This window comes from Pezoporus flaviventris, unplaced genomic scaffold (genome assembly GCF_033815535.1).
Source record: "Pezoporus flaviventris isolate CSIRO_AGI_PZ_B2104156 unplaced genomic scaffold, CSIRO_AGI_Pfla_v1 ptg000055l, whole genome shotgun sequence".
NCBI lineage: Eukaryota > Metazoa > Chordata > Aves > Psittaciformes > Psittacidae > Pezoporus > Pezoporus flaviventris.
In genome coordinates, this window is record NW_026892603.1 from 1,436,760 (window position 1) to 1,508,848 (window position 72,089).

Sequence of the window (72,089 nt, forward strand, 5' to 3'; positions counted from 1 at the left end):
TTTCCAAGTTCCACTCATTTTAATGACAAATATATCCAAAGAGTGGATTGAGCAAACAAAAAATGTGTAAAGTATTGCCAAATGAGCCTGTAAGCATCTGCTACGGCTTTTGTTTGCATGTACAGCATGTCGGTTTCCCCCATATGAAAGCAGTGCAGTTAATTCAACACACAAAATTAACTGTCCACATACTACTTAGCATTCCTAAGGCCTAACAGTCAGTTTGCTTTCTGAAGGCCTTTGCCTTGAAAATGAGTCAAACTGCAGAAAACCACAGTGTCTCATCAAATGATGTTCAAAGAGAAGCTGTTGCGGTGTATGGGTTTTAATGGAGTCTGGAAACATAAGTTGACTGGTCAGATCTGTTTTTGGAGAGGTAGCAGAGCATGCAGCACTGTCTTTCAGACACACATTTTAGATGCCTTCAGGTTAAACTCCGTTACGCAACAAGACAGAAGTTGCAGACTTTTATAGAAATGTGGGAACTAATAACTGGTCACACTTGTAGAGAAAACCCAGATAGACTCTGTTAATACTCAAGACCCTTCCTGAGGCCCAGATGTGAACTGAAATCCTGCAGATGCTATTATGTGAATCAGCAGGGTCCGACCAAGCTACAAGTATCTTCTATAGTGATTTTCTAGCTGAGAAACAGTTGAGAAGCATATTAGATTGACTGAGGTCTAATTCATCCCTATAAAGGGTGTGTTAAAAATCATCAGTCTAAACTTAAAGTCTTTTTGTTTTAAGGCAAAACACTACTGAATATTTTTTTAATTATTCTTTGAATCAAAAGAATGTATTGTACAAAACATCTGGCTCTGAAAATAGGTCTACTGGGAACCAACATTTCTGCTATGAGCTAATGGTTCATTCAGAGAAATGAAATCTGGGGAAAAGTATCTTATTTAAATAAAAAATTTAAGGAGAAGTCTGAGATGACAGCAAAGGGGCTGAAATTTAGAATTTAAGATGCCCCAATCTTACTTTACTATTATATCATATTAGTATAGGATTTTCAACTGGTCTGGGCTATTACTGTTAGTAGAGGCACATGATAGACAGTATCTACCTCAAAAACAAAACAAACAAACAAACAAACAAAAACAGAAAAAGAAACCCATGGCAAAAAATAAACACCAGCTTACTTAATAGCTCTGAGTAAGCCAGTAAGTGTACCTGGAAATGTTTCCCTTCTTCTCCTGGTGTCTGACAGGGTGTTATCTGTCCCATATGTTGTCTTTCCAGGTCTCGAATTTCTAAATTACACCTTTAGAGAAGTCGTGGGAGTAGACTTAATCTTTCTGTAACTGGTAGTAGAAACTGAATAAACCTTCTGTGTTTCTCTATTCTCCTGCTTCTGACATCAGGACAGAGCTCTCTCAACAGTACATCTAGCTGGTTAAGCATCTGGAGATAGGCCATCTCTTTTTTCAACTTTGTCACATATGGTCAGGTGGGTAGGCTGTTTTCTGGATCAGGGCAAGGAAGGAAAGCCTTCAGCTCTCTGAAGGAGAACTGCTGCAACACGTTGACCATTTAGTTGAAATGGTATTGGCACTTCATTTTTTTCCAGATGAAAGTATTTGCTGAGTTTTACCCCACTTTGCTACCAGCCCCCGTCAAACAAAACCACTTATATGGCAGGTAGCTTATTAGGTGGAAATTGCCCACCAATATTGATTCTATCTCCCCTATGAAGAACACCGAGTCTGCCTTTCTCCATATTTTTTTTTTTTTTTATTCCAGTTGAAATATACTTCAGCTTTTTGGAGACAGGCTTAGAAAGCCTGTGAAGCTTCTTTTCATCAAAGGGGGGTTTCTGCTGTGGGTCCTAAGTGCCACAAAATCCACAGGTAGCAAGTAACAACAACACAGGCAAATAATTTGTTTTCCAACTCCCCATGACATACATTCCTAGCACAAAGACCATTTATCTTATCTCTCTGACGTTATAATCTTTGTCTCTCTAATCTTTACCAGCTTTATCCTACAAAATGCTGAAATAACTGAGAAAAAAAGCCTCTATAATATAGTGTCTGGAAAGACTTGCTATTTCTTCAAGCTCATGGGTCTGAAAAGGAATTTCTCCCAGCCCCCCTACCCAAATGTCTCTGCTTTCCCTCCTCTGTAGATGAGTTCTCAGGCTGTTGCCACCCTTCCTTCATTTGCTTCCTCATATCCAGATTTATGATTCTCTCACATGCACAGTGATGGCCAAACCGGTCACACAGGTTCACACAGTTTTGGTCACTGTATTCATTACTCATAAATCTAATTATTTCTAACATTGACCTCTATCAGGAAAACACCTTTGTCTCACCTCCCAGCAATTGAATATATATGCAACATGGCATTTGAAAATGGGAAACCTTAACTCTCTCTTCCAGCAGCACACACTTCCTTCTTTCCTCTGCATGCCTCTCTCCTCCCTAAGGCGAAACTTGCACACCACCTCTTCTGGTTTCAGGTGTAATCATAAACCAGATGAAGGCAATTATGGGTAATGTAGTTTCATCGCTCACTCCTGTCTGTTTGAACAAGTGTTGCCAGGCATGTGCTAGACTGCACATTCCAGCAGGCATTGCTCAGCACCCCCAAGAGGGAGGTTCATCAGGTATGCTCACAGCGCCAGCCTGAACCCTGAGCACATTGGAGTTTTTCAAAGCCAGAGCAAGAATAAGTGCTCCTTCAACAGTGCTGATGTCTTGAGCAACGACATAGTTTGGATCTAGGAGTTTCTGGAATGGTGAGTTTGGTTTGGTTGGTTGTTTTGGTTGTTTTTTTTTTTTATTTTAAATTTCAAGTATCTTTTGCTGGTTTTGTTTAAAATACTTTGGAAGGTCTGAAATATTAGAGTAGCTTTTTACCTAGGCCTAATGCTGCAGTCCAGTCCCCTCTTTTGGCCATAGCTATTGCCAGGTGTCTCTGGAGAACGTGTAGAACCCATGCACATTTTGGATTGCATGATATTGTACCCTAGGGTGGTTTGGGATGTGAGATGCAGTTTGGGAGAAAGGCATGGTGCTTGTTAAGTGCTGGTGCTTGCCTTTCTTGAGAGCGTAAATAATAGTGAACCTCTTATAATATTAAAGCAACAAATATTAAGCTGGCTTTCTCTGTCCTTTTTGTTTTTATGAAATAAGCTGCTGTAGTTCTATGTGTATGCATGTGTGGGGCTTGGATTTGTTGGGGTTTGCTTGTTTGGTTGTTTGTTGGTTGGGTTTTCTTGAATCACTATATGAATTTAAATATTTTTTTGCATGCAGCATTTGGACTGATCTTTAGCTTTGTGAGCAATAGGATGCTGAACACCATATAATAGTCCTCCCTGCTAACATTGCAGCCATTAGAAATCAGAAAAATAGTTTAAAGAGTGCATATGCTTGTGAATTTTAAAATATTAATTCTCTATTAAAAGAATCTTTCAAAAGATCTCCAGTCTAAATGGAGGCACGGCCCATCATGCTGACAGACCTTGAACCAACTCCCTTTATGGCTAAAAAATGGCAAGCAGAGCTGGCCAGTCTGTTTATAAATGCACACAGTTAATGAAAGACAAGAAAGAAACAGTTCTTGTTCTCTTTCCACCTGTTATTACCACTCTTAGCTAATAACACCTCTTCTTTGATACAGATTTCTCTTTATTTTTTTTTATTTTTTTATTGGCTGGCTTTGCTACAGAATGATTCCTTTACTCCTGAGTAAGGGAGTGAGGGGATCATTCATTCTGGGTGGACTTTAGGAAGCACAAGTTGCCACACTGGCAACACTTTCCCTAGCCCAAAAATGTGTGTTTGACAGTGGTTAGTAAGAAATGTTCCAGTGCTGAACTTACATACTGAAACCAATTGCACAGTGTCTGAGTTGGGTGGCAGATATACGGTGGGATTTACAACACAAGTACAAGCTGGTTACTGGCATGCTAGAAGCCACAGAATAGTGTTTAGCTTGAGTACATTAGAAACCTATAAAGTCGTATTCACTAAACTATATAGTGCAATATATCCTGTGGGAATGTGTTCAACAGGCTAATTATATGTTGCAATAGGTGGTTTATTGAGCATTTAAATGTTTGGTTTGAAACGTTATGTTATTTTTCTTCCCCCTCTTTCTCCCTTTATTATGAGAATGGCTAGTTGGATTCAAGTTCACATTTCTTTGCTATTCAACTTCCTTTTAACTCTTCACCATGAGTTTCAGCCCGTGGCCCTGGAATATTTGTATGTGGTGTACTGTCTCTGAGAGATTTCTATGAAGGGCACCCAAGGGAAGAAAAAACTTTGAAATTCACTACCTCTGAAACTGGATGTCTTTCCTCTTCATTTTCCACACAGATAAACAAAGCTCCTTGAGAAACTACATGTTTATGGTACTGTAAACTTTGGCATACATCCTGCAGGGAAATTCACTCTTGAAATATGAATACAAAATGGGTGGAAGAACCACGCAAAGCACATACAGTGCAAAAGTATAAATCATGTTGCTATAAAAGCCAAAAGGATGGGTTTTTTGACAGAACAGCCAGTTAGTCAACCTAATCTGATGGTCTCTAAAGGATGTCCTCTTTGTCTGAACAGCTGAGCTCTACAGTAGCGGCAGCTGCAGTACATCAAACTTCTGCACCATAAACTATGGTGTGCACTTGCAAAAAAAAAAAAGTAAAAGAATAAGCATAGCTCTGTCTAGAACTATAGGTTCTCCCCTTCTGCCAAATACTGCATAGGATCCTAAGTTGCCTCACAGATCCCACAGCAGGAAACAGAACATGACTGGAGAGGCAAAAAGGAGCTATTTTAAAAAAAATCCCTTTCCTGATATTCCTATAGTCTGTTGCCGTCACAAAAAGTTTAGTCTAATTTGACCTTCTAGGTTTTTAGCCTCTTCCATAAAAGAGGTTTCCTCTCATCTCTCACCCTTTTTCTTGAATTCTTTTCAGTTCATTTCCTGCAACTCTGTATTTTCAGGAACAGATAGGGGGGTGTTTTTGTTTATTTGCAGCGTTTTGTTCTGGTTTCTTTTTGTTTGTTTGTTTTAAGAAACTGAATTCTGGAGTAAAAGCGAGGTCATATATTCATAGAAGACATATATATGTATTTGCTCTGTAATATTTTACCATATTTTAATTTACTTCTCAGTACAGACTAATATCTTATTTACATTTCTGCACATTAAGCAAACAACCTTGCTAAACTGCCAAGGAGCATGCCTAAACTTTTTCTAAGAAATTACAACTAGTTTAGAAATCAAAGTGTATGAGTAATTTTAAATTGCTTCTCTGAAAGCATCTCTTCAAGGTCTTACCTACTGCAAATGAAGTCTTATGCTGTTCAATTTATTAGGCTTTCCAGTAGTTCTTCATAGTCTGCTCTAGTGTTAATAACCTCACTAATTTCAGTTTGAGAGCAAATACTGTCATATCACTTTCCCCTTCCCTTCCTTCACTTACTGTATACTTCAACAAGTGAAGGTACTGGAGCACTTTCCTATCCAAGGGCAGTGTTGAGGTTGAATCAGTGCTTTGAACCACTGAAAACTAGAGAAAACTGAAACAAAGTTTTATTACCTTGCAGCAAGTGACGTTTTGGGCTCTTTTTAATGTTCTCATGGTGGACAGGAAACATTTATAGGTTTGAATGTATGCAGACATCCTTTTCAAGGAATATTATAGGAGGCATATACTGTTAAATTTCTGTAACAGTATGAGTCCTTTCCTTGTGTAGCTGAGCTTCACCTTGTAAGCCAGCCTGCTCAGGAAGAAGTTGGCCAATTATTTAGCTGAAAGATGAATTATATACCCCCAGATGTTACCTTCCCCTTGCTGTGTGGGTGGTTCTGCAGGCTGAAATGCTCTTGAAACCCAATGAGTATCCTGGCAGCCCAGAAGAGGTCTTCTAGGTCTTCTGCTTGGGATCTGTATTTATAGAAGACTCTGGATGACAATTGCTTGAGTCCAAAATGTAAACAGTCGAATCCCTTTGCCATTTTCTTCAGCTTTCTCAATGGGAAAAGTATCTTTCTGAATGGTTAAAGGAAGTCTGCCTTCACTGGGTACTCAGAGTACTTAATTATTGTATTCCTCTTTACAACATACTTGTGAGGTTGGGAGCTGCCATTTTACTTTGGGTAAGTTCTTGCACTACATTTAAGCTGCTCTAATGGCTAGCTGCTGCTGAATGGGGTAGTCCCGTAGCTCATACTTTGCCATTACTTCCCATAGGCCAGCACAGGTCAACACTGATTCATCATGCCTGGGCCAGCTCCCTGTGAGACCAGATAAGCACCAGTGTTGATGCAAAGGAGATGCAGGATTGCTGCTTTCTGGAGCAGTCAGCCAGACAGCCACCCAGTCAGATGGCAACCTCAAGAGCAGGCTTAGCCTCAAGCTCAATGCCAGATGATCTTGTCTCTTGTCTAATACCTTAAAAACTTTGGAGATTTAACCCTAGTTCTATCCCAGACTTGCTCTGAGTTAATGCTTTAATCTCAGACTCTCTCTCCATTAAGGCATATGCTACTTCCTTGCATTAAATGGGAGTTCACAAGTATTTAAATTGATTATAAATGTATTGGCTTATTCAGTCTGCACTGACCTCTAGTTAGATATAATGGTATTAATTCTGGTTGTGTCTTTACTAATAAGAACTGTCAACAGCCTTGCTTGTCCATTATGCTAGTCATCTTGCAGTCATGCCAAAGCAATCAGCTCCTTTCTCACTGGCTGCAAGAGGCTGCATCACAAAACATTTTTGCTGCAACTTGAAGAGGAGTCATTCAAGTCCCCACATGAGCCTACTTCTGGAAAAAAAACAGAGTTTCATTAGTAGATTTGAAGCTTGTGACCCATCAGTGGCAAATCCTATAGCCTAATTTTTGTCATATGATCTAATTGGGACTGAACTTCGGATATGTATTTACATGGAGAATAAGCTGTATTTCTATATGTACTAAGCTGTGTAATTAAAAGGAAATGGCTTTGTCTGAAATAACTGGGGGGCTGAGCAGCTAGCAAGACCTTTTTGTGGTTTTGATTCATATGTGATCTCATGCAATGCCAACTCTGAGCCCTGAAGAAAAGCCTATGATGTGATAACCTCTTTATGAGTTCACTCCCTCTGATCCACTAGCCTTAATTTAACAGGATCTCTGTAAAGGTGGGAGGGGTGTGATGCAGCAGGGAGACAAGACTTCTCAATTTATTCATAGTGTTGCCCTAATTCCTGCAGCAGAAATTGTCACCTGTTGCTCTGTGTGAAATTACGGTGCTGTGAACATGAGTAATGCCAATTTGTTCTTCTGCTCAGTGATTTATTATTTTTTTCTTTTTATTTTTTTCTTCTTATTTGAAATTTGTTGTGCTCTTTGATGTGGCCTCTAGTTCTTCAGCTCTGGACTGAGATTGTTTACTTGTTTCCAGTAGGTTATATACAAGCATGAGGCGAAATGGATAATAACACAAATATATTGTGAAGTCTCATTAGTTTTCCAAGGAAACTAACAGTTCTCAGTAGAAGGAGCTTCTGATTGAAGTGTTCCTAATATCTGTCTTAAAGGGTCAGAAAAGGAAAGCTAAACTCAAACCTGTCGCCTCACTTTCCATATATAGGACAAATGGACAAGGAGCACAGCTCACTAGTCCTACAACTGGATGGTATACAGAACATGGGTTACACTGATTGAATCATGCTTAAAAGCCTCCAAGCTAAACGCTATATAGTTTTGAGGAGAGTGTGGGAAGCTGGGAAGCTACTGTGGTTTTCCCAGTGAGATAAGTGGGTTTTTTCATTTTTATTGGAACACTCAAAAGTGTTTGATCTCTGATGTATGTATGTGTGATTCTAGTTGTAAGTGCTTAATGCATGCATAAATAATTTCTTTATCTCACCAGTGGAGAGCAAGAGGTGCCTTTAATGGCTCTGAGAGTTACCTTTTTGCCTGCCAGAGTGCAGGTATTTATACTCTGCCAGCTGGATTCCACCCACAGTTACTTGCCTCGCTTGCACTCTTAGGTGGATACTAATAAGGCTGAGCAGAAAAGTGCTACTAATCTGGAAAATATGTAACAAGCATCTTTGCACCTTGGAATTCCCTGGTGTATTTTTACCCGTAATGGTTGTACTGCAGTCATAAACCACACAAGCAGTACATACTGTATGCACCACTGATCTGCTCCCCAGAAAAGTGAGAATTTCCCTAGACTTTTCCTCATCTAGTATATGGTACAGAAACAGAAGGACAATTTGCTTGAAGTTGGAGCTTACTGAACTTAATGGAAGCTGCATTCACCATCACTGTTATTTATTTATTTATTTTTAAGTAATATATAATCATAGACTTCTAAGTTTGGCTACTGGTGAGTTGCTTTACTGGATAAATGGAAGCACAGCAGAGAGGAAACAGTGTTAGGTGTGTCTGTATACCTCAGTAATTTTCTGCTACCTGTCATACATAGCTACAGTTTACTTATATTTGATTTTGATATGTGATTTCTGCTCATAGCTGGAATGGGAGGCCAAACCTAACAATGACAAAGGCTTCCAGGAGGTGTTACGAATACCAGCCTTGCTCTCCAGCTAATTGCCTTTTCAGAGTGTGAACACCTTGGGACTCTGGGGGGCTCTTGTGATATTTATACAGTTACTTTTAAAGCCCTTTTTCTTGGTGGCAGTTTTCTTTCCATGGCACTTGCATATCCACTGCTCTTCTCACCGATATCCTGAGTGGTCTGGGACAAGCTGTTTGGAGCTGGATTTTTAAGGGATTAGCACAAGTTTACGCAGTTCTTATGGCAGATGCTGTAATGTGACTATCTGTTTCTTTGTGTTGTAGTCTTTCCATCTGTAAGCTTGTCTATCTCCATTTTTATCCCATCCCTTCCTTTCTTTGTCTTGTGCATTAAACAATCAGTTCATTGTGACCAGGCTGTGCTTGCTATGTATTTGTACAAAGCTTAGCAGAGGGATGCTATTCCAGCAAGTTCTACCAGGATAGAAATGAAAAGGAAACCCTGGTTTGGGTCCCAGAGAATATAAACATTAGTTTTGGATTTCAAAATTGGATGTTTTTAAATTAAAAATTCAATAAAAATTATTAAACTTGGCATAATAACAGGTAGAGGAAAGCTCTGGGCTTCATTCTTCATAGGAAGAATAAAGATAATTGTTTTGTTTCTTTGGGCTTGAAATCTGTGAATAAATCATATTTAGTGATTCTTAAACAGTCTAGCAATTATAGGACCTGCCAGGTTTTGAGCTTCTATCCCTGTGGTGCTAAAATCTGACTGTCTTGAGCCCTGTTCCTCTTGGGACAGATAGATCTGGGAAGCTGAAAAACCAGTGTGTTTCTTAGGAGGCAAATAACCTCTCTCCTAATACTGAGAAAGTGGAGTGAAAGCTCACCCTATTTCCCTCCAGACAAAAAGTTCAGAAATGGATTATGGGTTAAGCCTTAGGTTTTTGTAACACTAATCTCCAAAGAACTTTAAAATGAAATCACTTGTGTGGACGCTAGTGATTCAGCATCCTGAATGATGATGACAGACATCAACTTACTATTGTGAAATCTTGCTAAAATCAGCAATGTGTGATGAATTTGCAATGTAAAATAAAATTGTCTGAACTGACTTTCACAACAGAACAAACTGCTTGGCTACATTTTTCAAGACTGTCTGGGCATATGGTCATTTCTGCCGGGTGTGAAGCTGAGCGAAATCTGAAGTTGTGAAGATTAGAACTTGCACCAAATTAGACAAATATCTTTACATGGCCTTACTGATGATTTGCTGATACATAGCTACGCAACAGCTAACAGAAAAACACTATAGAAGTGTTTTAGATCAGGATTATTCAAGAGTTGCTGAGGTGAGTAGCTCGAGAGAGGACGCCTTCAACACCGGAGTGGGGGGAGATCAGCGTCCAGGGGTCTCAAACCCAGACCCCAAAGAGCCACCGAGGGAGCCTCAAGTCCTCGCCAGGCCCTGCCCAGGAGCCGGCAGCTCAGCTGACGAGAGCGAGCAGCTGACTCACAGGGGGCGGAGCCAGGAGCAGAGGCACCAGCCCTGACTGGGTAAAAACCTGCCCCAGGGAGCGCGGCGAACAGGGTGGGTTGAGGCGGTTGTTGCGGGCAGGTGGGTGGGATGATGAGCGCTCGTCGTATGACCAGGGCCCGGTCCGGGAGCTCTGCTCTGCTCTGCTCTGGCTGCCCCGGCGGTGGCAGCGTAGGCACCCAGACAGAGCCGGGAGTGTTCGGACTGTGGAAAGTGCCTGCACTGGTCTGGTGAGGGGAGGGTGCACAATGGGCAGGGCTGCACTCGGTGCTCCCTGGTGGAGGTCCTCCTGCAGCAGGGGTTGGGCTACGGGATGCTGTTAATAGGCTGCGAGATGTCAGGGAAACTGAGAGGCAGCAGGACTACGTGCTTCAGGCCGAAACTGTGCAGGGGCCTCGAGCGTCCCCTGTAGTTCGTGGATGAAAGAAGGAGGCCATTAAACTAGGAAGCTGGGAAATACAACAAAAAATAACCACCAAAAAACAAAACAAAACAAAACAAAAAAACAACAAAAAGGAGGAAGAGGACAATTAAAAGCATGAGGCTTCCTCCTAAATCTGTTGTCTCCACGCAGAACTGCTTTGATGTCCTGCAGGGGGCTGATGAGGAAACACCATCACACCAGAAACAACCAGCTGGTGCACTGGTAAAGAAGATCTCTACTGGTGCTGCTAGGAAAAAGCGGTGGATTGTAGTAGTAGGGGACTCTACTTTGAAAGAAACAGAAACACTCATTTGTTGGCTGGACGCAGTCTCAAGGGAGGTGTGTTGCCTACCAGGGGCACAGATCAGGGATGTTGCAGAGAGGCTGCCTGCTCTAGTAAGCCCCACTGACTATTAACCACTTCTAGTGATCCATGTGGGGGCTAGTGATATAGATAGCAGTAGCCTGGAGAACATAAAGAAGGACTTTAGAGCCCTGGGAAAGGTGGTTAGGGGCTCTGGAAATCAGATTGTCTTTTTGTCAATTCTCCAGGATACAGGGAAAAACCCTAAAAAGGCTAGGAGGATTGGCCAGGTTAATAAATGGTTAGAACAGTGGTGCCATAGTCAGGGGTTTGGGTATCTAGAACATGGGACTCAATTTGGTAGGCCAGGTCTAGTGGGGGCTGGTGGTTTTGGTAGGAGGCTTGCCACACTGGTCAAGGAGGCTTTAAACTAGATGTGTTGGGGGAGAGGAGCATCATTCCATCCCAACACACCCGGTCAGTTGCCAGAACCTATAATAAATGCTTGGAGCAATGTAGAGGTATTTGAGCCGCTCCAGCCAATGAGCCACCTTCAGTTGGAGCTCTGCTCAGATGCCTCTATGCAAAAGCCCATAGCATGGGGAACAAACAAGAAGAATTAGATTTGTGTGCATGTCTACGGGGGTGTGATATAATAGGCATCACAGAAACATGGTGGGATGGCTCCTATGACTGGAGTGTTGGAATGGAAGGTTACAGGCTCTTTAGGAAGGACAGGCCTGGCAGGCAGGGAGGGGGAGTTGCCCTTTATGTTAGGGATAGGCTGGAGAGTATGTCTGGGGACAGGTGAGCAGTCCACAGAGAGTCTGTGGGTTGTGGTTAAAGGGAGAACAGCTATGGGGGACATTATTGTGGGGATCTGTTACAGATCGCCTGACCAAGAGGAATCTATGGATGAAACAGTCTACGGACAGATAGGAACAGCCTCAGACTTGCAGGCCCTTGTTCTCGTGGGAGACTTCAACCACCCTGATACCTGTTGGAGTGAAGGTACAGCCCGGCACAAGCAATCCAGGAGGTTCTTCGATTGTGTAGAAGACAACTTCCTTCTGCAAGTAATAGAGGAGCTGACAAGGAGCGATGCCATGCTTGACCTCGTGCTCACCAACAGGGAAGGGTTTGTTGGAAATGTGACACTCCAGGGCAGCCTTGGTTGCAGCAATCATGAGAAGGTCAAATTTGAGATCCTCAGGACAGTGAGAAGAGCGTGCAGCAAGCTCACTGCCCTGGACTTCAGGAGAGCAGACTTAGGCCTCTTCAGGAACCTGCTTAGTAAGGTTCTGTGGGATATAGCCTTAGAGAGCCGGGGGGCCCAACACTTGGATGGTATTCAAGGATCACCTACTGCAAGCTCAGGAGTGTTGCATCCCAACTAGAAAGAAATGCAGCAGGAGGGCTAGGAGACCTCCTTGGATGGATAAGGAGCTGCTGAGGAAAATTCAAAGGAAAAAGGAGGCTTATAAATGGTGGAAACAAGGAGAGGCAGCCTGGGAAGGTTGAGACCAGGTTAGGAAAGCTAAACTTGGCTAGGGATGTTAAGGATAACAGGAGGGGATTCTATAGGTACATAGCGAATAAAAGACAGACTAGGGGGAACGTGGGCCTCCTCCAGAAGCTATCAGGAGAGCTGGCTACCCTGGATTTGGAGAAGTCTGTGGTTTTCAATGACTTCTTTGCCTTGTTCTTCACTGGCAAAGGCTCTGACCACACCACCCAAGTCTTGGAAGGCAGATGCAGGGACTGTGAGAATGAAGACTCTAGGTAGGAGAGGATCTGGTTTGAGACCATCTTAAGAACCTGAACGTACGCAAGTCCGTGGGACCTGATGAAATCCATCTGTGGGTCCTGAAGGAGCTGGTGAATGAAGTTGCTAAGCCACTGTCCATCATATTTAGCAAATCATGGCAGTCAGGTGAAGTTCCCGATGACTGGAAAAAGGGAAATATAACCCCCATTTTCAAGAAGGGGAAAATGGATGACCCGGGGAATTATAGACCAGTCAGTCTCACCTCTGTGCCTGGCAAAATCTTGGAGCAGATTCTCCTGGAAGACATGCTAAGGCACATGAAAAACAACAGGGTGGTTGGTGACAGCCAACATGGCTTCACTAAGGGGAAATCCTGCCTGACCAATTTGGTGGCCTTCTACAATGGGGCTACAGAACTGATGGGCAGAGGTAGAGCAGTTGATGTCATCTACCTGGACTTGTGCAAAGTGTTCAACGCTGTCCTGCACGACATCCTTGTCTCTAAATTGGAGAGACATCAATTTGATAGATGGACCACTCAGTGGATAAAGAACTGGCTGGATGGCCGCACACAAAGAGCTATAGTCAATGGCTCAAAGTTCGGCTGGAGACCAGTAACGAGTGGTGTCCCTCAGGGATGGGTGTTGGGCCCAGTCTTGTTCAACATCTTTGTCAGTGACATGGACAGTGGGATTGAGTGCGCCCTCAGCAAGTTTGCTGATGTCACTAAGTTGTGTGGTTCGGTTGTTATGCTAGAGGGAAGGAATGCCATCCAGAGGGACCTTGACATGGTTGTGAGGTGGGCTGATGCCAACCTTATGAAGTTTAACCATGCCAAGTGCAAGATCCTATGCTTGGGTCAGAGCAATCCCAGGCACAGCTACAGGCTGGGCAGGGAAGAGATTCAGAGCAACTCTGTAGAGAAGGACTTGGGGGTATTGGTAGATGAGAAAATGAGCATGAGCCGGCTTCAGTGTGTGCTCGCAGCCCAGAAAGCCAATCATATCCTGGGCTGCATCAAAAGGAGTGTGACCAGCAGGTCAAAGGAGGTGATCCTGCCCCTCTGCTCTTGTGAGACCTCACTTAGAGTATTGTGTGCAGTTCTGGTGTCCTCAACATAAAAAGGACATGGAAGTGTTGGAACAAGTCCAGAGGGGGGCCACAAGGATGATCAGGGGACTGGAGCACCTCCCATATGAAGACAGGCTGAGGAAGCTGGGGCTGTTCAGCCTGGAGAAGAGAAGGCTGCATGGAGACCTCATAGCAGCCTTCCAGTATCTGAAGGGGGCCCACAAGGATGCTGGAGAGGGACTCTTCATTAGGGACTCTAGTGGTAGGACAAGGGGTAATGGTTTAAAACTTAAACAGGGGAAGTTTAGATTGAATATAAGGAAGTTCTTTACTGTAAGGGTGCCCAGGGAAGTTGTGAATGCTCCATCCCTGTTGGTGTTCAAGGCCAGGTTGGACAGAGCCTTGGATGACGTGGTTTAGTGTGAGGCAGAACCTCTGACAGTGATGGCAAGGATATGTGTGTAATGGCAGGAGTGAGCTGCTTGATCTAAGCAGTCTTTCAGCTGCACTGTAAATGTGTATGTTGGTCTCTATAGAAAACCCATAAAATAACACATTTGGTTAGGAAAAAAACCCAAACAGTAGGATTTTGTGTGTATGATTCTGCAGTATTTCACATAACACAGCGCACATTTTGAACTCTTATCCTGAGAATTAGGAGCTAGTTAAAGGTGCAAAAATCAAGATTTACTGCCAAGGAGGTGAGATGGGTAGGATAATGCTTTGATCATCAGAGTCAGTGACCTTTTGGAGAAGCTGTGAATGCTTCTTCCCACATTTCAGGACAAATGGAGCAAGGACAGTAGAGTTATGAAGGTGAAACAAGAAAAAGTGTTTCTTTAGGGTTGGCATTTGGGAGGTGTTGCTGGATAGGCTGAATTCTCTGAGATAACACATGGCAGGTGCCTTCAGGTTCCTAATTAGGAAAGTCAAAGTACTTAAAAGCTGTTTTAAATGTGGACTGGTGTTCAGCTTATTTCACTTGTAACTTTGTTCCTGTTTTCTTTCTGTCTGAAGCAAAGGTTACTCTGCTATTATTTGTCAGACTGAAACTGGTCAGCTAGAGGAACTCCATCTTCAGAGGCCTTTATCCCAAAAGAAATGGCCTGTTTTGGTACCTGTAGGAACTTTGCATCCTGGGCCGTTTAGTGATATTTGAAATGGTTGTCTGCTCCTTTCAATCTGCTGTAGCCAATATAGAATCATAGAATAGTTAGGGTTGGAAAGCACCTTAAGATCATCTACTTCTATATAGTATATATATAGATATATAGATATGTATATAGAACACTTAGCAGTTTCCTCCAGGAGAGAGAGGGATGAGCCTCCCCTCCTGCAAGACCAGCTGTCAGAAAAGCCTCAACTCCAGGCTGTGCATGAAAATTTCCTTTCATAGTAACAGTTGGGAAATTGATGTGGTCTTGTATGATGTTTAAATATCCTAGTGGTCCCAAATAATTTTTCTGTAACTTACTTCTGTAGTCTGACAATAGCCTATGTGGCATTTTCACTTCATACACCAGATGATTATTCTTTCTTGTGAATGGAGGATCATATGGCTGCAGATGTCTCAATCAATGAGCCTGTAAGGCAGCTAGATTTAAGAACTAAATTTAGACAAATGAGGGTACGCAATCTGTTGGGAACTTGTTGCCTCAAGTCTTGAACTTCACTGGTCCCTTAGAGTGATATCCAGTGTTATTGTAGACCGATGTCTGTTTTATTTAAGATAGAATTATCCCTATTTTTGTTATAAAACTACCAGCGGTACTGGAAGCAGCTCTTCTTTGTTTTCATGAGCGGAATTTCCTTCTTCTTGAGTACTTAGTCTTTGTGATCAGAGATAGATTATTCAATGGGATCTGATATTGCATGGCAGTTTATCTCCCTCCAACTTCATTTGTGATGCTGTATCATTACCATTTTAGAATCAACCTGACAATCATATTATTTCAGTAAAAGTATTCTGTTAATGATACTGTTAATAAGTAGTTAAGGGTACAATTCAGAGATTCAAATGTCCTTCATTAATAAACTATCCACTTAAACATTAATCCCATTTGGTAGAAATAGAGAAATTTTTGCTTGACAAGAGCATGTGTAATTTTTCTGTAAAGGGAGAGTCTGCAATATAATGAGAGACTCTGGGTTTGGCTTTTAGAGAACAGAATACATTCTTATGAATTCACCTCCCTTCTTCCCTTCAAAATTAGTGTCAAAAATACATTTAAAATATTTGCAGTTGCAGTTTAATGGATATCTCAGCCTATTATTACAATGCAGGCATAAATATTTTAAATGCAATGATGTCTCAGTGCTGGAGGAAAGTTCAGACCAAACTTTGGGGCCTATAATTGCCACTAAAAAGCAACAAAGAAAAAGTGCACTTTCTGCAGTATACCTTGGAAACTGTCCCTGTGATTAAGACTCCCTCTCTGATTCTCTCTTCACTATGTTCCTAAATTACCAAGGACTATTAAACAAGTTTTTCAGTCAAAATAGATCAATATACAAAAAATAGGTATCAGTCTTTCTTTGTAAATATTATCACAATTTATCAAACATACTATTTATGCTGTTACATATTCCCTGTGTCTGTTATGTGGTCAGTCAGGTAGAGCAAAATGTAATTTGTGGATGCACTGGAGAATAATTATACTTACAGTTATTAACTCTTCAAACTAACCTCTAATGACAACCAGAGGAGTCCTTGCCAAATGGATTTACTTTCTTCTACCATACTTAATGGAATTCTTTCCCCAACACAGATAGCTACCTGTTTCATTTTTCTCCATATTGAGCTGCTTATGTGTCACCCTCTTCTCTCATTTTTACCCCCTCAGTATTGACCTCTCTGTATTTCCTGGGAGAAATGGAACAAGTGGCTGACTTCAGTCCCCTCTCCCTGCTGCCCCATTCATACCCTCCACAATTGGGATTTCTTCTTGGCTAGTACATACATCTTGAAAGAATGCATGACACAATTTAAACATTGATAGCAAACTCTGGATGTGGCTTGCCATGTTAACTTATTTTTTGGTGCTTGTGTGTTTATGGCTTTTTATTTTTTGTGTCCTTTCTCCCTCATTGCCAAATTAACCACCACCAAACCAAAGTGGTTCTATGTAAAAAGTCCACCTGACAGTGCAGGCTTTCTGATGTGTTTTTCCTTTCCACTGGAGCAGAAGTCTGTTGTGCTTATGGATATAGCCCTTTCTCATCCCCTATCTCAACAAAAAGCACAGCTCACTGCCATATCCACTGGTATCTTTCTCCAGGTGCTCACCCCGGTTTGCTGAAACCAGAACACCAGGAGAGTAAAGGCACCTTTTATACCTGGGTATCAGTTTCGATTGCCTCCAGGGTTCTGATTGCATATTTTGCTAATGTATCTTCAATCTGCATCTGTCCAGAATAAAGCGTCAGTATCCAGGCAGCATGCTGACAGGCAATTTAGTTCCACAGTTGGGTGCTCAAGACTGGCTCTTGGCATAGTGCAGCTGCAATGTTTTATTATAGCATTTTTAGTCCGGAATAGCAGAAAAAACATCCTGCATGTTTGCAACTTATCCAGCTCAAACAGGCACTTAAGATCTCTTCTTCATGTTAATTACAATTACAGTTGTAAGAACTTTAAGAGCTGTAAGCAAGTAAAACACAGGCCCTTCTCTCCAGGAGGGTTACTTGGTGCATTCTGCTTTGCCCTGGTGCTGTGAAGAGAGCACAACTTTTGTACTCGCATCACTGGACCAGATGAGATTTAAATGTTGACAAGTGAGAAGGATTTTTAGCTTGCCTGTGCTCAGCCTTTAAATTTAAAAGTAATTATTTCTATAAACATGTGACTCCTAAATGCCTGATTGTCAGTTCCTAATGAAAAACTACTTCACTACTTGACCTGGGTTTGATTGTCTAGAAACTGGATGCTTTACTTGCTTTCTGGGTGGATAGTAGATATGGTATTTTCTATATGTAACTGGAAGAGTCAGATGTTGCCAAAATGAAGTCTTCGGGACAGAGAAAGCTTCTTTTGGGTTTTTTGGTCATGTCACTGTGACACTGAGGCATACAAAGGATTTCTGCCTCTTAAAAGAATTTATTTTATTATCCTTGAATTTACCTCTGAGATTGTAAATCATTCAATACTGTTAAAGCTACTTCTCCTTCTGTCCCATACCACTGTTTCCTGCCCTCAAAGGCCACAGTTCCTATCTGTCAGTCTGCAAAGCTGACTTTTGGCATTAACAGAGACACGAGCCTTTCCTGGGGAAGAGAATAATAAAGACTGTGCATAGTTGGGAGTAGGCTCTAAGCCAAGCTAGTGTGCAGATGTCTAAGGGCTTTATCTCCACTTGACACTAACAGCTAAGCTGCTCAAAGTCCCAGTGTAATTTCTGCATGCAGCTTGGTTGCAAGTAAAGTCTAATTAAATAAAGAAGAAGAAATCAGAGGCTTTTTCAAGGTAGTAAGGAGATGAGTTCATAGAAAAAATAAGCTAATACACTTGCAGTTTTCTCTGTGCAGCAAAAAGAGGAAATATTACAATTTAACAGTATGAAGTTGGATCCTTTAATTCATATGATTTAGCATTAGGTGTCCCTGCCCATGGCAGGGGGGTTGGAACTAGATGATCTTAAGGTCCTTTCCAACCCTAACTATTCTATGATTCTATGATTCTGTGATTTGTTAGTGATATCTTTACTTTCCATCTTCTGTTCTTTAAAAAGTTACTTACTAATGTAAGTAGAAGGCAACATATCTTTTTTTCTTGAGGCCAAAGAGGAAGCATGGAGTATTTCAGATTGGTAGCTGAAACCTCAAAGACATAAAGACTTAACTACACATTCTTGGGGATTCTGGAAAGCAATATTCCCAAATGTAAAGTTTGCAATTGGGGAAAAAAAAAAGTTCTAGCTCTTATGCTTACAGCAAGCAGTTTTAGAAGCACAGATATTTGGAATGGAAGGAAGGGTACTTGCCTTGCAGAGGGAGTGTTTATGATACAGCAATTTTTGCTTGCGTACAGGCTGTAAAACAGTCAGTTCTGGGCCACCCAGAACTGTAAAAACCTACTTGTGAACTTGTGGAAATCTACTGAGAGGATGACCCACTTCAAACCCTGTTTTTGTTGTGCTGAGACTACTAGCTCTACCTATGCTAGCTCAGATGCAGTATTACCAGAAGCAGTTCTGTCAGTAACAAGCAGCAGTGTTGGGTCTGCAGAAAGCTTACACCCTTCAGGTTCAGGAAGGAGTGTAATGGCTCTTCAGTTCCCACAGGGTGATAAATTTTCAGAACATTGAAAAAGTAGCTACCAAACTTGACAGCTATTTTAACAGCAGAGGAAACCAGCAGATGCATCAATTGAAAATTATTTTCTATCATTATAGACAAAGTTATAAGTAATAGGGACATACTAAAGCATCAAGGTTGCTGCCAAGCATTAGCAAGGTAAGGGTTGAGATCTCTCGAAGGTGAACATTAAAAGCCATTTCTGTTTCTGTTCAAAATGAGATACAGCTCCATTTCCTTGACTGCATCATATGCACCAGGCTAAGAGAATAAGTCAAAGACTTTATCACTTTCAACTGAAGGTTTTGTTTGATATCCTGTACTGCTATTAGCTGCAGTGCCACGGTTCAGCCCTGTAACCATATTGGTAAAATCAGGTCCAAACTCTGAGCTGTATAAAGCTGTTCCAGGTCACAGGTACCAAAGGACTGTTAAAATATGACCTATTACTGTAATGTTACCTAGGAACATATTAATCTGCAGGGAAGAGGCAGTGTTTTAGATTTGATGGTGATGTGTACTGCCTTCTGAAACCATCTCTCTTCTGTGTATTGTTTTTTCTTTAGAATTCCTTTTCTTCTGTCTATGTAATAGAATTTAAATAATTCAGTATATTCAGTATTTGGTCAGATCACCATATTTAACATTCTGGTGAGTATACCTTGTTCCTTTTTTCAGCAATAAACTTTTAAGTCTAACAACCCAGACTATATAACTAGCAAGTTTTTTTCCCCATGATAGCTAAAAGCAAGCCTGAGGAATGAAGCGTATCTGCAATACCTCCTTCTGTTGCTTGTCCTGCCTCTGTAAATGCATAAGCTTCAGCCTCTGGATATGAAGGCCATGAATCTTTGTGAATAATGGTATGGCTGAGTAGTACTGTTTGTGTAAGGTTCATGTAAGAGACCATGGGAAGGCACTGCCATGGGAGAGCTCTGCTCTTAATACAACCTGCTTTTGAAGAAGGGTTAAGAGTAAATCAAAGGAAAATTGCTAGTGTTTTGCTCTGGGATGCTGATATTTAAAAAACAGAGAGTAATGTGTTCTCTCTCATTTTTGAGGGCAAAAGCAGTGGGGAAGTGTTTGCTTTTGGGCTTTTTTTATCTTCTTCCTTACCCCTATTTTAAGCACAGCAGGACATATTTTCTTTGGTAAAGAGACTGGAAAGAAAAAAAGCAGTGCACTTGAATTTTAAAAGACCTGGAAGAGATTTCTGGAGGCATCATATGCAGCACAAATTCCATTTGCAGAAAATCTGTCTCCTGACTTCTGTGAAACTGAACTTTCTACCTGAGACTTTCTTCTTCCTCTAATGCATTTTTCTTCCCCTGTAACAGTTCTGCAACATGCCTGCCAGCAGCACTCTGGGTCCTGAGTCCTGCTGTTTTATGGGTCAAGCGATGCACTCCAGCCTTGAACAGCAAAGTGCACCTGGCACACTGTTTTTTGCCCTTACACATAAAACTGCCACATCTCTCAGCAGTCACTCAAGTTCACTCCCTGGTCACCTCCATAGCTGATCTCTTTCAAGTCTCTTCACTTCTCCATTCCCTGCTCACTTCACACTGTGAGCTGACATGCTGTCAGTCAAATCATCCTTTGCACCATTATGCACTTGTCAGTTTACATCTTTCTTACTCGGTAACTATAACAAATGAAAAGTTTAGCTCCGGATTCTTCCTATATGTAATTCTCAGATTTTTTTCAGCAAAAGGGTTTCCCCTTTGCCACTGATGAGCATGGTTTTATATCCCATATGCATTGATCTTTTTTCTCTGCATGATAGTTCTTCTGGATTTGTACAGGTAGGTTCCTAATTAATAGTGTTATCCTATGAAAAATTTGAGATGCTAGTTTATCACTGAATGTACTCATGGAAAAGGGGGAGCATTGGATTTTCTTGTTTTTCTAATCTCATACAAAGACACTAGGGATTTATACATTGCCAGCACTTACGCTGGAACACAGGAGAGACAGGATGTGGTGCCAGTTCATGTAACTGTTCAGAAGGCACATTGCCTGGTACCCAATGGTGTGTGTACAGGTTGTCCCCAGCATTTCCCACATCCCTTAACATGCTGACCAGACACGGTCATCTTTTGCCCAGAACTGATTATATCTCCCCCCTTCTCTTGTCCTCTTCTTGGCTGGCCCAAAAATGTGCCTGAATCACAAAGGCTCCCTCATCACACTCACATACGCTTTTGGGGTGGGGAAGCATGACTTGTTTTTGAATGTTGTTTTCCTTTCCAGTATCTGCCTCTTCTGTCCTTGTGCCAGGCTAGTGGTGAAGGTTTTAAGAAGTTCCCAGAGGGAACTTTTAGGAAATAGCTTATTCTATTTGCAGAAATTCTTAGTATTTATAAAACTTCCATATGTAATCTTGTTGTTATGTCTCTGGCAATATACTCACACTGTGTAAAGAGATTGCTTTTCTTTCCCTCTCCCTCCCCTTTCCCCATGGGCTTCCTATTTTAGCAACTGTGCATCTACTTGCACTCTTGTATACTTTCCTTATCCTTACTGCTTCCCACTTCATACAGCTACTGAAGCAATTGTGGGTCTTTTAACTATTTAAAGAACTGTTCTTAGATTCTCATGTCAATTGATCAATAAGTTATCAATCAGACGCTGCATCTCAAAATGTTGAAAAACTGAACACATCGTATAAACGTGCAAGATTTTTATTTTAGGCTCCGCTTCAGGAATTGGGGAGGTTTAATTACACCTGTGTAAGGTATCTGTAGTCTAAAATCCCAATAAATGTGCAAAGAAAAATTCTTTTTAAAATAGCAGTGTATTTATTGCCAACACTGAAGCAAAATTTATTTCCTTTGAAGGAATTTGTACACATTATCAAAGATACTGTCTTTTATCAGAAACAGAAGGAACAGTGATATTTTTAAACAGGTATTGGATGTCAGATCTTGGAATTATGGTGTTGGGTTTAAAGAGTCATCTTCATTCCCAGTTTGGTTCAGGTGGGGGTATTAATAGCAGAAGCCTCAAAGTATTAGTCTTGGAAGCTATTTTTCACTACTGTCTGAAATCAGGAGTTCTAAAGCCAACATCTGACATTTCTGGTAACAGAGGAACCTGAAAGTCCGTACAGCCTTGTGATAGCAGAGTGGCTGGGTAACAATTGGGCTGACCTCAGCCTTGCATCCTGCCTGAGTGCAAATCAGTACCTGGACAAATTGCCATTAGCTGAAGTGAGCTCTTGTGGGAAGAATAAAAAGTACCAATTTACATTTGCAGTGAAAAAAAAAGAAAAGTTGTCTTAAACCATTGTGTTTTGCAATGGAAACAGATAGCTGACTTACAGTTTCTATTCAGTAATGCTTTGATATAAGGTATGCTTCCTTTTTCCCATAACTCACCTACTAGAACTGTAACTGAAAATTCCTTCTTCTTACAGTCACAGCAAGAGATCTGCTTAGGCTGCAATTGTTACTGCAGAACCGGCTGCAATATTTCAGAGTCTTCCACAAAACTGGCTATTATATCCTGTGGATGGACCAAAAAAAAACATTCTGTCTTTTTTACCTTTTCTTTTTTTTTTTTTCCCTTGTTTATTTGGGGGTTTTCTTTTCAACCATACATTTAATGTATTTATTGTGTATTAGCGTTTATACCTCACTATGTATAGGATCAGTGACAGGATTCTGGGGCATTCACTAAATGGCCTCTTGGTTTATAGCACTAACTTGAGCATTCCTGCACAAAATGATCTAGAATATTTTATTTCCCTTCTGTTTCCGGGACAAAGTAGCTTCAGCACGTAGGATACTCAGTGCCCCTTTGAAGACCTGCAATTCTCTTTTCTGGGCAGCTGAAGATAGCATCAGGCAAACGGTACCTTGCAAGGTTAACCCTCCTGTTGCCTGCCTTGGTGGGATTCCCCTTCTGCTTTGTCCTTGCAATAGTTTTGTTGTTGACTGTCTCTCAACTGCAGCATCTGTTTTACAGCTTTCATGTAGTTCAGTCCATGTGCAAACTGCATCAAAACTGAACAGAACTTCTTGTAGCCAGAACAAGGAAGAGGAGAGACCTGAATGTCCCCTCTTTGGGCTGTTGCTGTGCTGGTGTGGGCCCTAAGGAAGGGTACTTTACATCATTCATGTACAGACTAAAAAAGAATATCTGACCTGATGTTCTCTCAGGGAAGAGCAAAGGAAGAATCACAGAATCACAGAATCCTAAGGGTTGGAAAGGACATCAAAAGATCATCTAGTCCAACCCTCCTGCAAGAGCAGGGTAACCTACAGTACATCACACAGGAACTTGTCCAGGCGGGCCTTGAATATCTCCAACGTAGGAGACTCCACAACCCCCCTGGGCAACCTGTTCCAGTGCTCTGTCACTCTCACAGTAAAGAAATTTTTCCTGATGTTCACATGGAACCTCCTATGCTCCAGTTTACACCCATTGCCCCTTGTCCTATCACTGGACATCACTGAAAAAAACCTAGCTCCATCATCCTGACACTCATCCTGACACAATCCTTTACAAATTTGTAAACATCGATGAGGTCACCCCTCAGTCTCCTCCAAGCTAAAGAGTCCCAGCTCCCTCAGCCTCTCCTCATAAGGGAGATGTTCCACTCCCTTAATCACCTTTGTGGCTCTGCGCTGGACTCTTTCAATCAATTCCCTGTCCTTCTTGAACTGTGGGGCCCAGAACTGGACACAATATTCCAGATGTGGCCTCACCAAGGCAGAGTAGAGGGGGAGGAGAACCTCTCTTGACCTAGTAATCACACCCTTTCTAATGCACCCTAGGATGCCATTGGCCTTCTTGGCCACAAGGGCACATTGCTGGCTCATGGTCATCCTCCTATCCACGAGGACCCCCAGGTCGCTTTCCCCTTCACTATTGTCCAGCAGGTCAGCCCCCAACCTGTACTGGTACATGGGGTTGTTCTTCCCCAGATGCAAGACTCTACACTTGCCCTTGTTGAATTTCATCAAGTTCCTCTCCGCCCAACTCTCCAGCCTGTCCAGGTCTCGCTGAATGGCAACACAGCCCTCTGGTGTGTGAGCCACTCCTCACAGTTTAGTATCATCAGCAAACTTGCTGAGGGTACATTCAGTTCGCTCATCCAGGTCGTTGATGAAGATATTAAACAGCACTGGTCCCAACACCGACCCCTGAGGGGCTCCACTAGTCACAGACCTCCAGCTAGATTCTGCCCCATTAACCACAACTCTCTGCCTTCTTCCTTCCAACCAGTTCTTGATCCACCTCACTACCTGATCATCAAGCCCACACTTCCTTAGCTTATCTATGAGGATGCTGTGGGAGACAGTAGCAAATGCCTTACTGAAATCAAGAAAACCCACATTTGCTATCCTCCAATCCTCAGGCACCTCTCCAGTTTCCCACAACTTACCAAAGATGATGGAGAGTGGCCCAGCAATGACCTCCGCCAGCTCCTTCAGCACCCACGGGTGTATTACATCCGGACCCATCGATTTATAGATGTCCAGATTACTTAACTGATCCCTAACCCAATCCTCATCCACCAAAGCAAAGTCCTCCTTTATCCTGACTCCTTCTGGGGCTATAGGAATCTGGGTCCCCTGGGGAGAGTCTGCAGGAGTAAAGACAGAGGCAAAGAGGGCATTCAGCACCTCTGCCTTCTTTATATCCTCTGTCTCCAGGGCATCCACCTCGTTCAGCAGTGGGCCTGTATTGCCTCTTGTGTTAGTTTTATCCGCTATGTATTTGGAGAAGCCCTTTCTATTGTCCTTAACCCGACTTGCAAGATTAAGTTCCAAGGAGGCCTTAGCTGTCCTAACTGCCTCCCTACATTCTCTGACAACTGTCCTATATTCCTCCCAAGTGGCCAGCCCCTCCTTCCATAATCCATAGATTCTCTTTTGAGTTTGCCCAGCAGTTCCTTGTTTAACCATGCTGGTCTCCTGGCTCTCCTACTTGACTTCGTACCCATTGGGATACTCTGATCCTGAGCTTGGAAGAAGTGGTCCTTGAATGCTGACCAACTATCTTGAGCCCCTTTACCACCTAGTACCCTTTCCCATGAGACTTCCCTTAGCAATTGATTGAAGAGGCCAAAGAAGGCCCTTCGGAAATCCAGAATTGTGACCTTGCTAGGTATTTTGTTCCTCCCACATAGAATCCTAAACTCCACCATCTCATGGTCACTGCAGCCAAGGCTGCCATTGACCATCACCACTTCAACCAGACCCTCCTTGTTGGTGAGTACCAGATCCAGCAGCGCTCCTCTCCTAGTTGGTTTGTCCACCATTTGCATTAAGAAGTTATCATCAATGCACTGGAGGAGCCTCCTAGACTGTGAATGACTGGCTGTGTAAGTCTTCCAGCAAATATCGGGGTAGTTAAAATCCCCCATAAGGACCAAGGCATGTAGTCGTGAGGCTGCTTTCAATTGAATGATAAAGCAGGAATAATTGGATGTCCTTTATATTAATTGGCAAAGGAAGGGACAGAGCTGTCTCTGCACCTGTCATGATTCTAGTCAAACTTATCTGAAAACAGATATTAGGATGTTTCTTTTTTAAAAAAGACCTGAACAGAAGTTAATGTACAATTGGCTCAGTTCCAATTGCAAAATGTTGAATTATGTGGGCTATTGACCTTCGCTATGGACTGGTGTACCATATTGTGCAACAGCTGTAACATCTGGCATTTTTGCTGCAAATGAGATGGTAAGACTCAGGATTGTGGTGCTCTTGGGCAGACTATAACTTCACTTTTTTTTCCATTTGTGTCACATCACAGCAGCAAAGCTCAATTATTCTTCAGCAGTTTCCCCTTTTTCAAATGCAAACTTGCTGATGGTTTATACGTTTAACTGTTTCCTAGGAGGTAAACACTTCCAGTAGTGGAACAGATTCCCTAACCAGCGGAGAGATTCCAAGGAGCAGGTCAGAGGGGACTTTGATTGATGTGGATGACTGGACACCTTCAGGCAGCTACAGTAAGTTTCTTCTGCTACTTTCTGTACTAAAGCTCTTGGCCTAAAGTCTTTTATTTCTGAAAAACTCTAAATAATGTCAGGAGCTTTAGGTACTCTGTAAACCACTGTACACTTCTTATTTTTATTGCTTGTGTCTTGCACTACTCAGGCCATTGTAGATGTCGCTGAAGTCAGAACACTGGGGATTTTCACAAGGTCCCCTAGAAGAAACTTGCTGTCATATAAGAGAAGTCCTCTGTCCTCTGCCATAGCAAACATGGGTCAGACAGGTTGGCAGGAAGAGCTGGAGTCCTTAACCTTGCACAAATAAATGTCAAGACATGGAAGAGAAGAGGGAGTTCTTAGCCAAACTACATTAATTTTGGGATTTAAGAACCAGGAAGGCAAGGTAATTTTGGAGTTAGGCCAGTTTAAAAAACAGAGTCTCATTATTCTCATTGCTGTTTTAACCCAAAAGTTAAGAAAACATTTGCCTCCACAAGGCAGGAATTCTCCTAGCTTTTTTGTCCAGCAGCAGATAGGAGTAACAGTGAACCTGGCACTTGCTGTGTGAGTTGGGGAGAAGGAATTGCTTCCTCTCTAACCTCTTGCACCCAGTAATCTGTGCTGTTACCTTGGTGTGAGAAAGTGTCTGGCCTAATGACTCAGGCTCTGCCAGAGTTTTCTGCTCAGAATATTTCTGTAGAAACATACCCTTTAGGTGTGGGAAAAAGCCAGGCTAAACCCCTCGCATTTCTTTTGGGACTAGTTAATTTAATTTTTAATAGCTGATAATGATTTGACTATAATAGCATCACAGTACTAGGAAAGCTTTTGGCCTGTGAAACAAAAGGACTTTTCAGCTGGTGCTGAGCAGCCCAGCTCCATCTGGTGGTTCTGGCCATGGCTGGTGTCCTGGGCTTGCTATCCCCTGCAGCTCACCTGGAAGGCTCTTCTCAAAACAGTGCCTTGCTGATGGGCAACTGGGGAGCAGGTAAATTCCACTTTTGTTCTTCCAAATTGGGATTTTTCTAGAACTGTGGAAAAAAATTATGGTTTTGGCTTTTTGTCACAATTTATGACAGATGAAATGAAAAAACATACTAACTTTTTTTTTTTTTTTGTAGATGAATGTGCTGTCCTTGCAATTGAGCAATAATTAGTAACCTTGTAGATAGAAGGTACTATGGAAAGTGTAATAATGAAGGATATAGATATGCTGAAAGAATAGAAATGTTGAATTAAAATTCTTTACAAGGATGTACAAAAAACACATGGATTAACCTTTATATATGTAGCAAAATAATGGAAAACTGAAGTAATAGAAACCCTTAGCACAAAAAGCTGCAGATACTCTATTAGTTGCAGGAAGCGTGAGTCTTGATCCAACCTATAAACCAACTTCTGTGAACAGTTACTAATATAAAATATAAGCACACCTTGCCTTCATAAGAAACAGGTATTAATTAATAATAGGTATTTTTATTAAAATTATATTTAAATATTGCACCCCCCCACTTGTCTATTAAAGTACAGTCTCAGAAAAGTTAGTAGCCACAAAAACGTTTCTCTCCAAACTTCAAATCGTAGAAGACCTCATAAATTATAACAATTTTTTTAATGGAAAGCCAGTATAACAAATTCCACACACACCAAGATAAATTCTAAGAGTGCTGTTATCAATTAAATGCATGTGCACTAACATGAAAAGGAATCCTGAATAATACATTTGTCTGTACTGTGTACAGTGTTTGAAAAATGAAACAGTAGTTATTTAATCTTTGCAGAGAGTTAGACAGAAAAGAAAGACATCCATAGCATTTTGTAAGAGGCCAAAGATTACTGGAATAAAAGTATTTAAACCTCATGGGACCTTAGCATACTTGATGCCAATTAATAGTCATAGTTGATAACAATCAGCACCTTGCAAAAGATGCTTTACATCCTTCACCACTAATTTGTTAGCCATCTTTATATTAGCAAAGATTCTTAATGCTATTTAGAAACCAATATTAATACCCTTTAAAAACTTGAAGGAGAAATATATAAATTATCTATATGCATTTTAGGAGGATAAATTTAGTCACTTGTTAGCTTAACAGACTGTCAGTTGGAAATTAATGGAATATCTCAAGTCTCTGTGCTTTAGAAAATGCTTCTGTTTTTTCTTTGAAACAGATGTCAGTGAAAGCAAATCAGATTTGGATATTGACTGGTCTGATGTATTCAGACAGACCAATGTTGTTTCCAAGACTAATCCCTTCTGGAATGAACTGTCAGCCTCCAATCCTTTTGTACATGACATAGCTGCTTCAAATAGAAATGAAAATAATAAATACCTTTCGATCTTAAAAGCAAAACCCTATTTATTCTCCAAAGTTTCTAACAACATGGATTCTCTGGCTTCCTCAGGCGATGAGCTAGATATTGACTGTCTTCTAAGAAAGACTTCAGCAAGAAGATCTGGACGATCCAAGAGTGTCTCTGACTTCCTGGATATTGTTGATAACAGAAGATTTAATCCTCGCAAGACAACACTTCAAAACCCTATAGCTTTGGACATGGCATGGCTTCAAAATGACCGTGAAGCCTACAAGATGGCTTGGTTGAGTCACCGACAACTCACACGGTCTTGTCTAGATTTAGAAGCCATGAGCCATAGTCCTGGATGGGCACAAACACAAGCTACAGACATCCATGTAGTTTGTAAACTGAATCATGAAGGGGGTTCAGTACAGCTACCTGACTCAGATATCAACGTTCATGTCCCTGTGGGTCATGTATTACCTGGGGAATTCCAAGAAGTCGGTTTAAAGGCTATCCTTAACCCTCCATCGTCATTAAACAATGAGATGTCTAGCACTGTAAGTCCTCTGATAGAACTTAGGCTGAGCAACCTGAACACAAGGGAAGCCATTTTCCTAGAGGTGAAAGTCGCAGCTAAAGTGAAGAATGATCCCCTCAGCCAAGTTATGAGTGACATTGTGTGCTTTCTTAGTCTCAACAAAGAGGGGCCTTTTAAGAAGCTAGACAATTGCTACACTTATCAAGATACCATACAAGTGAAGCTAACGGACCTAAGTCATGTGATGTATGCGGTGATTGCTGTACAAGCAAACAAAATCCAGCCTCCAGCAACTAATGTCTGGGACTATGTCCATAGAACAGTCTCAGTTGGAATTTATGGTCCCAAACACATTCATCCATCTTTTACAGCAGTTTTTACAGTCTTTGGTCATAACTACATTCCAGGAAAACTCACAATTTGTGATATAAAAAAGGGCGGGAAAAACATGCCTCCTGTTGTGTTTCAGCTGTGGGGAAAACATACATTTCTGCTTGAAAAGCCACAAGATCTAAACATTTCTTTGGTGTCCTGTGATCCAGATTTTGAAGTGAAGATGGAAGAACAAAGCAAAAAAATCAAAGAGGAAGAGCTGAAAACTGGTGAAATGGTCCGCCAGCAATTCCTGTTTTCCATGCTTGGATGTAAGGAGATACATTTCTTTGTTTTCCTTGTTCAGATTAAAGTCTCAAAAAGTAGCCATATAACACAGTTCCATGTTACAACTCCTGATCCAGCTCCAAAATTAAGTGGAATTATCAATAGGCCAAAGCGCTTACAAAACTGCAAAGAAATCAAGTCTGAGCCGTGGCTTTTAATACCAACAGTTAAATACCCAAAGTTCCAAGATAAAGCCTTGAGTGTTAATACTTATGGAGTCGCTTTGAAAACTCTGTTACGTCAAAATAAGATTGACTATTTGCTAGAATATTTTAAAGGGGACACAATAGCACTTCTTGGTGAAGATAAAATAAAAGCTGTGGGACAAACTAAAGTAAAAGAGTGGTATGTAGGAGTTCTCAGGAAAAAGATTGGTCTTGTACATTGCAAAAACATAAAAGTGATTTCCAAAGAACAAGCTATGGACACTGCAGATAGTGAGCTTACAACCAGGAATCTTGTTGAACAAATTGCATTGCCATTCAAAAAACTGACTTACATCTACTCAGTAGTTCTGTCTACAGTATCAGAGAGTGTTTATGACTGGAGACCTTTGGCTGAGGTGCTAGGGTATTCACATATGTCTTTGGATGACTTTAATGAGGCACATGCTGATAAAGAATCAGAGAGAGTTGCACATGTTGTCAAGAGGATGAAGGAAGACTGCCATGCTAACAAAAAAAAAAGACTATTTCTTTATGAGCTCATTGTTGTAAGTATTGCATGAATTAATGGTTACTGGGAATGCATTGAGAAGAAACTACACAAATGTCTGATTTCTTCAGAAATGCTTGATGCTTTACTAAAAATCAGTATCTAAATAACAAGGAAAACTTCTGGACTTTGTTCTTGATCCTTCACTGAAAAAGTCAGTATTTTCAGTGAAATATTTTGCTGTTAATTTGAAGAGAAGAAAAAAAAACCCACCACCTATTTTTCTCCTTATCCCTTATCCAAACTGATAAAGAAAGGAGAATGCAACATACTTCCATTTCAGGGTTTCACTCCTGGAATGGTTTTAATTTGTTTGTTATTAATTTCTCATTTGACATGGAGGAGGGAAGAGTTTGACACTTTCAGTTCTGCTTAATGGTCTGCAAATTATCAGTTCTATGGAAGATGTAAATCAAAAGGTGCTGGCCAATGTAATCAGTCATTTTCCATAAAAGCAGCAGACAAAGGACCACACCTTAATGTAACAGGGTTCTAACTTAATTTTTAAGTTTATGCCATGCTTTCAAAAGCTAAATTTGATGTCCATATATTTTTGTTGGAAAAGCATATTTTTCCTCCAAGCCTGGCAGGATCCATTGGACACTGGAATGCTGAAGCAGTTGAATGCCAGCTTAATTTTTTCTTTACCTTGTGGGCAGTTTTCCTCTGAAACTGTTGGCAACACCTTTTGTAGGAAAAATAGTTACATATTTGTAAGAACACTGACAAAAAGCCCTCCTGTCTGCTTAGAAATGCAGAACAGTGTTGTTAAATTATGATGTTCTTTTTGTAATTACTGGTGAAGAAAAATTAAAGAAAATTATTGTTGCAGGCACTTTTGAAAATAGATTGCCAGGGATTAGTGGCACGTCTTACCCAGGACACAATCATTTTGACTTCAGCTGTCAAGCTTGGCAAATACTGGCGTGAGCTTGCGGAGAAGTTAGCCCAACTCACAAAGCATCAAATTGACGCTTATGAAGTACCCCACCAAGGGAAAAATGGGGCAGTAGCTCTGGAGGTAAGGCTCAGATGTAATGGTGTGTGCACACTTTCTCCTCTGAACAAACACAGCCAGAGATCTTTCTTCTTTGCTTTGTGCACTTCTTTCTTTTTGCAGTTTGGCCTCTGGATTTAATTCAATTTTAAATTTAATTTTGCAGTTTGGCCTTCTCATTTAATTTTTTTGACCTTCTCATTTAAGTCCTTCAATATGAGGAATTCTCTCCAACTTTTGCTTGCAATTGTCTAGATATTCCTTTGCAGCAGTTGTTCAGTGTTATTGTGCCAAATAAATTGGCTGTGGAGATCCTTGTCTCTTGAGCTTCAGCTTTTTATTCCCACACCAAGGGCCACATTCAGTCCCTTCTTACTGTCCTGTTCACTTGTTAATCTTACTTACTCCACTGTTGTCATTTCCGACTCAATAAGGAAGTCCATCCAGTCCTTTCAGTAGCTGCTTCAAATCACCCTTAGTGCAATTTTTGCTCTTTCCAATGAAAGGAAGCTTATCTCCACCATTAACACTTTTCTGTCCCTGTGTCATATTTATCATCATTTAGCTTGAGTAGTATGACAAAAGGTTGGAATCTCTGACACTAATTCCACTTCTGTCCTATTATATAAACAGGGCAAATCCATGTTTTAATTTCATAGTTTGTCAGGCAGGTCATGCTATTTACTCTTCTTTGTAAAGCACCCTGCTTATACAAAAGTATGAGTTCTAAATAAAAGTCAGGTTGTCCTCGTAGATCTCTAGTGCCATTTGAGGTGCCCAGAGGTACCCATGGCATCCATGCAATGTCGGGTATGTCACAAGACAGGGTGAGCCCTTGTCCATGCCTCTGAGCTGAGGCCCAGCCTGTGCTCCTGACACAGGTTCCCTGGGCAACCAAGTTTCTTCCTGCATTTCTCTAAGACCAAAACATCCAATAGATCCACTGTTTCCCATGGAGTTATGTGCCAATGACTTCTAGGTCCCAGACTGGGCATTATCCTAATATCCTCTTATATACGAGTTGCTGAATGATGCTCAGGCTGACCTGCCTCTAGTGCTTACATTCAGGCTCCACTCTCCCTCTGCCTGTACCACCTTTCTCCTGATCATTGCAGGTAATACACATGATCCAGCCTGAATTCCTTCTCTCTCACCTCTGCATTCCAAAGAAATCACTATTTCCCATTCACATTTTCACAATACTCAAGATGATTTTGTACCTCTTCCTCTGACCTTACTTTTCTTTCAGATATTTTGTCTATTTATTTATTTTACTTATTCTGGGTATATTGCTTGTGCCTGGATGCACCTTCCTCCTTACATTTTTTTTTTTTTTTTTCCCTCAGAAAACTTCAGGTCTACCAATTCCTAGTTTGCTACTTTTACTGAAAAAAAAAAAATCACCATGTTTTTGCACTCAAATCCAACATAATGTGAATGCTTCTCGTTTCCATTATTTGTTCTGTTGTTTTTTTATTTTTTACTGTCATACAGTGCCTTGTCTAACTTACTAGGATTTTGTTGTACTTACTAAACTTTCTGTGCCTGTCTGACAAAACCAGCTTTCTAGAGAAGGAATTATAGACCTGAATGATATGTGACTCTACTGGTCTCCATGGTATTTGGAAATGTTTTCTCCTTTACTAACAGACAGTGCAACTAAAACAATCTTAAAACTCTTTTTCCAGTGCCATACCTTTTTATTTTTTTTATATATATATGACTGTATATATACATATATATAAAAATATATTAAAAAAAAATATATTTACTTTGTTTTAAAGGGGTGTCTATTTCTGTGAAGCCCATCTCCTGGCTCATGCACCCTATTAATTTATTTTTAGGAGCATTTTGTATTATTTTAATGATAAAACACCTACAAAATTCTCTGCCTTTCAATAACAGTGTCTGCTGCCAGAATACAGAATGGTTGAATTTATCATAAAACCCCCAGTAATACAGTATGTTCCATTTTTTAAGAGAACATTCAACAAGCAATGAAAGATCAGAATTTTGCTTTATTACATTATTTCTCAAGGCTTAGGGTGTGCTCATGGGGTATTTATTGGTTTTGTGTGAGCTTTGTAATAGCATTTGCCCACATAGGTGTGAGTTCCAACCCCATCAGGTTTCTGACACTGGTATCTCATGTGAATACTCAGCATCCTCACTATTCTTTGAATCTAACCTTAAATTTCAGTACTTTATACTGAGTTTCAGTGCTTTCTTCAGACCTCTGAACTTCTCAGTGCCCTGGTTAATTGTACTTCTACATACAGAAAGCAGTATTTTATTTACAAAGCTTTGTGTATATTATTCAGCAGGGATTCAAAATGAATGTAGCTAATGCACTGTAAATTTCTATCTTTGTGGAGATGCCCCCAGCATTGTTAAAAAGTTAGCATTAGTCTCACTAATCTCAAGATGATTGCTGATCATCACTTTTACTTAACAGGTGCAAAAGAACCCTGGCTAAAATAATCTTTTGCCAGCCTGGAATTTTCTAATGGAAAAACTTTACCATTAATAGTAGTAGTTGGTGTGAAAACAGGAAACCCAGCAAAGACTGAGGTGTAATAAGTTTTTTTCATTAATTATTGTGGATTATCTGAAAGCACTAATTAATTACCCATCAAGGACTGTTTACTATCAAGAGGATTGATTGGTTGAAAAATGTTTCTGCTTTTAATTATTTTTATAGTGGGAGAAATCTTCCCCTAGGTGATCATAGAGGCAACTTGAGGTGCATACTGTTGGTGCCTAGATTTTGAAATGCTTTTCATCAGTAAATTCCAAATCACTTTATAGAGGATGTAGGTATCATTATTACCTTGTCTCTAAATTGGAGAGACATCAATTTGATAGATGGACCACTCAGTGGATAAAGAACTGGCTGGAGGGCTGCACACAAAGAGTTGTGGTCAATGGCTCAATGTCCAGCTGGAGACCAGTAATGAGTGGTGTCTCTCAGGGATCGGTGTTGAGCCCAGTCTTGTTCAACATCTTTGTCAGTGACATGGACAGTGGGATTGAGTGCACCCTCAGCAAGTTTGCCGATGACACCAAGCTGTGTGGTTCGGTTGATAGGCTGGAGGGAAGGAATGCCATCCAGAGGGACCTTGACACGTTTATGAGGTGGGCTGATGCCAACCTTATGAAGTTTAACCATGTCAAGTGCAAGGTCCTACACCTGGGTCAGAGCAATCCCAGGCACAGCTACAGGTTGGACAGAGAAGAGATTCAGAGCAGTCCTGAGGAGAAGGACTTCGGGGTGTTGGTCGATGAGAAAATGAACATGAGCCGGCAGTGTGCGCTCGCAGCCCGGAAAGCCAACCGTATCCTGGGCTGCATCAAAAGGAGTGTGACCAGCAGGTCAAAGGAGGTGATCCTGCCCCTCTACTCTGCTCTTGTGAGACCTCACCTGGAGTATTGTGTGCAGTTCTGGTGTCCTCAACATAAAAAGGACATGGAAGTGTTGGAACAAGTCCAGAGAAGGGCCACGAGGATGATCAGGGGACTGGAGCACCTTCCATATGAAGACAGGCTGAGAAAGTTGGGGCTGTTCAACCTGGAGAAGAGAAGGCTGCATAGAGACCTCATAGCAGCCTTCCAGTATCTGAAGGGGGCCCACAAGGATGCTGGGGAGGGACTCTTCATTAGGGACTGTAGTGATAAGTCAAGGGGTAATGGGTTAAAACTGAAACAGGAGAAGTTTAGATTGGATATTAGGAGGAAATGCTTTACTGTGAGGGCAGTGAGGCACTAGGATGGGTTGCCCAGGGAGGTGTGAATGGTCCATCCCTGGTGGTGTTCAAGGCCAGGTTGGACAGAGCCTTGGATGACATAGTTTAGTGTGAGATGTTCCTGCCCATGGCAGGGGGGTTGGAACTAGATGATCTTAAGGTGCTTTCCAACCCTAAATATTCTATGATTCTACCTACTCATCAGAGGCAGTGGGAGCAGAGGGCAAACTCACGTACACACCTGAGATGAGACATGCCCAGGATGCTGTAGTGATTTAATGTTTTGCCTGTAAATCTTTGATATAATTCAGGAAGGTCACTGCAATTCAGTTCACCCAATGCATGTGAATATGTGGATGTGAAGAAGGACCTTAGAAACCTTGTTTGTATTGTTAGCTCAGTGTGGTGAATGTGTAGATTATTGCTGAGATAATCATGCTTCACTAATGACCAGTTTATAAATTTTTTGTTCCTCCTTTTTTATAATTAATTTTTTTAATAAAAGAAAAGAAATCAGTTGTGACATAGTAGAAGAAACCTGCATTTGTATTTTACATGTTTTGGCCAATTTTCCAACTGCAGTGTCAGACTGACCTTTAGCATAAGGCAAAGCAACAGCATGTGTTCATAGTCGCTGTCTTTCACATTCTAGTGAAGACAGAACACTGTACTCCAGTTCTTCAAATGTCTTGGCCTAGCAGGAATATAAGAAATGCAAGCAGGAGACAGAGAAAAGGCGCAGCAAGCAGCAGAATACGAGGAAATCCCAGCTTCTCTTGTTGGCTGCCTTGGTTATCAAACTAAACATAATACCCCAGAAACTTTCTAGTCTCAGCATAAATGCATGCAGGGTGAGCTGTTTTAGTTCATTAGAGTATGGTGTAATGTACAGTATTTACAGTAGTACATAAAAAACATTTTTCAAAATAGACTTTAATAAAAGGAAAGAATTCATCACTCTCCTTCTTCCCACCTATCACTTTTCTTTCCTCCTTTTGTAACCTTCTGGTTACGACTTAATCTAGATTTGCTTAAAATGAGAGCTAGACACCATTCGTTTTTGGTCAATGATAATACCCTTTCCTCCTGTAGACCTAAATGAGAAACTTCACTGAAAGCACTTTTTTATGGCTTAAACTGAAGGAAGAAGCCAGACGAATCAGGCTGTGAGACGTGCTAATGGGGATATGAGTTCTATGGGTTTTTCCATTTGGGGATAAGAGACAAAGGCAGCAGAAGCTGAGGGAGATGTTTACAGAAACTATTGCAGAATTAATCTTAGGGTATGTTGCAAGTTCTTAGCCCAAATGTGGAGAAAATCTCAGAACTATGAGTAAAGAAATCTTCCTGCTACTCAGTTCCACAAAGATTGAAGTAAGTAAAGCTTATATCAAGGAAGTAGAGATTTATGGTTTTTTTTTATTTGTAAGCTAATAGAATAATATTGAGGAAATAACCGATTTCCTCCTGAGTTATCCTTCAGAACCATGAAAACTGATTTTCCATTAAAAAAGAATAAGATGTTAAAAAAAAATGGACTTCCTGATCACTTCTGTGTGTATATATACAAATTTGCAACCATCAGTCCATATGCTTTTATTACAATGCATAATAAGTGTGTTTGTGTTAAAAAAGCAGATGCCAGAGCCTTCTAGGACAGTTTTTGTGGCTTTTGTATGTATCATCCCTACAATTCCTAACTTGATTGCTGTTTGCAAAACCTTTATTGCCAGTGAGGAGTGAGAAACTAGAAAGTGGATAGCCAAAGTTAAATTTGGAAAAGCAGCATCTGGGAAAACAATCTTTTTGTTTGTAAACTGAGCAGACCATGAACACCAGCACTTTGAAAGACGTAAGTCCTGTTTGGTATTTGAATCATGCTGTCATAACTTAATTAATGTCACTAGATCAATGACAAATTACACTTGCTAAGGATCTCCTCCATATTTGTTTAGCATAAAATATACTGTAGTTTGCAATAAGAAGTACTGGTAGCCTACCTTTTAATTTCCTTTGTTACTTGCAGGACTCTTTCTAAATAGCATGTCCTGATTTTAAAAGATTAATTATAAAAGCTTTTGACTCTCCTGCTTCTACATGCCACGTGATGGCATTCCCTGACACTGAAGCCAGACTGAAAGGCCTTTAGTTTTCTGGATCCTCCTTTTGACCATTCTTGTAGATGAGTGTCACATTTGCTAACCTCCAGTCAACTGGGACCTCCCAGTTAGCCAGGGCTGCTGGCAAATGATGGGAAGTGGCTCAGAGAGTCCTTGTGCAGCTGCTTCAGTACCCTTAGGTAGATCCTACCTGGCCCCATAGACCGGTGTGTGTCCAAGTGCTGTAGCAGGTCGCTAATCATTTCCTCTTAGATTATGGGGGCTTCATTCAGCTCCCCATCCCTGTCTTCCATCTCAGGGAGCTGGGTATCCCAAGAACAATTGGTCTTACTGCTAAAGACTGAGGCAAAGATAAGTACCTCATCCTTTGTCACTGTGTTACTTCCAACATCCAATAAAGTATGGAGGTTCTCCTTAGCTCTACATTTGTCGCCAGTGTATTTCAAAAACATTTTTTTATTGTCTTTTATGTTAGTAGCCAGGTAAAGGTCTAGTTGGACTTTGGCCCAACTTCCAGCTGCTGTTACCGGAAAACCTTTTTGTAAAGGCAAGAAGCAAGTTTAAAAGTTCCAGGTTAAGCAGAGGGACAGTAGGATGCTGATTAGTGAGACAAAAGGAGGCATTAACCACCAAAAGCACAGCCAGACTCCAAAAGGGAAACTGCTGTTGGGTATGCATTGCAAAAATGACCTAGGGGTTTTCTTTATATTGCTTGTTATTTGAGTTATGCTTTCAGACAGGGATATATTTTGGATTGGTGATAATCATCTGAATGAAGAATTTCTCTTTCTTTACCCCTCTAAGGATTTGAGAATTTCATATAAATGAAGTACATAAGCTTACTGGAGTTTATATATCACCGTGCCTTTTATGATAAAGCATTTCAGTGTGACACCTGTTTTCTTTTTTCTTGTCTGTGATTTTTCTACCATTGGAAAAATTTAGCTTTTTTTTTTTTTTTTTTCTTAAGAATTCAATTTCTGGAACTAAACCTTTTCACTTTTTTCCCTTTTATTTTCAGATGATGTGGAAACCTGCATATGACTTCCTCTACACGTGGGCTGCCCATTATGGAGGCAGTTACAGGGATGTCTTACAAGACCTGCAATCAGCCTTGGATAAAATGAAAAACCCAGTAACAAAACATTGGCGGGAGTTAACTGGAACATTGATTCTTGTGAACTGCATGGAGGTGTTAAGGGCAAGTGCTTTCTCCAAAAAGGAGGAAGAAGAATAGACTACCAAGATATGTTTTGGGAAATTCTTTTGAGAAACTGTACTGCTGATACCTGTGTTTCAGTGATGCTTGCAGAGCACAACAGAATGCAGTTTGCTTTACCTGAGCTGATGTTGGGTCAAGCCCCACAGTTCTTGGGTATAGTTCACCAAATCTTGCTACTGAGTAAATAAGAAAAGAGGAGGGGATTAAACTAGTGAGGTCAACAAAAATGGCATGAATTCTACAGGGTAGTTTCTACAAGGAGCTATTTCTGATTGCACTGACTTCTATGTGGAGATCACTTTCAAGCACAGAACTATGCATGGATGAGTTCAGCCTGTGGGGCCTAGGTTTACGTTGTTTTCAGTGAAGTATTAAAATCTAAACATTTAATACATTGTTTTAGTTAGTGCCCAAACCCCTCAACTCTATGTCAAGGGGTGCAGGTTAGCCTGGAAAAAACTTTAGGATTCTTTTTCAACTGGGAGAGAATTAACCTCATCTCTTACAAAACAGGGATTCAAGAGTTATTTGCACCTGGAAATATTTGCGCAGTCGTCCCAAAACAGCTTTTTTTGAAGACTGGAAGAGAGGCAATTTGGTGGTCGAAGGTGACTTGATTTGTTTGGTTTGTTGATGTAACTCAAGAGGGTTTGTGTCTTTTTATTTATTGATTTATTTATTTTAATTCCAGCAAATCTGTCTCGATTTGGCTGAACAGAAATTCCGGAAGCCGCCTTGGTGTACACTGCCCATCCCTCTCATCATTTGCTTAATCCTACTCTTGTTATTAAATAGGTAAATAGAGAAGAGCTGTTTTGTATGTGTACGGGCTGTAGACAGTTCATACCCATTTCTGTTTACCATTTTCTTCTACCTTACTGTATGAATAATATGGGTGATGGTTATTATTTTCTCAAAACTAGTTAACAATGGGGTTTTTTTTGATTAATTTATTTATGCAGCGATTAATTATCATTAGTCATATAGTCAAAAAAGAACACTGCTTAGATGCTATCAATAAAAATCTTTCAGTGACTGAATATAGCTTATTATAAATACAGAAAGTACAGCCTGAATAATAGCTTCAGGCTAACCAACTTTATTTTTTTTTTTTAACATGTTAAATATATTTTTAGTTAAGTGGTAGATGTAAGAGGTTAAAGCTATTTTGAGCAGCTTTGATCAACACTGGTTGAGAAACATCAGCAAATACTCATGACAACCAGCATTCTGACATCACAGTTGACAAGACAAAGACAAATTCTTTCAGGAGTACCACAGAATAGTAGTATTTCAGTCCAGAACATGTGCTTCCACTGTTATCTCAGTTGATCTCTACTAAGATGGGAGGTTTTGTGATTCTAAAACAAAACAGTAAACTTCAACATTTCTCTTCCCCTTCCCTTTCCTCAAACCTGCTTTCTTTACTGCTTTCACTAAGCTTTCCCAAAGCATGCATAACTCAGGAAGGAGGCTGAGGAATGAACTTTGCTCCAGTAACAGAGGGTCACTCATCAGAAGACCCTTTAGCATCAGGGAATGACTCTATTAGTTTGTGTACAAGTTACCCCGTGGACTTGCTCCCGATTTGCAACATAATATTTGTTTTTGCTGATCAAGGAAAGGTAGGAAAAAAGGAGTCAGATTATCAAAGCCCCGTGTTGTTTCAGCTGCTATCACCTATTTTATGTCTTGCCCCATGCAGGTTTAAAAAGATCTGCAGACAAAATATAACTTTCTCTTGTTATCTGTACTTCAAGTGCAGAGACCAGCTGTTTCTTCCTTCTTGCAGGTAGTGAAGCCCCCAAAAGGGGAGAAAGTGTATGTTGTCTTTCTCTTTTGTGCTGCTGGGTGAGGCAAAGGTGCATATCAGTTCCTTTTAGAAGGTACCTTCTTTAAAGGTAAAATGATAAATTCAAACGTTAAAATTCTAAGTGTTAAAAATAGGCATTAAATTAAATTAAAACAAATTCTTTAAAATTATATTTACAATGTATTACTGCCTACTCCCAGGGTATTTTTTGTAGGTTCCCCAGACTGCTCCTCCCTTCACCGTATACCCTGTTTATAGCAGATACTGTGAAACCTGAACAGGATTTTGCAGTGGCACAACGGGTCTCACACCATATCCCTTTTTAAAACTGCTCCCTAACAACTGAAATACCAGAGGAGATCACTGAGCAAGTCTTTCAGCTTCACCATGTTCTCTTACCAGCTTATCTTCATGCATCCTATCAGACTATGCTCCCTTACTTAAAGCCCTGTTCAGCCTTTACCTTTTCCCTATTCTCTTTTGTAAACCTGGCTGCAACAGCTAAGCAACTCAGCTTACTTCTGCTTCTGAAGGCAGGATTTAACTTCCATCCTTTTTTTTTCACATCTTAATTTCTTACCTTTAGTAAACATATATTACAGGCCCTACTAAAAAAAGTAAGTAATGAATTAGTACAGTCCTGTATTTTCCTGTTGTTACTACTAGCTAAAAGTGGGAAAAAAGCTACCTGAAGCACCTGGTTGTGTGATTCTACCAAATCGAGCAGCAAGGACAAGCTGCTGAAAGCCTTCAAGGCTGAAAGAAAATGCATCATGAAAAGGTGGTCAGTGAGCAGGAACTCAGCAACATAAGTGCTCAAGGAGCAGAAGCTGTTGCCTGTTAGTCTCATGGCCAGGAACTTTCACTGTAAAACAACAGCAAAGTTGTTTCTGTGTTGAAGGAGAGCTGAATTTGGTCCAGTAGATATAGCAAATACTGACTTAGTGAGTCAGTATTTGTCTCAGCTTGCAGAATTATGCAACTGGTCCTCCAAGAGTATTTCTTTAAAAGGGCATTTATATCTGTCTGTAGTTGTGCTGTATTCCAGGGTCTTTGACTGTGGGCTTTCGTTGCTAATTGCACTCTCCATTTTTGCTTTAAGTTTCTGCTCATATGAATGAAATGTGCACTCGTGCAATACTCTGTTTACTTTAGCAGCCCACACTGTATATATATATATTAAAAAAAGGTATTAAGCCCTCATATTTTATTTAGTGTTCTAGTATTCAAAACCACAAATGCCAGCTGAGAGTGGAAGCAGCTGCACTCAGTAGCAGCACACAGCTAGGAGCACATGGACTGCATAAACATGCTCTGTTCTTGACCTTTTCTCCTTTCCTCCCACCCTGTCAAGAGAGATCAGCTTTCTCATGAGCCCGCACACATACCTTCTTGGGTTTCTTCAAAGCGGGATGAGATTAACAGCTCCTCCGGAGACAGCAAGCTAAAATACCTGCTCCTGGGCCTTGCCTTAAATGACTCCCTGTTTCCAGGTTTTCCAATTTCTTTGTGTAGCCTGGGGAAAAGAGCTGTGTCAGCCAGTTCCATTTCCCTTGTGTAGGCAGAAAAAAAACCTTTCACCATCCTGCTAACCCCTGAATAGGTATGCTTCTTGAGTGAACGAGCAAATGAAAAGCTTGCTTGATTTTTCATTGTTTTACAATTCCACCTTCCCATGAAAACTGGAAAAGTGGCTCCCTGGGTGTGATTGCACCTGAATGGGGCAGGGGCTTTCCACAGTGGGCAGTGACCAGGAAAATCTAGTTGTCATTCATGCTAGAAATGCTGTTTTATCAATGCGGTTGGAAGCTGTTCTGTTGTTACAGTGCAGAGGCATCTCAGCTCCATGCCATTTAATGGCATAGTGTGGTGAAGTATTCCTGAATTAATAATAGCCAAGACAGGGGAGAAAAGGCAAATTATTCCCCTGCATAAATTCCAGTCCTCCAGTCCTCCAGCTGGGTGTGGGGAAGGATTCAGTTCCTTAGGTTTCACTGGATTTTTTTCTGGAAAGCAAATGTTTAGGGAAAGAAAATGAAGGGTTTTTTTTAAAAACAGCCAAGCCAGTCTCCAGGCAGCAGGTTGGACGCCAAGAGCAAGCTGCAGGTTGAGGGTGTTCTTCATGGAATCATCCAGGGATGAAAAGAGGAGGAGGCATCAGCCATCCTTTTTCCTACTGAGGCCAGAGAAATGAGCAAGTGTCTCTTAAGATTTTTTTTTTTTTTTTAAATGACTGATTATCAGGAATTCTTCTTGTAAACCTAAACTGTACAAAAAGCAAACACTAAGCAGTTCCAAAGGAGCAGCATTATTTTGTTGTGTTGAGTTGACTCTAAAGACTTATTCCTAAAGTACTTCTCAGTAAGTTACCCAGTTGACAATGACTTACTAAATAATAAAGGCTATTGCTTAGAACTGTAGATGGCAATACCATGTTCCCAGCTAAACCCAGTGATCCTGGTTTTTCATCAGCTAATAGCTTGCTTAGCTATGGAAAACTGAGCCAAATAGGAATATAAAGATTTGCTGTTTTGTTCTGTTTCTGTCACAGCTATGAAAATTATCTGTGAAAAGACAATAAAATGGAGACTAAGGGGTTTGAATTTCAACCCCCACCCCCAGGAAAAGAATGTAGCAAATAGCATTTTGCACATTAGAGTAAGACACCAACAAGTCTATTAAATTCTCTGGAAACGACCTAGAACAATTGTCAATATTTAAAGAAAATGTTAGTGCAGTGTAGGTGATAACCATTGTGCTTGATAGTACTGCTGCCAATAAATCTCTATAGACAGTATGGGATATAGCTATTCAAATAACCTGTGATAATTCTTACTACAGAAAGTGCCCTTTTATATTTGTTTCCAATGTGTATATATTATCTTTTTTTAACTTACAGTATATATTTTTAAACTAAATAAAAGGAAAATGGTATTGTCCACTGGAATCTTGTACGGATTTTATCTTGCTTTTGTAAGACAAAGAAGAGAAGAAGATGGCCATGGTGGGAAAGATCATGGTACAGGGAAATGAGCAATGCCTTTATGTGCATTTTTTTCATTTAAAAATTCTGTCTGTTAAAAAGATGAATGTACACTCATTTTAGCATGTTCATAAGCAAAAGTAATTTGCTTATATTGTTTCTAGTAACCGAATGAACTCACTGTTGAGAAGACAGCTGTCTGTGGAGCTTCCTGGGGAAGCCAGGCTTCCTCACAAGAATATGCTCTGTAATTTTCTCCTTTTTTCTCGGAGAGTCATGAAAGTAAGTTTGAACAGGTAAGCCTTTGTTTGAAAAGGTCAGTCAAAACTAGCACAACTGTACCTTCAGTAGAAAGAAGTAATACTGCTGATGAGTTTTAACTGAGCATTCATTTCAGTTTTCTCAACTCAAATTGTTACTTTTGATCCTTCCAGTAAAAACTGACCAGGAATAGAGCCTACAGCCTACACCTTAAATACTAAATTTATGATTAGGATTTTAATTTAAAACTAAACAGCAGGAGTTACTGATACCTGGGAATAAAGGGTTAACCTTGTGCCTGCTTGCTTAAGCAGTCATCAGTGCATTGGGAGCAGAACCACATGAGTCAAATTGCTAGAATTGTGAAGCAAAATTGTAGGAGTTACAGCTGCTAGGCAGAATTGTAGTAGATAAGATTCATAATTTATGTGATGAACATTTAAGACATTCTTGTTTAAATAGTATCCATAGAAAGAAAAGGAACAAAAGATAACCAGAGTAACAAAATTTGCAAACTTGACAAGTTTCCGCTTTAAGATACATAAAACCGGCTTGTACCAAACCTGAGGTTTGGATAGGAGCTGAAACCCTATTGAGCCTGCGTGAAAGCAAACGGTTACTCGTGATGATGAAGAGGAACTACAGGCCTTCATCCTCACGACCCCCTAACGACCACCACCAGGAGGCACTGCGCAAGCGCATCAATGGAACGAATGCCACAAAACTAATTATAATACTAGACGGGAATAGGTTTTGCATACGTATTAGGCATGAAGCAATCTCATGTTTATGTAATCATTATATGTAATATAAACAAACTGAGTGGCAAAGGAAAGGTGCGCATGCTTTTGGAGGAGCGATCCCCCGTGCGCCTCAGCGCTGAATAAAAGCATACCCACTTTACAACTTTAACGAGTTGTAGAGTCTATCTACGTATCCTTACTATACAGACTGGAAGGTCAATTTACATATCCATTCTAAATCCCAGGCTTTAAAACATAAATGAACTGGCCTGCCAGAATAGGGGGCAGCACAATAGTCCCAGGAGAGCAGAGAAAGACAAGTGCATGCATCTCCATTCCACAGCTTCAGAGCTTTAAACATTACATTTGTGGTAAATTCAGAACAAAATCTAAAATACAACGTTGTCAAACACAATACCCTGAGAACAAAGGGAATCAGGAGTGACAGGGAGGAAGTGAATAAGCAATGACTACTCCGTATGTCTCATGACAATGAAGTTATCAGGCAGTAGTTTAAAAATAAGCAAAAGCTCCTTTTCACACGAGGAGGCACTGGGGAATGTATTGTTACAGGATATTGTTGAGTACAAAGGCATAAATTGGTGCAAAAGGCAATTAGTCAAATTTATGGGAAAAAATGCCTTGTGGATGTAGTGGTTTCTGTACAGCCACCAGCTTCACGTAACACAGAGCTGGATACTGACAATCCAGAAGGGAGAAATATTATCCTGTGCTCACCACTCTGTTTCTCACACTGTCCCCCGGAGATTTCAGGGCTGGAATGGGCAGGCATGCACTCTCACCCTGACTCTTGTAAACACAAGACTCGTGCAGCCCTCACACATCCCCGTAGACTCCTTTCTAGGACCCTACCTCCCTTCTGCCCCAGCCAAGGTGACAGCTCATCAAGTCGTTCAGCAACAGCCTGGCCTGTCTCCTGTTCCCTGGCCTCAAGTGCCAAGAGCAGCTGTTTGGGCTGACCTGTGACCCTCTGACCAGCTGCCTCTGGCAATGGGCTCGCTGATGGGGTAGCATATCCTAAACTTTCAGCAGGGATCCTAGCCAGCCTCCTCAGGGCTGGCCCTGCCCCATGATCCTCCTTCTCTCTCAGGATCCAGCATAGTCCAATTTCATGCATCTGAGGGAAAAACACGAAGAGAGGAAAAGATGATGGGGGAAAAGGCCTGAGAGATTTTAAATGAAATCTCACATGAGATTTCTTAATTTTAGGCACAAGTAGGAAATGTTATTATTAGTCTGAAACCATTTCATAAAATGCCACTGACTACTCTTCATACAAAAGCCTCTATTGCTATTAATAAAGGAGTTAGTGGAAAAAAAAAAAGCTAATGGATGGTTTAATAATGCTTCTTATAAAACTAATTGTGTGTAACTGAATAGCTCTCCCTGGGGTCCCATTTGCAGGAGAGTTAAATAGGATTATCACATCTTAAAAATAAATATTCCAAAGCCCTGAAGTCCCAGCAAGAAGATGTCACAAAGCAAGAAGGAGTTGGGACATTTTTCTGAATATATTACAGACCTTAGTCGTTAGAGCCAGGGGATTATCCCATAGAAGCGTAAATCTGAACTGGCTCTATATGCCTGCTAGCATTGTTACTGGTTTTAAGTCAGAAGCCCCACTTTTGTACATACAAACAAGTCTCTTTACCTGGAGGCCTCCAGGCAGCAAGATGAATTCAGTGGCGGTCCATACACCCTGCATGTCAGGATATCAAACTACTGTAGAATCACTAAATAAATGGACCTTGCCCTTTTCTCATTTTTACTTGCCTGTAAAAGGTGTATTTTGGTTCATACAGTAAAAATCATGGTGCAGCTGAGATGGGGAGAATGAGAGTGAGTGGTGCACACTCATGTGGGATCTGTCTTGTGCCCATTTCCTATTGCAGGTGCTGGGTAGGAGAGTTCCCATCAGTGCCTTGGTTGCACAGACCTCTTTGCAACCCATGCTGTCAGCCTGCCTTCCCAGGCTTGCTCATCCCTTCAAAAACCTCTTGCCCCTCTCCCCAGAGGTGTCCTCTCCTCAGCCTGGCTGGCAGCCGTTCAGCATGGACTCCAAACCGCCTCACATCTGAGCTGCCCTCCATCACCCAATCATGAGCCACATCCAATGCTCTCCCATTAGTGCCACAGCAGCTGAGCCGAGCCCTTCATTTGGCTCTTTGCTCAGGGATAGATTTCAGGATCTGGCCCTGCCCTGATGAGGTTGAAAGCAAACTGGACATAGGCTGTTGCAGCCAAAAAAATCTGCCCACAAGTAACTTTGAAGGCAGGAGAGAATATATCCAGACAAAAATAAACATGATAGTCCTACCTGCTAACAGACAGAAGCCAAAGGTGAAGGATGCTTTTTTGACCCTAGACAAAAGACTCTTTCTCTCTTTTTTTTTTTTTATAACTTTTTTAACAATTAAGCCAAGAAATTTAGTAGCAGCACACAGTTAAAACCAGTCTCCTGTTTTAAACAGTGCCTTTAACTTCACATGGCTTTTGTCCTTTTGAAAGACTTTTTACAAGTAGGATTTTACTTTGGAGATTGAGTTGCATAAAGGTAAGCACTTCTGATACAGAAACTTGGTGGAACAATGCTGATGAAGCTTATGTGAGGCATTCATGTCATATTTCTTCACCAGAGAAGAAAAATACAACAAAATACAGGATGTAGAAGGCACAGTAATTAAAACCACTACAAGATATTAACAGTCAATCAACAAATTTCAAGCCCTTTTCACAGTTTATTTTAGTCTACCCTGAAGTACATCTGGAGAGAAGGGGAAGGTAAAAGATGAAAGGGGAAGGAGGTTATTATTACTTGGATGTTTATGATTTATTTGTACTACATCAGTGGCTTGCTTGACACTGAAGATCTATTGTGCGGTGATCTCCAATAATGGAAAGTTAGAAAAAGCGTAAGAAGCAAAGTGGAGCTAGAAGATAATTTTTTCAAGGTCACTCAAAGTATATTTCCAGGTTTTTTTTCCACACTCTAGGCCTTATCCATTAGGCATTGCTGCCTTTACAGTTATCTGGCTTACATATATACATATATATGTATACATACACACTTCTGTTAAGAAGTACTTGTCTTTTGGCTGCAGCAAGTTCACAGGTTCTTCACAGGGCACATGTGTAGAAAGTATATAGTGAATATTCTGTCATGTAAAAAGACACGTATCCATCCCCTAACCAAACTGTGGGCATCCTCTGCACATGGGATCTATGCATCTCACTGCACACGGAGAAAGTACACTCCACCTGACCATTACTGCACTCATGTGAGGGGCTTGTGATACCCTTATGATGCATGCAGATGTGGGATGTAGCCTCAGGAGAGAGGAGCTAGCCTGGATTGCAACTGTAGGTCATAAATTGTGATGAGCTGCAAGAATAACTGTGTAAGAGATGGTTTTATTCACTTACCAGAGACAGGATGTTTTTGTAGAAATCCTGACTGCTGTAATTCTTTTATTTCAATCTTGAAAATGTACATACAGCCAATAAAAATAAAAGCTGGGAAATATTTTTAGGAGACAAAGACATTGATAAAGGAGTCTCTCTGTCTGTGTACCACTAAATCATCAAATTTATCTCAAGAAAAGACAATATTTAAATAATCCAAGAGTCTGTCCCAGGTGATGTCAGATGCATCTCCAAAATGGACAGAAATGAGAATTTTGACTACTTTTTATTAATTGAAATATTATTTAATTTTTCATTATATAATTGGATCATTCCCAAAGTGAACAGCTTGCTTGTAACTGTAATTTCAGATAAGGTCTCTCTAGCAGACTGGTTATTTCAAAATGGATGTAACTGAATATAGGAAAATAGCATTCCAGGCTAGTTAATCTAAATGAGAAATCTTGAACATGGGCTCACCTACAAACCTCTAAAGAAGGTACTGGCTTTGCATATTTTTTTTTCCCTCAAGCCCAATTATTTTTTTCCTCAGGGATACCAATTAAATCAGAATAGTGCTGTTAGCTCTCTCTCTCATTAAGGCATAAGGGACTCATTAATAAGATGTGTATAAGCTAAGGATGCTCTGGCCGTTCATTATGTGCAGTAATAACAGTTTTTGCTGTACCTACTAAAATATCTTAGTTATATGGCTATATTTGCCTGTATTCTACTGGTTTTATGTCACCAAGTGTTACACTTTTAGGACTGTACTCTTGCAAATCATAGAACTATAGAATAGTTAGGGTTGGAAAGGACCTTAAGATCACCTAGTTCCAACCCCCCTGTCATGGGCAAGGACACCTCACACTAAACCATGTCACCCAAGACTCTGTCCAACCTGGCCTTGAACACTGCCAGGGATGGAATATTGAGGAAATATCCCCCCCTTCCCCCCCCCCCCCCCCCCCCCCCGAAGCTACACTGTTTCCCTATACTTCCATATACTGAATGGCCTATACCACAAATTTGATTTTTTTTCTTTCTTTCTTTTTTTTTTTTTTAAGAAAAGGAACTTAAAATTCCACATTTCCTCTCTTCCCATTTTCCCTCCTTTTCTGTGCACTGGAAGGATGCAGCACTTGGTATACAGTACAAAGGAACATTTTTGTGGGAGGTACCTATTGAAATACTGGCAGCACATGACTAAGATTATAATGAGCACAAAAAGTGCTTACACAAATCCTAAGAGGAAGCCAGCATAGTATAGGGTAACAGGCATAGAAATGAGTTCCTGTATGATGCTATTAGTTATGGCCCACTAAAGTTTTGTAAAATAACTGACTTAAAAAGAAATAAACACTAACATCAGCCATTGTCTCAAGTCACAGACTAATAAAACCCAGAGTGACTCTTCATAATTCTGGAGTTATTTCTTTTTTCTGTGTTTCATTTAGTGGAAGATGCCTCACAGTTTCCATGCACGAACGCAGGAAGAAAAAAAAAACCCATGGATTTCTTTTTCTAGCCTTGTTTGGTTCATATACAGTTCTGGAAAATATCCCTCTGTGACTAGTATTCTCCTCAAGAAAATCAAACTTTTCTGACGATACAGTAATCACAGTCTAGCTCACACAATCTTGCCTCTGTTCCTATTTGTAATTTGCTTAATTAATGGAGAGGATCACAGGAAATTCAAGTGATGGCATCCAAAAACCTCAGTGTTTAAAATTATTATTTTTTTTTCTATTACAATAGTAGTTGTTTTTTGATTGTTTGCTTGTTTAAGACTGGTTTACTGTTTCCCTCCTCACTGTCATATTGACATCAAGACTCATTAAGAATACTTTAAAGCCAACATATAATACTATAACCCTGTCTCCCTGTCTTTGCCTTTCATTTCTCTTATTACATCGGCACCTCCTTCCTCTTTGCAAATCTTGGATATTGATGCAGTGAAAAATCCATACTGTTGAGATCTGTATTCTGATGCTGATAGGATGCAGGTGAAGGTCAGGAGATAATTTAGACCAATATATTTAAAGGGATTTATTACTGTGCTATTTGTAGTAACTGATCCAGAAACAGGCAGCATCAATACTGTTATGTTAGGCTTGCATAGAGTCAGAGCAAAAAGCACTTGTCAAGATCTTGAAGCAACTACAGAATTCAACTGTAAAGGGCACAGAGATGCTTTTCATCTATGCAGAAAGGTCACAGATGTCCACTAATTTAGGACTGTCATAGTCCCTGTCATCATGACTGTTATTTTAATACCATTAGCCATCTGATTCTGCAATAGCAGCTCAAGTACCATGGACTTTGTTCTCCCTCAAACAAGGACTGTACACATACGAATATTCATAATCCACAGGAAAAGTCAAAGTGATTGGCATGAAGTAAGGAACAGAAATTCATGTGTTCTAGCCCTAGTCACTGTCCCAGCCATCTCTTATACTGCCTCCTCCTGTGGTGGTGAACACACAACAGTCCATATTTTCCTGAGCTGAGGATTCATACTGACCCAACTACCCTATTTTACAATTATAGAACAGTTAGGGTTGGAAAGGATGTTAAGATAATCTAGTTCTGACCCCCCTGCCATGGGCAGGGACACCTAACACTAAACCATGTCATCCAAGGCTCTGTCCAACCTGGCCTTGAACACCACCAGGGATGGAGCATTCACAACTTCCCTGGGCACTCATTCCAGTGCCTCACCACCCTTACAGTAAAGAAGTTCCTCCTTATATCCAAACTTTCCCTGTTTAAGCTTTAACCCATTACCCCTTGTCCTACCACTAGAGTCCCTAGTGAAGAGTCCCTGCCCAGCATCCCTACAGGCCCCCTTAGATACTGGAAGGCTACTATGAGGTCTCCACACAGCCTTCTCTTCTCCAGGCTGAACAGCCCCAACTTTCTCAGCCTGTCTTCATACAGGAGGTGTTCCAGCCCCTTGATCAATCTCGTGGCCCTTCTCTGGACTTGTTCCAACAGTTCCATGTCCTTTTTATGTTGAGGACACCAGAACTGCACACAATACTCCAGGTGAGGTCCCACGAGAGCAGAGTAGAGGGGCAGGATCACCTCCTTCGACCTGCTGGCCACGTCCTTTTGATGCAGGCCAGGATATGGTTGGCTTTCTGGGCTGCGAGCACACACTGAAGCTGGCTCATGTTCAGCAACAAGCACCCCCAGGTCCTTCTCCACAGGGCTGCTCTGAATCTCTTCCCTGACCAACCTGTAGCTGTGCCTGGGATTGCTCTGACCCAGGTGTAGGACCTTGCAGTTGTCACGGTTAAACTTCATAAGGTTGGCATCAGCCCACCTCACAAACGTGTCAAGGTCCCTCTGGATGGCATTCCTTCCCTCCAGCGTATCAACCGAACCACACAGCTTGGTGTCATCGGCAAACTTGCTGAGGGTGCACTCAATCCCACTGTCCATGTCACTGACAAAGATGTTGAACAAGACTGGGCCCAACACCGATCCCTGAAGGACACCACTCGTTACTGGTCTCTAGCTGGACATTGAGCCATTGACCACAGCTCTTTGCGTATGGCCATCCAGCCAGTTCTTTATCCACCGAGTGGTCAACCTATCAAATTGATGTCTCTCCAATTTAGAGAGAAGGATGTCATGAGCAACAGTGTCTAATGCTTTGCACAAGTCCAGGTAGATGACATCAACTGCTCTACCTCTGTCCATCAGTTCTGTAGCCCCATTGTAGAAGGCCACCAAATTGGTCAGGTAGGATTTCCCCTTAGTGAAGCCATGCTGGCTGTCACCAACCACCTCATTGTTTTTCACATGCCTTAGCATTCATTTCAGAAGTCTGCTCCAAGATTTTGCCAGGCACAGAGGTGAGACTGACTGGTCTGTAGTTCCCTGTATCATCCATTTTCCCCTTCTTGAAAATGGGGGTTATATTTCCCTTTCTGCAGTCATCAGGAGCTTCACCTGATTGCCATGATTTTTCACATATAATGGACAGTGGCTTAGCAACTTCCTTTGCCAGCTCCTTCAGGACCCACGGATCAATTTCCTCAGGTCCCATGGACTTGTGTATTTTCAGGTTCTTAAGATGGTCTTGAATCAGATCCTCTCCTACAGTGGGCCCAAGGTCTTCATTCTCACAGTCCCTGCGTCTGCCTTCCAGGACTTGGGTGGTGTGGTCAGAGCATTTGCCAGTGAAGAATGAAGCAAAGAAGTCCTTAAAAACTTCAGCATTCTCCAAATCCAGGTAGCCAGTTCTGACACCTTCCAGAGAGGGCCCACGTTGTCCTTGGTCTATCTTTTATTTACAGTGTACCTATAGAATCCGTTCCTGTTATCTATCACATCCCTAGCCAAGTTTAATTCTAACTGGGCCTTAGCTTTCCTAACCTGGTCCTTAGGTTACCAGACAACATCCCTATATTCTTCCCAGCCCAACCTGAGCAGCTCTCTGGCCCTTCTGGGTAACTGCCCCCAGTTTATATAGTGTGCATAATGTGCTGTGGTGTGGAATACCTCTTTGGCTAGTTTGGGTCAGGTGTCCTGTCTCTGCTTCCTCCTGACTTCCCCTCCTCCTTGGCAGAGCATGAGACTCAGAAAGTCCCTGGTCAGAGTAAACATTACTGAGCAACAACTAAAAACATCAGTGTTATCAGCGTTGTTCCCAGTCTGAAAGTCAAAACCACAGCACTGCACCAGCTACTAAGAAGGAGAAAAATGACTGCTACTGCTGAACCCAGGACAATATCATATCCCCGCAGATATGCACACATCTCTAATTCCTCTTGTTTGTTCCCCACAGGGGTATTTGTATAGAGGCATCTGAGCCAAGCTCCAAATGAAGCCGGCTCATTGGCTGCAGCAGCTAGGATATCTCTACATTGTAAGTGCACTAAGCCATGGATGTTTTAAGGGACCTCTCAGAAAAGAGACATTGGAGAATATCTTTTACCTATTCATGTTGAAATGAAAGCATACACTTCTAGCATCATCAAAGACAAAAAGCCCAGTCGTGCTGCTCAGTGTGTCCATTTTGTGCTGCTCGCCTCATCAGGTTCTTATTTCAGAAGAAATAAATTAGAAATTAATAAATTCAGCTTCTGCAATGAGTTAGACATTTAACACTGTATATCTTATGTACACTTCTACATGATCAGATTTACTTCAGAATCTCTTGTTTTTGATAAGAAAAATCTTTAATTTCAAATAAGACTGCTTCAAAGGAAACACCTTTGAAAGCTTTATATGTATCTGTTTCAATACAGCTTGCAGCATTCTTTATGATTGAGAAGTCTGGATGCTGAATGCGAATTTTAGAGGACTAATCAATGACTCATATTCAATGTACATATATATGTGTATTTGTGCATATAAAAGTTAAATGTTATTGCATAAATCAAAACCAGGTATTGAAAAAGTGCCTATAGCTTGAGTCAGATCATCGGGACCACCACCAGAAAAACAGTTTATATGCTTCTGCAACAACAACCTGCTTCTTAAGGCATGGAGAAGTACTTTCTATAACAAAGGCAAATGAAAGATATTCCCAGTGTGTAAGACACAAGTGGCTTAAGCTCTTAACAAAAGACAGATTTGAAGGATGTTATAATGCAGCTACAAACTATGGATCAAACCTTCTGATTTACAGGAAGCTATGTTGACTCTCAAGAAGTGAGGAGTAAATCTCATAGGATTCTTCTTTTCTTTCCTTCTTTAAGAAGCTGCTAAGCTTTTTCAGTAATTCCCAACAAAGAATCTATGGCTTTGGAGTATCCTTGCCCCCAGGCTACTATGGAAATGCAAGACCTAAGGTCTTGCTTTATTTTACACTGCCAGCAGTATCAGACTAATAGGGGCTCTTGAACACACTAACCAGTGTGAGGAGTTTTGCCGTCTCCTCCATCAGCTGCGTTTCTGTTTCTGAAGAGACACTGAAGAGAGACATGCAATTACTGGAGTGTATCAGTTCAAGCAGCAGAAGTGAATGTGTAAGCAGAGAGGAAACATTTTAATAAACTAATCATTATAATAACAGGCACCTTTAATAAAATTAAACACACAGGAGAGGATGTGCAAATGAAATGCAGATTTAGGTTTTTTTTTTTTTTTTTTTTAAAGTTACTGGCTTTATCTAGGACAAAAAAAAAAAAAAGTCTTTTGAGTCTACCTGATGATTCTATTTGATCAGTCACTGAACCACAATAAATGAACCACAGAATTATTTGTACAACTTTGCTTCTGGGATTCCAGAGCCAGAAGGCAGTCTAGTGCATTCTGCATCAAGTATGTTGGTCTGGTCCTACTTTTGGGCTTTTACACTTGCCAGAAGTGAGAGTTTTGCGAGTGCAACACTATAATACAGTTTACACAGTTAATGCAAGATCTCTCTCTCACCCAATGCATTTGGAAGGAAAGGATAAGATTTTTCTCTAATGCCTGTAACATCCTCCCTTTCCAAAAGCCAACCCCAAGGTAACCACTGCACCTCATTTCTATTTTTAAATCCTTTTCTGTAAAGGAAGAATTTACACAATGAACTACAGAATCAGTAAGCAGGGGTAATCAGGGTGCTGTCGCAGCTCGAGAGTCTGTATTACAGTATTGATTTAACTCTGCAAGGTTAACACTGAGCCAGCCCTTCTCTTCTGTACTCATTTTTCAGATCTTTAACTGTACCAGAATTTCCGTCTAAGCTGAAACCTATCCTTATGACTTATGCTGTAGAAATTGCTTATATTAACTGTCATGGGCCATACTTGTGAAGGAGAGTTTATGAAAAGCTCTTGGAATGCAATGGATTCATCAAAATATGGCAATCCATTCTAAACTGAAGACCAAGATTTTAAAGATGGGCTAATGACTTGAACTAGCTGGTTTGGATCACCAATTTGAAACAAATCTAAAAGACTGTTTCAGTTTTCAATTTGGGCAATTTAAATATTTAGTCTGCTTAAAAGCTTGATCTGGGTCAGTGTTTTGGGCCATTCTGCTAACACTGTATTGGTGACATAAAGTCATTTACTGTTCTTCAGTGGCTTAAGCTACAATGAAAATCTAACTACTCATCTTTCAAGTTTTAAAATATTCCTGCTCTTAAACATCTAACCAATAAAGGTTTTCAAGAATGTTTTCAGGTAAGTTAAATTATCAACCAGTATTAAGTTTCTAGAAGGCATCATACTGGCCATCTTTTTGAAACCTTTCAGATCACTGGTATCCTCATTCTTCAGCATCTAATATATAATTTCTTTTCACAATACCTCAAGGATAAATCTAACTCCCCATTCCTTATTTTACAACTGGAAAATTACTGATTTACTGAGGCCAAATAGGAAGCTTGGAGCAGAGAAATGCACTAAACTTGTCTCTCCCATTTCCCTGTCAGCCTAAAGCCTCCGTTTTCCTGTTCTGCTCTTTTAGTACTGGAAACAGAAAGGTACTGTCTGTTCCATTAGTTTGGCAGTTACCAGGCATTCAGAGTGGATACCTAGTGTTTGACAGGATGTAGTGGATTTTTATAGCACAGTAATGGTAAAAAGACGTAGGAGAAAAACTATTTACTTTTACTCTTAGCAAACTCCATCAGTGAAGTTAAATGGTAGGTTTATTTTCCTCGCTGCAAAATAGGTATTAATGAAATTACAAGTGTAGTAAGATTCAGAGTACAATTAAACTTAACTTCCACTGAAATCAAAGATTTAAGCTCATCCTTAAAATGCTTTGATAAATTGAAACTTTACCATCATATTTATAGTATTCACTACAGTGGTGAAGTATTTATATAGTACTGCATATCAAAATGTCACATTTCTAAATAGAAATTATTAATATATATAAACGTTTAAATACTTTAGTTAATATAAAATTAGGTTTTAACACCAAAATGAACATGTAAATAATTGATTCTTGCTGATGCATTTATATTTGGTTTAGAAAAAAAATCACAAGTAAAATATTTGGGCATTATATAAAAAACATTTTGCATGATAAAAATCACTAGTGTCAAACTATTGTGTTCCATTAAGCTTTTCAATCCTCACTCTACACAAAATTTTGTAGAGTGGTTGTCAAAAAGTGTATTAGATAGATTCTGTCTAGCTTGATTTCATGTGACTCCAACTGGACAAGTAGATATCGAAGCTACTGTTTATAGGGAAGATATGACTATTGCCAACAACAATTATTTTAGAAAACTTTACTTCTGCTTGATTACTTCAAAAGAATGCAATTAGAGTACTGCAATTATCCTAAGCATCACTGTAGCAGCAGAAACCATTAAGTTCTACATTTTTTTCCCCGATCTATTTTTCAGTTCACCTCAATTTAAAAAAAAATGTTGATTTAAAGGAAACTCACTTTCTACTTACATCAGTGTTCCTACCAGCAAAATACTCAACTGTGTTAAAAGAGAACATAATTAAAAAGTTGATGTGTGTCCTACTGATAAGTGCTCAGTTTTATTATAATACAGTGTGTTGGTATATATTACTGCAGCAGAAGCAGTCAGAACACCTGGGTGAACTTGACCTGCAGGAAAACATGTGTGGGACTGTTACCAGGAGCAACCTACCAGTAAGTGTGAACACACTGCTGAGGAGGATGTGCAATCTCCACTTCTAAAATGCCACAAACTTGGCTGGTCCCACCAGAGGAATTGTGTATATGGCCTTTTCACATCTCTTCCGATCCATTTTTTTAAACATAATCCTATAATTTCTTGATATATGAATCTGTAAAATATATTGACTGGCAAGGAAGACTAGTTCTTCAGTTATGCAGCTGATAACTAAGTGAAGCTTAAACATTTTAAACAAGTTTCCTAATCTTTGCCTAATTTTCATCTTTAGTATCTTGGATCATTATTACACATCTTTCTTTATCTTACTGTAGATCAGATAATCTTTATGCAGTGTAACTCCCTTAGTAGTGCTAGCATGGCATGGCATGATACAGTTGTGGGATGATGGACTGTGACTAGAAATGGTGTGGACAGACAAGTAAAAAGACCTTTAAAAGCTCTGTCGCATTCTTTACTGACATTTTGCTTTCATGTAAGTTTTCTTATATATAACCTCCTATCATTTCTGGTCAATTAGTTGACTTCTTGAACTGGAAGTTACATGCGTAAGTTAGTTATTGTCAGTCCCACACAGACCAATTGATGGCCTTTGGCATACCACATAACAACAACATTCTGCATTTTTGTGCAAAATGCCAAATTCATCTTGTTCTTCAGGATTGCTGTCTATTTTTTATTTCCACTCAGATTAGCAAAGACACTGCTTAAAGCAATACATTATTTCCACGGATACTGTAGCATATTCAATTGTGTACAGAGGTTATTCTCTGCCCATGCTCTACTTTGTTAAATTTGTCATTTTACAACTGCAGTAAACCACAGAAGCATACTTCAAATTATTTTCTTTCTTTCAGGTGCTCGACGTACAATTTACCACGTTAATATGAGTAAGTTGCTGCCAGTGTAGTGTTCCTGCTATGCTGAAATTAAAGCCTTTATTGTTTTTAGCATGTAGCTTGGTTTCTGTGAGTACTAGTGATGAATGCAGGTTCTAGATGAAAGACTTCAGTAGTTCAAAGTCATGTTTCAGTGTTGCATCTCATGCTCAGAAATATGCTGAATGCTTTGAAGCCAACATTTTGACCCTGAAATCATGGCTTATCTCAAAGTTTCATGGGTTCCTAGTCATTACGGCAAAAAAGAAAATTAATACAGAAAAAGTAATTCCCCGTTTTCCCTCTACATTCAAATGTTAGAACATAAGCCTATAATCATAGGTCAGTTAGCAGCCAGAATCAATACAGTGCTAACTAAGCAAAATTTGAACACCGAAACTCTGAATAACAAATCAGAACAAACTACAGTTTTCCCAAGCAGCCTAAAATCATTGACTCCATGGGAAAACAGGAACCTCTTTGTGCTTAACAATCGTGTGATACTATAGCTTGAACAATAGCATAGAACCATCTGGAAAGAAATATCAGTAATATGAAAAGAAAGTTATTAACTATTTCTACCATTCAGGTGAAACAACCCTAGCAGTTCCTGAGGTGGAGGATGCAGCAATATATATTGCCACAATAAAAGACAGCAGACTGATCTCAAATGGTTGTTAAGTGTGCAAGGTGAAGAAACAGGTAATTTTATTTCCTCATTTTGCTACCTTCACATTTTCATAAAAGCTGGAAAAATCTCTCTCTTCAGGAATGATGAAAAACCAGATGAACAACGAGGTTACCCTGTATGAACGTTCCATTCATCCACTTAGTGCTACAATAGAAGACATCCTTTAAGAGGATTGGAGTCTTTTTGTCAATACTCAGGACCTGACTCAAAGCGTAACAAACACTTCTCAGAAGTTTAAACATACATAAGGCTATATTGCACTCTTAGAGAAAGAAATTACTGCATAATGAAGTGGATAATTTTGGCACTGATTTAAAGAAAAAAAAACCCCACACATTAATAAAACAACAGTTCTCCCAAGAGTGGAAACTTTTCTTTAGGGAATGATGTTCCTTACAAACCCTAAACTTCTTTCTACATTTTTGTGTTTTGAATCCCCTGACTGATAAAGTAGCAGCAGCAAAAATAAACTTCACTAAAGAAATATAGATGAAAAAACCTCACCCACCCATTCAACTCTTTTAGGAAGAGTGTAGGGAAACTTGTAAATGAAGCCTTAAGACAAGAATTTGACAAAGTTGGGGCTCTTATAATATAGCTATTAGTGATAGTCTCTAAAACCAAGTCTAAAAACTTAAATGCAATTGAGTTGATGTTAATGATTTTTCCTATGGCTAGTGAACAGTATGGTAACTGTGTTTAGTTTATCCATAAGCGGGATCCGCTAAATGTGTTTCATTGACCTCAACATAGAACAGCATATCTTGCACTGCATCTCAAAAAGTCACCATTGTAGATGAAAATAAACCTTATAATTTTATAATTTCTATTATAAATTGTTTTAAAGGGAAAGCTCATTTGTACCTGCAGTTCTGTGTATCCACACAACTCTGCTCATTAGTGCATCATGAACTGAAAGCAAGTTGCCCTTTATTAATGTGGAATCTAAACAACATTGAAGCTCCATTTTCTGTTGCTGCTCTTTGATTTCCCTCTCTTCTATTACTATTTTCTCACTTTATCATGGCAATGAAACATAATAAAATGTGTCCAAAGCACTCCTTATGACTTGTTTTCATTACCACCAGCTTGTTAACTGCATGTGAAGAAATGAAACTAAGTTTTCTCCTCCTCGATGTGACACCAAATACTATAATGAAACCCCAAAATTATTAAGAGCAATTGTATCACTGTTCTGAAAATATCAGTTAAAGACAGTTCATACAAGTCCTTGAGATTTAAAGAAGGAATGATGCTCAGAGCTTGGTTTTCCCCCATCAAATGTATGGCTGAAAATAGCTAGGCATTTTGCAACTGGTAAAACAATTCTTAGATTAATGTCGTGGTTTAAACCCAGTCAGGTAATTCGTTCGCTCACTTCCCCCCCCTTTCTTGCCCTCCCCCTGCTCTCGGAGGGATGGAGAGGAGAATTGAAAAGAATGCAACTCCCACGGGTTGAGATAAGAACAGTTTAGTAACTAAGGTATAACACAAATCACTACTGCTGCCACCAATGATAATAATGATAAAGGAAATAACAAGGGAAGAGAATACAACACCTCAGCACCAGCTGACCGATAACTCGCCCCCCAAGCCCGACCAAGCTCCGACCGATACCTCCTCCAACCCTGCAGTCTCCCAGCCCTTCCGGCTAACTCCCAGTTACATCCTGGGCATGACGTGCTGTGGTATGGAATACCTCTTTGGTCAGTTTGGGTCAGGTGTCCTGTCTCTGCTTCCTCCTGGCTTCCCCGCCTCCCTGGCAGAGCATGAGGCTCACAAAGTCCTTGGCCAAACCAAAACATCGCTATCAGCTCTGTTCCCGAGCTGAAAGTCAAAACACTGCACTGCACCAGCTACCAAGAAGGAGAAAAATGACTGCTACTGCTGAACCCAGGACATTATCCACCCCTTATTCCATACCATTCACGTCATGCTCAGATCCCACATTTTCAATATACCATCACTCCTATCTCAGTGCACTCTTATCTTAGTGCATGGACCAGTCCCTATAAAGCTGCTGAGTCCATCTGGTCCATGATGCCAGGCTCCACCTCTTGTAACAGTCTTCCAGAGCAGGAGAGACTGTGTGCAGTGTTCACACTTGTGAATAACCTGGGCAATAGTGTCCATTGCTAAGTCCACCCCTCGATCATGAGTCCATCTGTATGTTGCATCTCTGCTCTGATGGCCTGAAGTGCCATGGGCCCACCAGGCTTAAAATAATTCACTGTCCCCTTAAGCAGTTTCTGCAGCTTGTTGCTGGGGACTCCATACAGCTGCCTTCCATCTCCGACGCTTCCAAAGCACTGGAGTGGCCCAGTGGACTAGATACTTGCCCATACTGTCCCACACACCCTGCCACTCATGACTGTCCAGCCTTGGGGAAAACCTCTTGGTCCCCCTATATTGTCGTCTAATCCCAGACAAGACCCAAACCTGACTCTGCTTAACTTTTGAGATCAGACAAAATGGTCGTGGGTAGAACACAGTCTGTGCTGATCCCCATCACAATCAGCAGGCAGGTCCCAAGGATACCCAAAGGCCATTCAAAACCTTCAGAACTCTCAAACGATGCTGCTGTACTTGTCACTGGGGCTGGTGTAGCTGCTGTGCTTGCCGGCTCTCCCACCACCAGCTTCTCTGAGTCCAGCTCTTCCTCCTCTGCCTTGCTGGGAAATGCTGCGTGGTCTCCGGCATCCTCCTGGGGCTCGGCAGGCGGCTTCCGGGGGATGCTCTCGGCCGTCGCGGGGCTCGGCTCGGCCGCGGGGCTCAGCTCCTCCGCTGGGCTCGGCTCTTCCGCGGGGCTCGGCTCCTCCGCGGGGCTCGGCTCCTCCGCCGCCTTCTCCCGCTGCTCGGCAGCCGCCTCCTTCCTCTCCTCGACCGCCCCGACCTCCTCCACCGGCAGCCGTCCCCTCGCGGCCTCCGGCCCCGCTCCCGCCGCCGCTTGGTCCCCGGGGCCGCTCTCCCGGGCCGGTTCGGCTGCCGCCGGCTCCCGGGGCCGTTCCCCCTCGGCTCCCCGCAGCCTCACGAAGATGGAGAGTAGGGTGAGGACCAGGACGGTGAAGAGCAGCCGGACGGCCAGGTACAAGTCCACGGCCACATCCGTCCCGCCCTGCTGCTGGAGCCCGCCCGTATTACAGGCCATTGCCATAAAGCACAGTGAGACAAGAACCTTAGACCAGGCCCCACACTTGATAAACACTAACACAGCAAATACCGGCTCTACGTAAGTTACAACATTCTGAAGCTGTGAGATCAAGAGAAACAACTCTGAGAGCCAATAAATCGTCATTGTGATGAGTGACTATTAATCCAGTCAGATCTGTCGTTATCTCAACCCTTCGTGCCCCACGTTGGGCGCCAAAAAGAACTGTCGCGGTTTAAACCCAGTCAGGTAATTCGTTCGCTCACTTCCCCCCCCTTTCTTGCCCTCCCCCTGCTCTTGGAGGGATGGAGAGGAGAATTGAAAAGAATGCAGCTCCCACGGGTTGAGATAAGAACAGTTTAGTAACTAAGGTATAACACAAATCACTACTGCTGCCACCAATGATAATAATGATAAAGGAAATAACAAGGGAAGAGAATACAACACCTCAGCACCAGCTGACCGATAACTCGCCCCCCAAGCCCGACCAAGCTCCGACCGATACCTCCTCCAACCCTGCAGTCTCCCAGCCCTTCCGGCTAACTCCCAGTTACATCCTGGGCATGACGTGCTGTGGTATGGAATACCTCTTTGGTCAGTTTGGGTCAGGTGTCCTGTCTCTGCTTCCTCCTGGCTTCCCCTCCCCCCTGGCAGAGCATGAGGCTCACAGAGTCCTTGGCCAAACCAAAACATCATTGTTATCAGCTCTGTTCCCAGGCTGAAAGTCAAAACACTGCACTACACCAGCTACCAAGAAGGAGAAAAATGACTGCTACTGCTGAACCCAGGACAATTAATTGCTATTTATTTTGAGCATTGTATTTCTTGCTGTGTGTTCTGAGAGTCAGCCAGTTAACTGAATATCCAATTTCCCTATTTGCAAAATAAATCTGATATAACCTACTTAATGGGGTCTCCCAAGGTTACTACAGCGATCACAGGTTACAAGGCACTGTAGAAGAACTAGAGGTCTGTGCTCTGCAGGAGACCAAAATCATGATTTCTCCTGGCTTAAAAGCAATTCCATCAAAGTGCTTTTGTGCAATCCTGAAATGAAAAATGCTACATAAAAAAGTTACTATTATGAGTTTCACATCAAAGCTATTAAAAGCTTCTATTTCTTTTGGCTAGAGGTGGTTATACGATTTTAAGCATAACGCAAAAGAAAGTGCCTTGCACTCTGTTGAACTGTTGATTGGAATTGACACAGCTTCTTCATAAACCACAATTACCTCAGAAAAATGATTTTGTCACTGAAAAGTTTGAAAGATATATGCAGCTGGGGTCCAAGCACCTATGGAGCTGGGGCAGGGAGCTCTTGCTTTGACATTGCACCTGCCTGTGGGTCACAGGGCTAAACGTCCATATTGTTAGCCCTCTTCTGTCAATGTTAACATAAACCCTCTTAAAAAAAAAAGAAAATGCAAGCATGCAATGGTACACATTTTAATTCTATTAGCTAAGCGCAAGCTTGACCATTCTACAGAGGGATTTCACTACAAGGAGGAGGTAAGTTTTGGAAAACAAGCCGTGTATTCTTATTGCAACTGTCCTGCTCCAAATCTGCTTCATTGCACAAGACCTGTTCTTACAAACACTGATCGCAAATAGCAAATATCAGTTCAATGATAGTCTGCATGCTATGTTTTTACTTAGCATAGGATACTAAGGGAAAGGCTCCGTAAGTCAGGAGATGCAGAAGATGCTGCCTTATCCCTCAGACACAATATTACTGCTAAATGAACAACCAGAGTGCTCCAGCACTAACCCATGGAGAAAAAAAAGTCTGTAGGGAGAAGGAGGAACCTGGAAGTCCTGCAGAAGAAGGACTTAGTGTATTTCTTGTGAGCTGTCAAAAAATAAGCAAATATATCACTTGCTGATATCATCCTAGGCTAAGAGAAACCTGTAACACATCTCCTGTATAAATACCACAGGACTTGGCAATGACCCCTCATTCCTCCAGCAATTACTTCTGACTTAGAAGCAGAGGTTTTACAGAGCATTCAGAGTGCCAGACAGCATCAGTTACAAAGAAATGCCACTAATTAAAAAGCTGCCCTAGAGTGCTAATTCAAATGGAAATGTTCCTTTCTGAGAGGAGCTCCATGCTGGGCGATGTGGTGCTGGTGCAGCCCATCCTGGAGTAGCCCTGGACAGAAGCAGGATGTGGGCACTGGGAAGGACCAGCCACTGCCACACTGAGAGGTGGTGAGCAATCTGAAAGCTATTGTGGGCCAGAGACCCTCTATGCCAAACCATCTTCCAGAGTTATTGTTTCTGCAGCAGCATAGTTAGATAATCTAAAACTGAAGGGATTAAAATTATGTGCTTAAAACTCATAATAAAACAGTCACTGTAACTAGAAGGCTTTTGAAACATTTCTGTGCAAGGTATCTACTTTATTCATGCTAAGTTAGAGCATAGGCTATAGCCTATAAACTATAGGCTATAAACTTCCCCATCCTTCCCATGTCACTACCTCTGCCATAAGCTAGGCTTTTTGAGGACTCAGTTTAAAGGCAAGATAATGTAGCAGCTGAGACTGAAATTTCACTTATGTTTTATTATTAAAACAAATTCCATAATTCATCTCCTAGGGGCTTGGGAAAGTGGGGATTGACTATTCCTGAGGCAATGCAGGCCATGCTGATTTGTCCAGGCCATAGCTTTGTTTTGCTGCTTCTTTATGATGTGATGCAAAGCTCTTGGATACCAGCCCCTGCATAATTATCTCCCTAGTGCCAGTGTCTCACCTGGGTTACAAAGGCAACACCAGCATTGCTGCAGGGTCTTCTGTGGGCTGTTTTCTTTTCCAGTCCTTGTGAACACTTTGTATTTCAGACACTCTTGCTCCTCAGTTCCTCTAGGAGTTTTAACAATGATCTCACAATGAAGTTTTACACAGAATCACAATCAGGTCTTTCAGTAACATGTATCTGCCTTTGTGAAAGAAAATAGCACCTCCTGGTACCAATGCTTTTTTGCAAATATTAAGGCTGCTCACTGCAGAATGTAGTATTTATGACTTCTGTTGGAAAATTACTTCATTTTCCTATAGCCCTCATATCTGTTCATGCAAAGCATACTAAGCTCTCTTAAAAATAAAGGAGTAAATAAGCCAAACATTTATAATACACTGAAAAAAAATACTCCTTCTGGTTATAGCACTGGGATCAGCTGGCACAGAAACTGGGATACTTACTCCGTTTACCAAAGCCACTCTCTTTTTTATTCAAATGGCGAAACAAGACTTCATGGTATGTGTTGCAGGATTAGCAGCATGTTTTAAAGATAGATATAGATTCATACCTGTTATTCAATTTGTAGCTGTAAAAGTGACTCTTAGAAATATAGTTGTCTTAAATCAGCCTGTTGCTCACCTCTCATTAATAGTAAGAAATGCTGATATTCCTATTCCCCTTGCCCCTTTGTATTTCAGTTCCTTTTGTATCACCAGCTCCTTCTTTCTTTTCCTCCCTCATAATTTCCCCTCAAATTTCTGGTCAACCTGTTCTGGCAGAATAAGCACAACTTACTTCTTATTTCTCCACAATACTGCACCGATTGCCATGCAAACTGAGCAAGAAAAACATGACCAGGGGAAAGAAGATGAAAGTGCAGTGCTGGTATTATGCCACACGTGCAGCCAGCAGCCCTTCCTGTGAGTACTGACTCTGGTCAGTCAGACCTGGCAGGAGCGGAAGAGTGACAGGTGTGACTGTCATGAATTTTTTTCCTGAAATATGACTCCATTCTTCCTCTTCTTCCCCTCCTTACATTTCCACCAATACAATCTTTCAATTTGCTTTTTTATTCACAAATATTTCCTTTCCCATGTCAGTGTTTCTTGAAAGTTCATGTTTCATTATCTTCTTAACTGTGTAATGAGAGATTTCCTTAGATGTGGTGTTTTAGTACCCTTTGCAAATACACTCTGTAGTGTCCTATCTTCAGAATTATGTCTGCTACCATTTTAATTATTTTCTGGTCACAGGTAGTGTACATGTTTCCTGGCCATTTTCAATGTCAGAGCAGGGAGCAAACATTTTTCTTCAATCCCAGCTTAACTCCAATTTGAGGGCAAGTGTTATAAAATATCAAAGATTGAACTGTACAGAAAAAAAGGAGGTAAAAAAGTTGGGTGGGGGAAGCCCCCCAGAAAATATCAGGAAAAAAAGGTACAAAATTAAAAGCTAAAAATAAGTATGAAATGGAAAGGTGAAAACCTCCGATATATTTTGATTTTTAATGGAATAATATATGTATGACCTACAAAGCCTACTGGCACATCTTATCAAAATGCTAGATCCTCTGTACTCCAAGACAGAGGAAACATGGAAAAACCCTTTTCTAAGAAAGTGATTTGCGAGTACATGACAAATCCTTTAGCAGTTTTGTGTGTACTTTGTGTGTACTTCTGCAGCTTTGACAAACAGGCTACTAACAGAGCTCAAGAGTGGTGATTGGGCAGTCGGTGAAGCAGAAGCTTCATTGGGAAGAAATGTTTAGATTACATTTCATTGCACTTCCTTAATTTTTTTTTTTCCTTTTAATGATCAAGTCTGGCAAGATGAAAGAGCAAGCCATGAAGCATTATCTCATTGTCTTTTCTTTATTGCCATGCCTTGGTTAGTGTTCAGTTAACAGCTAGGAGTAATTCAATACTCAGATGAGGCTGTTTGTACTTGCTGAATATACTGTTTGAACATCCTCTTGGTATTGTGAAGCAGCAGCCAGCTACTGGTGAGGCTGAGAAACCCTACTGTTCCCAGTGCCTGCAAGAAGGCACAGTAGTTCAGAAGAAGGTTAGAATGACAGCAGTTGAGGTAGAATAGTCCCCTTGCTACCCTTTAGTAGTGTGGACTTGTTGCCAATACAGGGTAAACTTTGCCATGACAGTCTGGCTGGAACAGGGACAAATGGTGGATGAGCCAACCAGGAGAGGAGCGCTGCTGGATCTCATCCTCACTAACAAGGAGGGTCTGGTCGAAGCAGTAAGGGTTGAGGGCTGCCTTGGTTGCAGCGACCACGAGATGGTGGAATTCAGGATCTTGTGTGGTAGGACCAGTAGAATAGCAAGTAGAATTGCAACCCTGGACTTTAGCAGGGCAAACTTTGGACTTTTCAAGCAATTGCTAGGGGAAATCCCATGGGCAAGGCTGCTTGAAGGTAAAGGGGCCCAAGATAGCTGGTTGGCATTCAAGGATTGCTTTTTCCGAGCTCAAGATCAGAGCATCCCAACACGTAGGAAGTCAAGGAAGAGGGCCAGGAGACCTGCGTGGCTAAACAGGGAATTGCTGGGTATGCTCAAGTGGAAGAGGAGAGTTTACAGGTCATGGAAGGAGGGGCTGGCCACTTGGGAGGAATATAAGGCTGCCGCTAGAGGATGTAGGAAGGCAGCTAGGATGACTAAGGCCTCCTTAGAATTAAACCTGGCGAGAAGGGTCAAGGACAGCAAAAAGAGCTTTTTCAAATACATGGCAGACAAAACTAACACCAGAGGCAATGTAGGCCCACTGATGAACGGGATGGGTGCCCTGGTGACAGAAGATACAGAGATGGCAGAGTTACTGAATGCCTTCTTTGTCTCTGTCTACTCTGCTGCAGGCAGTCCTGAAGAGCCCTGTACCCCTGAGACCTTAGATGAAGTCAGGTCAACGGAGCGGTTTGCCTTAGTCGATGAGGAATGGGTTAGAGACCAGTTGAGCAATCTGGACATCCATAAATCCATGGGTCCAGATGGGATGCACCCGCGGGTGCTGAGGGAACTGGCGGAAGTCATTGCTAGACCACTCTCCATCATCTTTACCAAGTCTTGGGAAACGGGAGAGGTGCCTGAGGACTGGAGGAAAGCAAATGTCACTCCAGTCTTCAAAAAGGGCAAGAAGGAGAACCCAGGTAACTATAGACCGGTCAGCCTCACCTCCATCCCTGGGAAAGTGATGGAACACCTTATCCTTGGTGCCATCTTAAGGCATATCAAGGATAAGAGGGTTATGAGGGGCAGTCAACATGGCTTCACCAAGGAGAAGTCACGCTTGACCAATCTCTTAGCCTTTTATGAGGAAATAACACAGTGGATGGATGATGGCAGAGCGGTGGATGTGGTCTACCTTGACTTCAGCAAAGCATTTGACACAGTCTCCCACAGCATCCTCACAGCTAAATTGAGGAAGTGTGGTCTGAATGATCAGGTAGTGAGGTGGACTGTGAACTGGCTGAAGGAGAGAAGCCAGAGAGTTGTAGTCTATGGGGCAGAGTCTAGTTGGAAGCCTGTAACTAGTGGAGTGCCTCAAGGGTCAGTACTGGGACCGGTATTATTTAATATATTCATCAACGATTTAGATGAGGGAATTGAGTGTACTATCAGCAAGTTTGCTGATGACACTAAGCTGGGAGGAGTGGCTGACACGCCAGAAGGCTGTGCTGCCATCCAGCGAGACCTGGACAGGCTGGAGAGTTGGTCAGGGAATAACTTGATGAAATATAACAAGGGAAAGTGTAGAGTCCTGCATCTGGGCAGGAACAACCCCAGGTTCCAGTATAGGTTGGGGAACCACCTGTTAGAGAGCGGTGTAGGGGAGAGGGACCTGGGGGTCCTAGTGGACGACAGGATGACCATGAGCCAACACTGTGCCCTTGTGGCTAAGAACGCCAATGGTATCCTGGGGTGTATTAGAAGGGGTTGGTTAGTAGGTCGAGAGAGGTCCTCCTTCCCCTCTACTCTGCCCTGGTGAGACCGCATCTGGAATACTGTGTCCAGTTCTGGGCCCCTCAGTTCAAGAAGGACAAGGACCTGCTGGAGAGAGTCCAGCGCAGGGCAACAAAGATGATTAAGGGAGTGGAGCATCTCCCTTATGAGGAAAGACTGAGGGAGCTGGGTCTCTATAGTTTAGAGAAGAGGAGACTGAGGGGTGACCTTATCAGTGTCTATAAATATATAAAGGGGGAGTGTCACGAGGATGGAGCCAGGCTCCACTCAGTGGCAAACAATGATAGGACAAGGGGTAATGGGTACAAACTGGAACACAAGAGGTTCCACTTAAACTTGAGAAGAAACTTCTTCTCAGTGAGGGTGACGGAACACTGGAACAGGCTGCCCAGGGAGGTTGTGGAGTCTCCTTCCCTGGAGACATTCAAAACCTGCCTGGACACATTCCTGTGTGACATTATCTAGGTGTTCCTGCTCTGGCAGGCAGATTGGACTAGATGATCTTTTGAGGTCCCTTCCAATCTCTAGCATACTGTGATACTGTGAAGACAGGAGCTAAAGCCTCAGCTTCGGTTTTAAACAGAAAGAATACTATTAACGCAAATGTAAGGTTACACAAGAAAATCTGATCTATATTCTAGAAATGCAATGATCATAGGGCTAGAAGGACATCAGAGAAAAAATATCCCAATCTTATTGCCTAGGGAGTGAGAAACTCATATAAGAGGGTAAAACTTACTTGTATCTGTGCTAGCATTTTTAAAAATAAATTATTTTTTAAATTCAGTGATGGCATCATACATGCATGCATCCCCATGGAGCGCACACCTTAAACAGGTCTTTTCTCTGCTAGTTAAGTGCCCTAAGGATTAGTCAAGCACACCAACACTCTCCAACTTCAAACTGGTTCAAAACTGTGATAGAGGAGTTTCCCTCCAAGCTTGGACTCTTTCCTCTTTGATCTCTTTAGAGCAGGTTGAGGCCCCTTTATCCATTCAGAAGGCAGCTGCTTGTTACTTGTGGCATTCAAATGTTAGTGTTTAGGAAGAGGGAAGATGTAGAAAATTATTACAGGGAATCTGTCAAAAGTTAGTATAGCCAGAGGGTACATATATAGTGCAGCATTCTGCACATCCCACTGCTTTATTTCTGTGAAGCAGTGAAACATCTCCAGCTAAAAAAAAAAAACAGTTTTCCTTGGAGCAGAAAATTGTTTTATTACAATGTGGCAGCCTCTCTTTGCATTGGAGTAGGGTGCCAATGCCAGGAGTTCTGGCTTCTTGGTGCTAATCAGCCCTCTGAAATGGATACTGCTTGAAGAAAACTGCTCAGATTTTCTCAGTTTTCCTTTCAACAGCTTTCTGGCCTTCTGGTTTTTTTTGGTTTTTTTTTTTTTCCTGTCAGACATCTGTACCCTAGTTTCTTTATGCTTAAAATTACTTATATCATTTATGTAGGGTATCTTTGGTCAAGAACAGAGTTCATCTGACAAACCCAATGCATATTCATTTCATTCAATCTCTGGAAAATCTAGTGTTATTGATGTTTGCATAAAGGTCCTTCGGAAAACTGGCTAATCAATATCCAATGCCAACTCTGACCATTTACAGCCTGAGTTAAGAAGTAGTAATATGAAAGATTTTCAAAGCAGTTTTCAAGAGTTGGTGACTTTGACAACAGTGACAAAAGTGAAAGTAGAGGCAACATACTGTTTTGTCAAGTGCAAAATTTGAGTTTAGAAAATGTGCCACAATCCAAAATTATAATAAGAAGTCCATAACATCAAGAGACCCCTGACAACAACAACAACAAAAAAAAAAACCAGCAAAAACCCCAAACAAAAAAAAGAAACCCTGAATTATTTTTTAATAGGAAGGCTTCTGTCTTTGTTTCTGTAAACATAAAGTGAACTCAGAGTAAGTTTACAAACTTTGCCACACAGTTACAGGCCTAGAGATTTCACCTAAATGAAAGCAGACAGTCTTACAATCAGCACTCTTCAAGAGACAGGTCATTAACTTAAACAGCGAATGTCAGGAGACTTTTGTCATCTTAAAATCACAAAGTTGGCAGTGCAGAAAGGCATGTTCCCTGCAAATCAAACCTATAGAGTTCAGGCACATTTGGGTTCAATAGTCCCTATTTTTAGCACAATTCCATTTCAAGAAATAGCTTTAAGTGTACTGGGATAAAAGTCACACATCAAAAGAATAAGAGTGGTATAGAGGAACCCTTAAAAGCCTGTGGTAAACTTAGAAACTTCACTCACCATCAGTCTTGGGTAGCAGCATGGAACGAAGCTACAGCTGTGCTATGTAGCTCCTCAGGTAGGGCAACGGTGGGATGGACAGGGTGTCTTCACTAGTACCTAGAAGATTTTTATACCGCTGAAGAGCAATTGTCTTGATTTTTGAAAAAAAATTAAAAATTGTTAAAGGGCTCTTTAAACACTGTAACTGTTTGAGACTGGAAATTCCCCCAAAATGAGGTGAAGGTAGGCAGTAATGATCCCATAATGAATAACCTTGAGCGTGACTGGGAGAATGTCAATGAACTTTGTGTTAGAAATGAGGTACTAAACCAGAGAAAAGCGCAAAAGAATATTAATGCTCAGTTATGTAGTAAGTTCTCATCAGACATTAGATTTCCCTAGATCAAATTGCATAGAAAATGGCTACTATATTACTTCGGTTACAGTAGACATTCTAGTTTTACAAGTGCATAAAACACAATAAAAGATTACTGTCATTTGTAAATTCCAACCAAGTCCCTTATATGCAATTTATAGTACTGCACACTGTGAGGAAACAGAAAAAATATCTTTGCAGAAGGAAAATCTATTTTCCCTTGAGAGAAAAATAAACCTATTAACTGACAGGTAGTACTACAGCAAAAAATCTGTACTTTTAGTTTTCATATAGCATTCAAAAGATTCCTTTGTACTGCAGCTCCCAGATTTCCGTAGCAGAGTGCAGTAACAAATAACAAGTTTGCTTCCATTGCACCTTGTTATCTACTGCAATTTCTCTATGATTTTCATTAATTAAAATGCCAGAGATTTGCCATGGAGGTAGGCAAGCACTGTGGTTTGGCTTCAAAAACATTAAATGCCAAAGGAAAAGCTCCTACTGGCTTTTATGTATGCGCCATAGACAACACAGATGATTCTTCAGGTTGGTCTGTACATCTCAGGACTGGTAAACTTGTAATTTAGGCACAGAAATGTTTATGTTTCTGTACCTTGGAAAAAAGGTATATTTTTTCTGTCTTTTTTCCTGTATTTTTGTTTGTTTTAGAGCAGGTTATACCAATACCTATCGGCCATTTTGCTCTGAAGACTCCATCTTGGAGAATCACAGCAACTGCAAGGCAAGTTATCCATTCCTCCTACAGGCTACAGGTGCTATCTTGCTATCTGCTAGAAACCAGCTAATGAATTTCCATTGATAAAAGATATTACCCAGCTGGCTTAATGTTAAAGAAATGTCCTTGTTCCATTAGCATATATTCCTAGTACTGCTCCCACAAAAGTAATATAAATTAATAACCATTTGGATACTTTGCACATTTCACTTGTTAGAAAGCTGCTGGGTATGCTGCAGAGGTAATTTTGCTCCAGATGAATGAGCATGAGTATGTTTTAGTGTCTCTAGTTTGATAATACCATATGTTGTTCTAATTATTTACTAGGTTTTGGTGTCTGTTCAGACTTCTTGATCAGTTTCTTGCCAGAACTATTCTAGATGTGCGAGTCTTTTACAAGGGTAGTATAAGAGCCAAATATCCAAAATCTGGAAGATGGCACCAATATATTCACTTGCATGTAGCAAAGATGGGAAATTATGTGGGGCATAAATCTTTTGTAAACATCAGTTTTCTTTCGTGAACTGGAAGGACCTCTTCTTTGGATAGATGATTAGAAAAATATAACCACTGTTTCATCACTTACTTTAGCAGTTATTCTGAAAAGGTATTGAAAGATTTTAAAGCCATCCACCATGAAGCACACTGCTCATGTGCAGTAAGAGAATAAGCAACATCAGGGACTTTATGCTACTGTTTGATAAATACCCTATTGTCTACATCAGCTGTTGGCTGCAAGGTGTCCAGATGCCCCTGTCATCAGGACTCATAATAAGCTTATGATGGCTATTTCACTGTTGATTGCCACTAACTTCTGCTTTTTCAAAACTTTGGTGTGATAGGATCAGGATGTCCATTATAGCAAGACATGGAAGCAACGGTGAAAGTGCCTAACATGTCAGAGAGATCCTGGCCATAAGGTGACTTCCTTCCCATCATACCTTATTCCCAGGACACTAGTGAATAGAATTAAACCTAGAGATAAGATTTTGGTCAGTCCAACAAACTGTCCCATGTGGATCCCAAAATCTCAGGATTTCAAGAAACACCCATCCTAATCTGGTTAGAAATTTCATTAGTTAGGGCTTAGGAGCTTTGGGGAAAATAAAAAAGTAAAAAGTTAAAAATAAAATAAAATAGGCAATCATCAGCAACAAAACCCCCAAACCACACTGCCAACCAAGCTTTCTTTGCAAATTAGGGTCTGAGTCAGGCACTAACTGCCTCAGAATTTTTGTTGAATAGTGCAGGTCACCAGTTTTATTTTCTTCACATTTATTTGTAACACAGTGCTGTGCCTGGAATTCAAAAACTGTCAGACCTAAAAGCAAGAATTTCTCTGAAGTGACCA

The 72,089-nt window shown here is 41.0% G+C and overlaps 1 protein-coding gene across 1 annotated transcript; it reads left to right on the forward strand.

Moving 5' to 3' along the window:
- The first annotated feature begins 15,155 nt into the window (after window positions 1–15,155).
- MACC1 (MET transcriptional regulator MACC1) lies at window positions 15,156–38,264 on the forward strand. The gene is made up of 5 exons (XM_061469173.1): window positions 15,156–15,197; window positions 25,754–25,868; window positions 28,026–30,064; window positions 30,899–31,087; window positions 37,948–38,264. Exons 1-5 carry the CDS (start codon window positions 15,156–15,158, stop codon window positions 38,161–38,163), a joined length of 2,601 nt encoding a protein of 866 aa, XP_061325157.1. The 3' UTR covers window positions 38,164–38,264.
- The last annotated feature ends 33,825 nt before the right edge of the window (window positions 38,265–72,089 follow it).

Coding starts and splice junctions, on each gene's coding strand:
- MACC1 (XM_061469173.1), top strand. CDS start 15,156: ATGGAGGATCATATGGCTGCAGATGTCTCAATCAATGAGCCT. Junction 25,869..28,025: donor GACACCTTCAGGCAGCTACA/GTAAGTTTCTTC, acceptor TCTTTGAAACAG/ATGTCAGTGAAAGCAAATCA. Junction 30,065..30,898: donor TTCTTTATGAGCTCATTGTT/GTAAGTATTGCA, acceptor TTATTGTTGCAG/GCACTTTTGAAAATAGATTG.